The sequence below is a fragment of the Quercus suber genome, unplaced genomic scaffold (genome assembly GCF_002906115.3).
Source record: "Quercus suber isolate HL8 unplaced genomic scaffold, Cork oak 2.0 scaffold_294, whole genome shotgun sequence".
NCBI lineage: Eukaryota > Viridiplantae > Streptophyta > Magnoliopsida > Fagales > Fagaceae > Quercus > Quercus suber.
The window spans coordinates 817,639-887,832 of record NW_027069750.1 but is presented as its reverse complement, the minus strand read 5'-3'; the positions used below and the strand labels follow the sequence as shown (position 1 = coordinate 887,832).

The 70,194-nt window shown below is 34.5% G+C and overlaps 2 protein-coding genes and 2 pseudogenes across 2 annotated transcripts; all 4 read left to right on the top strand.

Moving 5' to 3' along the window:
* The first annotated feature begins 19,563 nt into the window (after window positions 1-19,563).
* LOC112025523 (uncharacterized acetyltransferase At3g50280) lies at window positions 19,564-21,705 on the top strand. Its single transcript, XM_024058200.2, has one exon. The coding sequence runs from the start codon at window positions 20,028-20,030 to the stop codon at window positions 21,366-21,368; it is 1,341 nt and encodes a 446-aa protein (XP_023913968.1). The 5' UTR covers window positions 19,564-20,027; the 3' UTR covers window positions 21,369-21,705.
* A 1,153-nt stretch (window positions 21,706-22,858) lies between these two features.
* On the top strand, window positions 22,859-23,817 carry LOC112025572 (protein ENHANCED PSEUDOMONAS SUSCEPTIBILITY 1-like). The gene has a single exon (XM_065782219.1). It carries the CDS (start codon window positions 22,859-22,861, stop codon window positions 23,516-23,518), a length of 660 nt encoding a protein of 219 aa, XP_065638291.1. The 3' UTR covers window positions 23,519-23,817.
* Window positions 23,818-56,411: 32,594 nt separating this feature from the next.
* On the top strand, window positions 56,412-57,748 carry LOC112010602 (protein ENHANCED PSEUDOMONAS SUSCEPTIBILITY 1-like; annotated as a pseudogene).
* A 7,701-nt stretch (window positions 57,749-65,449) lies between these two features.
* LOC112010603 (uncharacterized acetyltransferase At3g50280-like) lies at window positions 65,450-66,891 on the top strand (annotated as a pseudogene).
* Window positions 66,892-70,194: the final 3,303 nt, after the last annotated feature.

The window sequence follows — 70,194 nt, the reverse complement described above, 5'->3', positions numbered from 1 at the left end:
TTTTTCTCAGAACCCAAAACGACCGAGGACCAATCCGTACCTGATGAAAATCCGACCACCCGAACCAACTCCGTTCACCGGTTGGCGGTGCGACTATGCATGGAAAACCCGAAGTTATTGGGTCGGTTTCGGGTTGGGCACAAACCCGACTCGGATCGACCGTGGACAGCCCTATTCCTAATTATACTAGGAGTGTCAGGCGGTGGTAGGTACATTATATATAAAGCAACATATTGTCTATATGTGGTTTTTGTTGGTGCTGCACGTGAAAAAAAAAAGGGGTGCCGCATAGTGAAAACAAGAAAGAGAAAGGTGCTGCACAGTGAAAAGAAAAAGGATTGTTGACTTTTGAGAAAGATAATTTGTGTGTGTGAGAGGAAAAAAAATAAGGAAGATTTGTTTTCTTTAGTCGTGAGGCATACATAAAAATTATTGTAATTGATTTGACAATAGGAAAATTATTTGAAGCTTGTTCTGTGATTTTTCCCTTCAAAGAGAATGAGTTTTTCACGTAAATACTTATATTCTTGTATGTGATGCTATTTTGGATTACTAATATTTGTGATAATATTATTTGAGACCCAAAGTCTCTACATAACCATTCACATATGTATTTATTTATCATTCAGCAAAAAAAAAAAAAAAGTATTTCTTTCTCTTTTTTTTTTGGGTGCAAATGTATTTATTTATCTACATAATCCTTAGCACTGACTAGTATTAGATGACGGCCTTTTTTTGCTACTTATTTGATTTTCAAAAATAATTTCGTTAAGTAGCAATGAGAAAAATTAAGAGTCTAATAAGAAAAATTTATGAACACATTTTTTTTTTTTTTGGAGAAACAATTGATTAACACATTGATTGCTCAGTTGCGAAATGAATCAATCATTCAATGAGAAAATTTGATTAACATACATTGATTTTGTCAGTCATAGAGAAGAAAACATAACCATGTAGCAAGAATAAAGAGTTTAATAAGAGGGAAAAAAAAATTTACAAGAACACAAATAATGCAGGGGGACAAATGAAGAGTTTTTTTTTTTTTTTTTTGGAGAGTTTGGACAAATGAAAATGAATGGACAAAATAGGCCAAAATGGGGTTTTACCCCTTTATCACAAACTTTCCAGCAAAATGCCCCATATTTGACACTATTTAGAGATATGCCCCTATTTTGAAACTCGATTTTTAGAAAATTGAGTTTTAAATGTAAAACTCGATTTTTGGGAAATTGAGTTATAGGGAAATTGTATTTAGAAAAAAAAAAAAAAAAAATTCTGGAACTCGAGTTCCATTCAAAGAAATCGAGTTCCACTTGAATATTTCAAGGAACTCGAGTTCTTTGAATGGAACTCAAGTTCTAGATTTTTTTTTTTTTTTTTTAATAATTTTCTGTTCGCTATAACTTGATTGTCCAAAAATTAAGTTTTAAATTGAAACTTGATTTTTAGAAAATCGAGTTTCAAAACAAGGGCATATTTCTAAATAGTTTCAGATAGGGAGCATTTTACTGGAAAGTTTTGGCAAAATGGGCAAATACCCATTTTGGCCGAACAAAATATATATGACCAACTTGAGCATTTCCTTATTTTCTAAAAACTGCACACGTGGTGTACCCATAATTCCAGCTACTTCTACTATTTCTAGGTCTTCCTCAATATCAATTTCAACAAAATGTCCATTCTAATCGAATTCATATATCTCCTGCCACAAGAAGTTAACCAAAAGTTTGGCACATTCCTAGGGCCAAATTGAGTAAAAGCCATTAATTTTAAAACTACGTAAAAAATGACATTCTTTTGAAACAATTTAAGAAAATGTCTCTCTTATCAAACAAAAAAAAAAAAAAAAAAAAAAAAAAAGGAAGAAGAAGAAAAAGAAAGAAAAAAAAAAAAGGAAGAAGAAGAAGAAGAAAAAGAAAATTTCTCTCTTTTAAAACTCGATTTTAGAGAAATGCCAGGTCAGTGACCTCCACCATGGTTGAAAACACTTGGAACTCAAGTATAAGAAAATCGAGTTCCATGCCAAACTTGATTTCCCTAAAATGAGTTTTAAAATAGAGGAATTTCGCGAAATAGTTTCAAAAGAATGACATTTTTCAACATAGTTTTAAAATTAAAAGTATTTATCCATTTTGTCCATTCTTAGTTAGTCATTACAATATATAAAGCATGAATCCCGGTAATACTCTTTACCTGGTCTCGAGTTGACTTGGCTATACCATATTCTATGCAATTTTATCGGAGTATGTGAACCACTTAGAAGATGCAACTCCACTCACAATCCATACTTAACCAATTGCAATAGTGGTAATGTTCCCAGTGATATGTTGCCCATTAGAGATTTTGGTATTGCAAGTCTGCAATTTGCCACATTCTGATTTAAGATTTTTTTTTTCTTTTTTGATAGGTGATTTAAGAAATAAGATCGCATTGTATGCATGAAGGGTTGTAAAGTGAATCAAAATCATCTATCACACTCTCCCTATCTCACTCCATGCTCCACAAATCAAAATATGCCACATGTCCACTAATACCTAATTTTTGTTATTTTATTTAACTTACTTAAAATAAATTAAAAAAATTCCACTGCATATTCAATCCCCCATCCCTAACGACCAACCTCAGCCCAACGTCACTGTCATGAGTTCGTTGTCGCCATCAACTCTAGTCACGACTACCAAGTTAAGGTAGATTTGAAGTTGATTTGAAAGCCCACTACCACCATCGTCATCCGGCGACACCACACCAAAATGGACCGAGATCGAAGTGGACTGAATAAAACTGAAGTGGACCAAAAGAGACCAAATGGACTGAATGGATTAAACTAGGCAGTAGTGGACCAAATGTGACCAAATTAGACTGAATGGACCAAAATACTATGCTGATGATGTGGCTTACAAGGAGTGTAACAAAAATTAATGTCGTGCTTCAACTTTAAGATATTACTAGTCGAAGACTCACATGATATGTGGGAATATATAAATATTATGTAATAAGGTGTAATATATAAAAAGCAATAATTACTTCAAGTATTGTCTTTCTTCTTTTTTTTTTCAAAAGATTTCTACAAGTATTTTTTTTTTAATCTTCACAGTTATATCATTCTATTATTTTTTGTTTGTTTTTAGACCCCTTAAAATACAATTGGATTAACCTAGTCAATAAGCCAAGTTATTACTTAGTCCAAATTTCAGATCTAGGTTATTACAATCAAACAATTATATCATGTATAGCAGTGGAAAAATAAATAACACAATGATATGATGACTCAGGAAAACCAAACCGGTAAAAAACCTGAGGAGGATTTAACCTAGCTATTCTTAAGGTAAACTTGAATCCACTATAGAAAGAATCGAAGTTTTACAATAGAACTTAGACCACTAACATTCTATTGCTACCCACCAATAGAAACTTACTGAGACGATCACGTGCAAGCTCTGAGACCACGGACTCTTTCTTTCTTGGATTTTCCAGCAAATACAAGCACACCCGCTTGTGTATCTTTAAGCTCTTATGACAGCAACTAAATGATCATCAAGCGCTTGAAGAAATCTCCTTCTTGATAATCCTAAGCTTGTGTAAAGGAAAGCTCCTCACAGATCTCACAAGAGATTTACACAAACCACAATATGAGCAACATCTAAAACGTGGCTAGAGTTTTCCCTTTTATACCTAGGGCAAGACATAAAACCCTAAACGTTTTAATGAGCTAGGGTTGAGTTGGAAATTTTGTAGAAAAAACATTTTGGCCGACTTTCGATCGATCGAGTCTAAACTTCGATTGATCGAGCCAGGCCGAAAGTAACTAATACTTTTGCAGCCACTCGATTCCAACTTTACATACAATGCACATACTTTGAGCAAGTCTAAACAAGACTAACAACTGTTTTGATCATGGTTTGCCAACATTACACATTAGAGTTCTAAATACATTAGTTCCTAAGTCTTTAGAACATAACAAACTCCCCCTTTGGCAATCCGTGACAAAACACAAACACAATGCTCAAAGTTACAAGTAAAAGCCCTTTACAAAAATAATGCACATTACAAAAATTCAACCTAACTACTATCCATTAGTTGCAAGTGTAGACATCAGCTCAATTGAATCAACCTGTATATTTCTTGAAATACTAAACAAAACTCATAAACGCATGTGTGGAAAATACAAGTAAAACAAAAAAAAAATCTTGACTTCACAAACACAAAACAAAGACATATATCATGAAAAACTCATAAATATAAATCAATGAGCAGTGAAACAAGAAACATATATAACAAGGTATCTAACAAAGTATCTCCCCTTAACATGAATAGCCCAAAAACAATACATCAAGAGCCAAAAATGATACATACACAGTGAAGCACCTAGATACAATCTAATATCTCCACTAGCTCCTCAAAACAAAAATCTCCCCCTAACTACAAAAACTCCTCTACAAGTGTCCAAAAATCCAAAATATGCTCCCCATTTTTGTGACAGAATGCCAAAGGGCAATCAAAATTCATCATCAAAAGGAGGTGGTGAAGGCGAGCGTCGAAAATGCGCCAAATTTGCTCTCAAAGCACGTAGCTCATCAAGCATGTCCACCAAAATCTGACCATGAGCCGCTTGAATGGTCATGACAGTCTCCAAGGTACGACGAATGTCGAAGTCATCCGAAGGAGGTGGAGGAACATTAGCAGTAGTAGCATCACCAACAGGATCAACAAAAGCCTCACCAGAAGGACCTGTAGAAGAAGAAGGAGGGGGTGTGGTACCAGAAGGCTCAGCCCTAGGATGTTTAGAGCCAACTTGCATATGAGCAGCCCTTTGCCTAAGAAAATAGGCAACTATGGGAGCAATAGCATGTACGGGCTCAGAAGAGGGAAAGTCATCTAGACCAAGATATAACAAAATCCTATGAATGAAAATAGGATGAACAAGAGCATGAGCTGTAGATGAACTCTTATAAACTTTGTTCAAGGAACGAAGAAACAGATGAGGAAAACTGATAGGAGCATCAGTAACAAGAGCGTACAAAAATACACACTGCTTAAGAGGAATGGTGTGAAGATGAGAGATAGGCCACACAGAATGACATGCTATCCTAAAGAACAGATAATGTAACTCAGGTAGCTCAGTAGAGGTGATCCGAGGATCAGAACCTCACTAGATAGAAGATCCAGTGATGTATGACATAACGTCATCAAGGGGTAGAGACTCATCATAGGGATAGATAAGGTGCTGGACCAACGGTACCCTAAGAGCATCAACCACTACCGTAGGAGTAATGGTAAACTCTACACCTCGTATCTAACTCTTTACTAAAGTGTTAGAATCATAGATGCGGATAGAGATGTTCGAGAAGAACTCTCTAATCAGGGTAGCTGGAGGGGGAGGATTAGATATATCCAACAATGGCAACCAGCCCTGACGCTTAAAATTAGCCCTAATGGCTGAATCGACCTTATCTAATAACACCTTACGCTCAGCCCATATCTTCCTCTTAAGGTTTAGTGTCACAAAGGTCTCTTGGTTTTTCTCACTCGGAAACCTCGCACGGTTAAAAGAAGGAGGAGAAGGAGGGGGGGCAGACGTATTAGCTCTAGTCTTCCTAGGCATGATGCTAGGGTAAGGACAAGACACAAGAATAGAACCAAAAAGAACAAAACAAAGAAAATCAAGGGCAGACTACAAGTTAGCACATAAAAAATAGAAATAACAACTCTATACGATGCATGAACAGATAAATGGCATGATTCATGCTCTAATGCAATGATAACAAGTTCAATTTAAGTTTAGAATCACAAAATTTGCTTGAGCATAGAGTTTATAACAAAAACTCCAAAATTTTGAAAAACTACTTGTTTAATTTTTAGAAAATTGACCAATTGATCATCACACAAGTTAGAATATAGATTATAATGATCAATTACATCAATCCAACAATCCAATTTCATCAATTAAACTCAATTTGAACAAAATCCCCAATTCGGGAACATTCAAGCCCTAGAATTTTCAATTTTTCACAATTCACCAAATTGATCAAATCAAACCATCAGGAACATGTTTAAAACATCCCCTAAGAAAAACCCATTGATCAATTTCAACAAATTTGGCTTGAATCAACAAAAACCCCAAATATGGATAGGTTCGAAATCTCCCAATTAAAATGCATGCAAAATGTAGGAAACTTGAAAATAAACTCAAAAGGAAGGGTATAAGTGTCTTACCGGCCTTTGGAGAGAGAAACCTTGCAAAAAGAATGATCGAAAACGACAAAAAATGGGATTGGAGCCTTGACCGAGTTGTATGGAGAGAGAGAGATTTGAAAACTTTTTGAAAAAATGTTTGACTCAACTGAAAATCAGTTTTTAAAAAACTTCTCATACGATTTTCGATTGATCAAAAATTAGTTTCGATCAATTGAAACAACCCAAGGCTCACATAAATTTTTAATTGCAATTTCGATTGATCGAAAAACAGCCTCGATTGATCGAAATTCTGGAAAAACAAAATTTTGAAAAAAAAAAAGCAATTTTGCAAGAAACTCCTCAAAGCATTGAATTTAACAAACAAAATGTATGAGTATGAGATGAAATACTTTTTCAAAAGCACAAGTTTTAAATCCAGTTTTCCCAAAAATAAGATTTTCAATCCATTCTCTTAAATTCTCAAGCATCAAATATGTTTTGCATAAACACTCAAGGTATTTTCAATTTTGGTTGGTCAAACCAAATACACACACAATAACATGTACAAAATTTAGCAAAGAGTAACTTGTGTAGTGTGTGCAACTAGCAAAAACTTGAGATATATGTGAGGTGATATGTGAATAGAAATTAAACACAAAGTTTACAAAATTCATCACATAGAATTTAAAAGAGACTATCACCTAAAGAGTTATATCATATAACTCCCACATCTCCTAGAACAAAAGCTTGCAATCATGTAAGTTTCTTAATTTGCCTCATAATCTACACACCAATTTTAATTGTTTGATTTAACATTAAGTTCAATAATGTACACACAAATTTTAAGCATTTAAACTAAGGCTACACCTTATATTCTTTCTGTGCATGTGCTACACTTTTTTGAGTACAAAATCTTATGATATGCACTAAGGTATTCATGATTGACTAGTGAATAGTGGTGAGATGGTTATTTATGCCTTTCTCAAAAGGTTCAAGTCCATCAGTCAAAGACATGTGACTTTAAGATTAAGACAAAGTGATCAAAAACCATAAACATCTTTTTTACACAATATGCACTACAAAGTTTCAACTAGTAAAGTACAATAAATAAGCTCATTAAAGCTAAACAAGGTACATAAAACATGTTGTGTGAAATAAATTGACCAACCCTGTTTTCAAAACCAAGAAAATAAATTACAAAACATAATTTGCTTCCTTTTTTTTTTTTAATTTTTATTTAAAAAAAAAACAAAGAACAATGGCCACAAAGAGTAGAGCAATGAAGCACAAGCACCATGTCAGAAAAACTCAATTAGATCGAGGCTTTTGCATCCAAAACTTTTTAAATGCACCTCGAGCATTGGAGTTCTTATTCATATTAGAGTGATTTCCAACTCCAGGATTGGAATAAAGGTTAAGAGCCTTTACCAATTCACCAATAAGTATCATAGGATCTTGTGCTTGAGGCACAGACACTTTTGGTTTATTTGCTCGCTTAGCAGCTTGCAGTTTGAAATAGTTTGGACGAATGTGTCTAGACTTTCCACAAAAATGACAAATCCAAGTAGGTTTACCATGCAACTTGTCCTTAGAAAGGGTAGACTCCTTAGGTTTTGACTCTTTCAGATCAACCCTAATCTTCCTAGGTGGTGAAACTTTTATGGGTTTGACAACCTCACTCACAGGGGGTTTGACAGTTTCACTCATAACCTCACTCACAGAAGGTTCAGAAGATGATGAAGGAACAAAGATAGTGGAATTGGGTGCAGACACAGAGATGCTTTCTACAAAACCTAATCCAGATTTGTCAAAAGGAGACTTTTGAACACTCAGCATATGATCAAGTTTAGAACTATCAGATCTAGCAACAGATAACTCAAGTTCCAATTTCTTAATTTTATCAAGCAAAAGCATATTCTCAGTTTTCATATTATTCAAAAGTTCATTATCATCAAATAGTTTCACAAGCAAATTCTTCTTATCAAGCTCAAAAGATTCAATTTTCTTCAAGCCAAGTTCAACATTTATCACATCATTTGCAGCAATTTTGCAAAGTTTATTGTAGGCTTCTTAAAGATCTGCATCCTTAGAGAGTTTCTCATCAGAAGAGGTCTTTTCAACAAACACACTTTTATTGACTACAGCAGTAGCAGTGAAAGCAATGAAGTTTCCGTCTTTATCACACCCAGACTCATCATCAGAAACTTCATTATTACTAAGGCTTACAGCCATAGCCTTACCTTTAGACCTCAAGTATGTAGGACATTCAAATTTCATATGACCATACCCTTGACATCCAAAACATTGAAGATCCATAAAATTATTCGGAGATTGACCTACTTTTTCTCTAGGTTTTTCAATGTCGTTAACCTTAGTGGGATCATTCTTCCTAAAGTTTCTAGGTTTAGCAGTGTTTGTACTTCTTGCCCTTCTGTTACTATTCCTAAGAAAGTTTCGAAAGTTCTTGGCAAGGTAAGCAATCTCTATAGCAGAGAGCTCATCATCAAATCCACCAACCTCAACATCATCAACTGACTTAAGAGCTATTGATTTGGATTTGCTAGTTTTGGATAGGTCCAACTCATAGGACTGAAGAGATCCTACAAGTTCATCAACAAGGATGGAGTCGACATCCTTGCTTTCAGTGATGACAGTCACTTTGGGTCTAAAATCTTCAGTTAAAGATCTAAGAATCTTCCTAACAATTTTAGGTTGATCATAGATTTCACCCAGATTATATGCATAATTAACAATGTCATTAAGTTTAGCATAGAATTCATCAAAAGATTCATCATCAGACATCCTAATGCTTTCAAATCTAGATGTTAATTGCTGCAACTTATTTATTTTGACAGCCTTTGTGCCTTCGTGCACAGTCTGAAGGATATTCCAAGCAGTGTGAGCAACCTTAACATTAGACATTCTCTTAAATTCCTCAATAGAAACAGTATTTAAAATAGCATTTAGTGTTTTGCTATTAAATGCGGCTACTTCTTTTTGAGAAGTTTGCCACTCACTCATAGGAGTAGTGGGCTTTTCCCATCCGTATTCAATGGAATTCTAATCTCTCTCATTAATTGATTTCAGGAATGATTTCATCCTTACTTTCTAATAAGTATAATTATTCCCATCAAAGTGAGAATGAATAACTAGTGAGTGTCCGTGTTCCATGATAACAGGGGTTAATGATCAGTTTAGAGATCAAAAGATCTACAACAAGAGAGTAACCTACTCTGATACCACTTGTTTATTTTTAGACCTCTTAAAACAAAATTGGATTAACCTAGTCAATAAGCCAAGTTATTACTTAGTCCAAATTCCAGATCTAGGTTATCACAATCAAACAATCATATCATGCATAGCAGCGGAAAAATAAATAACACAATGATATGATGACCCAGGAAAACTAAATCGGTAAAAAACCTAGGGAGGATTTAACCTAGCTATCCTCAAGGTAAATTTGAATCCATTATAGAAAGAATCGAAGTTTTACAATAGAACTTAGACCACTAACATTCTATTGCTACCCGCCAGTAGAAACTTACTGACATGACCACGTGCAAGCTCTGAGACCACAGACTTCTTCTTTCTTGGATTTTTCAGCAAATACAAGCACACCCGCTTGTGTATCTTTAAGCTCTTATGGAAGCAACTAAATGATCATCAGGCTTTTGAAGAAATCTCCTTCTTGATAATCTTAAGTTTGTGTAAAGGAAAACTCCTCATAGATCTCACAAGAGATTTACATAAACCGCAATATGAGTAACATCTAAAATGTGGCTAGGGTTTCCCTTTTATACCTAGGGCAAAACATAAAACCCTAAATGTTTTAATGAGTTAGGGCTGAGTTGAAAATTCTGCAGAAAAAACATTCTGGCCAACTTTCGATCGATTGAGTCTAAGCTTTGATTTGATCGAGCCGGCCGAAAGTAACTAATACTTCTGCGGTAACTCGATTTCAACTTTACATATAACGCACATACTTTGAGTAAGTCTAAACAAGACTGACAACTGCTTTGATCATGGTTTGCCAACATTACATATTAGAGTTTTAAATACATTAGTTCCTAAGTCTTTAAAACTTTACATTTTTGGTGTGTTTGATTAATATTGTTAGGACATATGTGTTTCACTTGTTAGGAACATATGTCATTCTTTGATGTAATTGGCTAATTCTTTGACAAAATGCATTTTACTTGTAATTGAATAGTTCTAGGTATTTTTAATACTTCAAGAAACTGTGTTTCAAGATCAAGTGTTGAAGTCATCAAGTCCGTCCAAGAAACAAGCTGAAGAAGTGCAAGTTCATTAAAACTCGACATCTAGCATGTATTGAGATTTAGAAAGTTGCTCAAGCCTATGTGCTTGACACCTGCTCGACACCTCCTATCTGTCGAGATTTAAGAATTTCAGAATTCTGATATGATTTTCTTGGGATCTGTGTTTATGTGTTTGGGCTTTCATTTCTCTTAACCCTAATCATATAAAAGGATTGTTTTGAAGGCCGTCAAAGAGAACCCAAGTTGCACAAGTACTGAGCAAAGTTTGTTCAAGCAATTTGTGACCGAAAACAAAGTTTCGTCTGAGTTCATCTCTTCTGAAAGAAGCTACTGCGTCTTTGCACCTTAGGGTTTTGTAGCCGAGTGTTTCTTGATCTTCATTATTGATGAAGTGAAAAACTTTGTAGTCGGCAATCTTCTTTTAGTTGGTGATTGAAGTCGCGTACTAGGATCCGCGCAATTGGTTAGTCACATACTGGGATTCGTGCATCATTAAAGGGTGGCGTTCATATATTGAAGAGTTCAGAGGTTTTGAAGCAGTAGAAGGTTTTTGCTGTGAGTTTATCTATGGGGATTGTAGAGCCTAGGGATAAAGGTTGTGTACTAGATCTGAAACTTCTCTTTACTATAGTGGATTACTTTTTGGGAAGGTTTCCCCTAAGTTTTTTACTGTGAAACTAGTTTGTTTCATTGGTTTTCATGGGTCATCATATTCTGTCTTATTTACTTTTCCGGTGCATTCATTATTGACATGATATTGATGTTTGTTTATTTTAACAAGTTTTATTTATAATAAATCTAATTAATAACTTGGGTTTAGAACTTGTTAATTTTATCAACCGGGGTCTAAATTTCCCATCAAATATTTTTTTAAGGTGAAGCATATTCTTTTAACTACTTTTTTAGTTTGTTATATTTGCCTAATATACAACTAAACTTTATAAGTTTCAAACTTATTATTCAAATTTCTCATCTCTTAACCCATAAGGAAAAATAAGATTATCATGATAATCAAAACTCATCACAAAACTGTAATGTTTTCTTAACCAAAGTTAAAATGAAACCATAGGAATAAAATATAGACTTTATAATAATTTATTACTCAAAAAATTGGTAGGCACATTCGAATTCATACCCATGTACATTTTGTTTTGATATAAACTCAAATTCCTATTTCCAGAAAATACTAAGTATTAACCTAGACCAAAATTAAACCAAAGGTATAAGAGGGATTTGTGATGGAAAAAAAAAACACAACATCAAAACACATATTATAATTAAATTAAAAAAAAAAACCATCGAACTAACTTAGAACAAAAATCGAGAGAGAGAGAGTACTCACAATTTTTGTATGGAAAAAATGATATCAAATTTATATAAAATAAAATGTATAAAAGAAGAGTCAAAATATAAGAAATAAAAAATGATAAAGGAATTTTAATGGTCAAGTAAAGAGTAGTAGAGAGGAAAAGAGGGAATGAAAAGTTGGAGAGAGTGTAATAGTAGATGTGGACTAATAGAGAGAAGAAGAGGTTTTTTTTTTTTTTTTTTAATTTTTTTTAATTTTATAATTTTTTTTTATATATAAAGAATAGGGAGAAAAAAAGTTTAAAAAGAGAAAAAGGGATATTGAAAATAAGTGGATAATGTGGTACAATGACAAAGTAGCGAAATTTACAGTATTCATTAATATTTATGTGTATACTTTTTAAAAATGATGGAAAGAAAATGATAACATGACCGCTGATGTGACTCAACAAAAGTGTAGTAACAATAAATACGATGTTTCAACTTTTAGATATTGTGCATACCCAAAATATGGTTATTAGGCTCGACCTTTACTTGGGCTCACAATTTATTTGTATTGTGGGCTTTGGATTTCCTACTATGGGTGATTCCATGCTCAACAACTCAAATACACCTCTATTTTCTCAAGCCATTCCCTTTTCCACATGGAATCACTCCTTTTCTCTCTCAGAGTGACTAATCTCTTTTCACAATGTTTTCTCCCTCGAATTGCCAACCTCCTTTCCTCATTCTCATCTCTTATTTATAGCTCAAGACCAGTGGAGGAGTTATGATTACTTTTGTGGTGAGTGGGAAAGGAGGTCCAGTGTTATTATCCTTAAGTGGGTGTTTAGTTGGGAGTGAGAGGTGGTAAGAATGGCATTGGAATTAGTTCCCACATTAGAAGATATTTTCGGCAACAATAATTCCCAGGCAATACTAAGCATCTTGGAACTCACCTTCCTGGGAATTGCATTCCGTAACCAGGTAGGGTCTCACCTTCGCCGTTCATGTCATAATGGCTTCATTACTGTTTTTGGGCTTTGGATGGGCATCAAGGCTTACCTGGGCCAAGTTCGTAGGCCCAATAGTACACACAATCACGCACGATGTCCTAAGGCTCGAGGCCTAACAAGTCCAAGGCCTTGTACACGTGCCATTATTGTGATGGGTTTTATGAATAATGGGCTTGAGAGGAAATAGCACCCCATACACAGAGAGAGAGAGAGAGAGAGAGAGAGAGAGAGAGAGAGAGAGAGAGAGAGAGAGAGAGAGAGAGAGGAGAGAGAGAGAGAGAGAGAGAGAGAGAGAGAGAGAGAGAGAATTTTAGATATAGATTGGTATGTTAAAAAACTTATTATTTTATTATTATTATTTTTTTTAAAGGTATAGTTTTTATTTTATTTTATTTAAAACCGATGTAATACATTTTGGAGCCTAAGGCGATAAATTTTAGTAAATTTTTTAATATTTAAATAGTCATTAAAAACTAAGTATTCAACTCTTTATATATTTATTGTTTAAAAATTGTTCTTCTTACATTTTGAGATACAAAATTGCTATTATAGTTTTTGTATTTTGGTTTTATTAATATCTCTTTTACATTTTGTTAAGAAATCAATGATTTCAATGATTATTTAGCACATTCATAACAACTCATAACATTTTTTTTTTATGTGAAACAATTTAGGATTTCAATTATGTTCATTTTTTATTTTATTTAGAACTGACTTTATACAATTTGGAGTATAAGACGATAAATTTTAGTAAATTTTTTAATATTTAAATATTCATTAAATATTAAGTATTCAAATTTTTATATATTTTTTGTTTAAAAATTGTTTTTACTTTTTGAGATACAAAATTGCTATTATAGCTTTTGTATTTTGGTTTTATTAATATCTCTCTTACAATTTGTTAAGAAATCATTGATTTCAATGATTATTTAGTACATTCATAATAATTCATAACAATTTTTTAATGTGAAATAATTTAGGATTTTAATTATGTTTGATTTCTATTGGTTCAATATTTTGAGACCTTCTTGAAGATGGGAAAGAATTTGAAACACACGCACATTGTTTTCTTTCAAAAAATTAGTTATCATTCTACATTTATTTTTTCCAATTTTGAGGCATTTTCTATTAACTATATAAAAAGTGATAATGCTGCTACAGTACTTTTGCACTGTACATTTCGTTTATTCAACTTTTTTTTTTTTTGTTTATTCAACTTGCACTGTAGCTATGGTGCATAATTTTTTTTTTCCAGTAATCAGTTTGTGTCTTTTTTTTTTCTTTTAAATATTTATGTAAGCTGACATTTATATTGTTATACTGACACAATAAATTTCATAATATTTTCACAATTATTAACGTGTCAATTTCTTACAAGTCGAAATAAAATAATAAAATTTGAGACTGTAGCCAACCACAACTGAAAATAAATGTTTTGAGAAAATGTTACAACACTTATTGTTATCACAATATTTTCACAATTGTTGAGATATCTGTTTCTTATAGATGAAAAAAAAAAAAAATGCTAAATTCACAACATTTTAACATTAATTTCTATAGTGCCTAAATTTTTTTTTTTTTTTTTTTCTAGTAATTGGTTAGCTTTTTTTTTTAAAATATTTATATAAGCTGGCATATATATTGTTATACTGGCACAACAAATTTTACAATATTTTCACAATTATTGAGGTATCAATTTCTTGCAAGTCGAAATAAAAAAATAAAATATGAGACTGTGACCAACTACAATTGAAAATAAATGTTTTGAGAAAATGTTACAACACTTATTGTTTTCACAATTATTGAGGTATCAATTTCTTACAAGTCGAAATAAAAAAATAAAATATGAGACTGTTACCAATCACAATTGAAAATAAATATTTTGAGAAAATGTTACAACACTTATTGTTATCACAATATTTTCACAATTGTTGAGACTTCAGTTTCTTATATATCAAATAAAAAAAGCTAAGTCCACAACATTTTAACATTAATTTCATAACAAATCATTGGTAAGTTATTATTGATGGATAGCACTGTAGCTACAGTGCTTTTGGCTTATTCAACTGGCATTGTAGCTACAGTGCCTATAGTTTTTTATTTTTCCAATAATAGGTTTGTGTTTTTTTTTTTTTTTTTTATTTTAATATTTAGTTAAGTTGGCATATATATAGTTATACTGACACAACAAATTTCATAATATTTTCACAATTATTGTCGTGTCAATTTCTTACAAGTTGAAATAAAATAATAAAAATGAGACTGTGACCAACCACAACTGAAAATGAATGTTTTGAGAAAATATTATAACACTTATTATTATTAGAATATTTTCACAATTGTTGAGATCTCAATTTCTTATAGATCAAATAAAAAAATGCTAAGTCCACAACATTTTAGCATTAATTTCTACAGTGCCTAATTATTATTTTTTCCCTAGTAATCGGTTTGTGTTTTTTTTTTTTTTTTTTTTTTTTCTTTTAAATATTTATGTAAGCTGGCATATATATTGTTATACCGACACAACAAATTTCACAATATTTTTACAAATATTGAGGTGTAGGGTCTGTTTTTGTTGCCTAAGCCCAAAAGAGATGGGTTAAAGGCCCAACGAACCCAGAACAATGAATTTGTAGAGAGTGGATTGAAAGAGCTGGGCTGGATATGAAGCACAGAACAGTTGGCTAGGTTACGTGCAGTGATGATAACATGAACTGAAGCTTAGATAACTTTATGAATAAATGTCCGAAGAGGCGTTTTATTAAATGAACCGTGATTACAATATTCAGAGCTATGGTGAAACTTTTCTCTCTCTTTCTCTTTCTTTCTTCCGATCCCCTATTATCAGGGACCCTTTTTCTTTATATAGCATCCCTTCCTATCATCTTCATCGTCCACTTGTTCTTCATCCATGCATCCACTCGAGTGCATGTCATGTTGTGTGTCTACTTTAGTTCTTTGTGAGTGGCGGTAGCTGAGGTTGCACTGTTCAAGGGGTCTTCTCCATATAAATGCGGCCAGAAAAGCTGTTGCAGCGCATTAAATGCGGTGGTACCAGCCTTTCCTTCAGATATTTTTTAGTTCTGATCATTTCCGGATCCACCCAGGACCTATCATCACCGTTGGGATCGTTGGGAAGATTAGTCGGACCTTCCACACGTTCGTTTGATCAAGGCTCGTCATAGCCGAGGAGAAAGACATCCTCGGACAAATGGTGGCCTTTTCGGATGACACTCCCCTTCTGCTTCTGGGCTTCCTGCTTTAGATGGGCCGCCCCCACCACCTATTAATTCTCGGAAACACCATGGCCCTTAACAGGGGGTTCCGGGCCCATTAAGCAGCTTTGGGCTTTTCCCCCCACATGAGGTATCAATTTCTTACAAGTTGAAATAAAATAATAAAATATGAGACTGTGACCAACCACAACTAAAAAATAAATATTTTGAGAATAACAATAACAATGTTATCAGTTTAAAACCAATAACAATTTATCATTTAGAATTTGTTCTAAAAATGTTATGAATGCAACATTTCTCTCAAATAAAATAAAAAAAATATCTATTCGGATCCTAAAAATGAGGGTATTGTGAAAATATTATGATATTTTGTTGTATTCTTAGACTTCTTTTTTAATATACTCAAATTGGGTGAGCCAAAATTCATGGTTTCACACACAATTTTCTTGTGTTGTCTTTTTTTTTTTATTATTTATTTATTTTTTATTTTTAATGCATAATTTTAAAACCAGTAATAATTTTTCACCTAAAATTTGTTGTGAAAATGCTGTGGACGTAAAAAATAAAATAATAATATCAAATTGAGACCTACCACAGCTGGGAATAAAAAAATTTTGTGAAAATGTTGTGACATTTTGTTGTGTTCCTATGATTCTTTTTTTGTTTAGTCAAATTTGGTAAGCCAAAATTTATTATTTTAGGCACAATTTTCTTCAATTGGCTTTTTGTTTTTTGTTTTTTTTTTTAATACACTGTCAAAAGTGGTTAGCCCAATTTAAAATCAATAAAAATTTACCACCTACGACTATTATGAAAATATTGTGAATGCAGCATTACTCTAAAATAAAATAATAAAATATTAGACCAAAACCCACCATAGCTAGAAATAAAGGTATTGTAAAACTATCGTGACATTTTGTTGTGTTCCAAGACTTCGTTTTTGATTTAGTCAATTTTTTGAACCAAAATTCATTGTTTTATGCATAATTTTTTTAGATTGATTTTTTTAACACACACACATACAAATTGACGAAGTAGCACTTTTCTTCTTTTTGTTTGGGGTAGTTTCATTCCCCCCTAAATTAAAGTTGAATAATTTCCTTTTTTATATTTTGTAAATGAGCATATACTTTTACTGTTACTCTCTTAGTTAAACCCTAATGAAATCTTATAATTCCTTAAATATTCCATTATGTAATGTCTAAAATACTCCTACTAAATTTTAATGTCCAAAAGAAATTTCTTCTTGTATTTTGAATATTATGTGGTACATTGGTAGTCATGCTTGAAAAGTTAGAATGATGATATATGGTGTTTTATTTGTTACCTCAAGAACGCTAATTTATTAAGTTTAAATCTTCTAGACTTATAACTTTATCTAATAGAAACTTTGATGACAGATGTCTGTTGTTATTTTGTTCATTTTTTTAAAAAAAAATTTCTTTTCCTACTTAAAAGGGTGTTTATTAAAAATAAGTAAGCTAAACATTGAAATTAGACTCATAAAATAAGATGATAAAGAATGAAGTATGAATAATAAAATTTTCATTGTAGATAGTTGCAAGTATTTAATTTGATGAAAATCCTCAAAAAATTTGTAGCATATATCATCATTTATTGCGAAAATTTAAATATTGTGGAAAGATAATGATATTTATTATCATTCATTGTAGCATTTTTTGGTGAGTAGATATTACATTTAGAAAATAGGTTCTAAAATATTGTCATAGTAAATACTAAATAGATATTCAAATAACTATTTTTAATTTAAGTACATAATTTTATACTTCTAAAAAAATATATTTATACTGAGATAGTATGCACGTGCAGCCCACGCTAGTGTTACTTTAACGAGGTTGAGGGCCTTAATAAAACCTTTTAAAAATTTTTGGAGCAAATAGGGGGCGTAAGGCCTAGGCCTTGAGTTGATGCTGATTTTACACTATCATCCCCTGGCAAATAAAGTTCCTGCAGTGCATGCTAATGCTGGCCCATTTGGTTATATATAGCATATGCACATGGGTTTTACTTCCCAGTCTGTCCAGTAGTTCCTTGCAATTCCACATTTGAGATAACAAGCAAATAGAAAATGTTAACATATGTCAACTTGAAAACCCGGTTCCCAAGCCAATTGATGGCGAAACCGCTTGTAATTTGGAAGTCAGTCCCAATCCCAATAAGTTAATCCACCTTCCATAGTCACCCCCACCCCATAGTACTACTGACTCAGTCTCTTTCGTCCATATTGAACTTGATGAAAAAAGTCCATACTAAAATTATTTAGCAAAATATTTCTGTTTTTTTTATCTTGATTTTAACTAAATTAAGTTATAAGTAAAATTTGAAATTAACAATATTAAGTTCTATGTATGTTTTGACACTTAAATTTTTAAAAAAATTTAAGTAATACTTGACACTTCTATGTTTAATTTTACATAAATTTTGATTTTGTTAAAATTAAATTTTAAAAATAAAAATATTTTATTAAATAATTTTAAAACAGAAATATTTTATTATATAATTTGTAAATTAGGGGTAAATTCCATTTCCCCGTGGAATGTAGTGGGAGACAATCAGACAATAACAAAAGTCTAGTGTATCATAAAGGATTCGGTGGATTAATTGTGAAGATTCAAAAGTAGGATTAAAAAAGAGAAAAGGACAGACAGCTATTCTGTCATCGCTAGACAAGATTTCAGTTTTCACATGGGAACGGGTCACAGAAGCCAATGGCTATGTCCAGGATGGGCTCCACAACTTTGATGGGGGTGTTAACATTGTTGCAGTCCATTTTGACATTTCTTTGCGGTGAGAATCAAACACGCATGGGTGAGAATTGAACTTCTCGAGAATAGTGGGATTTTTAAAAAGTGGATTATAAAATTGAGGTTTAAAAAAAAAAATTGAATATTTAGTAAAAACAGTTAAAAAATATTTTTAAAAAGTTAAGCGTTTGTTTTAATATATATATATATATATATAAAAGAGAATTTTAAATTACTAAAAAGGATAAGATATATATATATATATAAAAGATAATTTTTTGTTTTAATTCTTTCTTTTAATGTAAGTTATGTACACAATATTTTATATATATAAAAGATAATTTTTTGTTTTAATTCTTTCTTTTAATGTAAGTTATGTACACAATATTTTTATAAAAATTTCACAATAAAAATTATATAACAAATTGTTAATGGTAGATAAAAAATATTATAATATCACTAATAGGTCCAAATGTGAACTAATAACAACTTAATGTGTAAAATTTATTATGAAATTGTTATGAAAATATTATGTCAATAATACTATTTTTTTTTTCAAAAATAGTCTTAATTTAAAAAGTTCAAAAATATAATAAAATGTGATAAGATTTGATATCTCAACTGTTTTGAAACTTTTATGATAATTTGTTGTGTCATAATATGGTTCTAATTTTCATTTTGTAAATTTTCTTGTATGGACAAGTATCCCACTCTATCTTATACTTTTTTTTTTTTACTTTTTTACTTTTTTTTTTCTCAACCACACGTTTCCTTTTACCCTGATCTTCTTCCACCTTTATATTCTCCCATCCTTATCTTCTTTCTCTGCTACTCATCTTCTTTCTGCTTCTCATTTTCCCTAATTTCATTAAAAATCAATTAAGGTGAGTTCTGTAGCAGAGCAGCACGGAGAAGACCTTTGTAGCAGCACAGTGGGCAATTTGGTAATTTAACACTGCCTCTAGCAGCAATATAGATGAAACGCGTATTAATATTAAAAGTGGGTTTCATAATATTATTCACACATTTAAAAATTATTTTGCTACTTTATTTTCAGCAATAATAAATTTTTATCAACTTTCAATAATAATAAGTGCTATCAAAATGGACCCAAAAGCTCCGAAGAGCTGCCCACAAACGGGCACGGTATGTGTGGTTCTCATAAAGCTCCTTTAAATAGCCACTCTGTTAACAATGTTTGTTAACAATGTTTGCATATGCACTCATCTAGTACTAGTAGTTTGAACTTTGAACTCTGAAGCAAAGATCATGACACACATTCGCTTCATTTCCACAAGTACCGTTCAGTCAGCAGCGAGTCCCAACGAGTTAACTCGAAGGATTGAGTTAACTCCATGGGATCTCCAGCTGCTCTTAGTTGATCATATCCAAAAGGGTATCCTTTTCTTCAAACCTACACCTTCACAAGAAAAAGAACTAAAGGGTAGTAGTGTGATTGATCACCTAAAAACCTCTCTGTCCCGTACATTAGATATATTCTACCCTCTTGCTGGTCGCCTTGTCATGGTTGAAAACGATGATGACAAAACCAGATCTTTCTTTGTTGACTGCAATAATCTTGGAGCCCAGTTTGTTCATGCAATGGTAGATGATCTCACTGTGGCAGATATCCTTGATCCCATATATGTTCCAGACATTGTCAACTCCTTCTTTCTGCTGAATAGCGTATTGAACTACGAAGGCATTTCCAAGCCATTGTTGGCTGTGCAAGTAACTGAGCTTGCTGATGGTATCTTCGTCGGTTGCACTGCAAACCACTGTGTAGTGGATGGCAGCTCATTCTGGCATTTCTTTAACACTTGGTCTGAAATATCTAGAGGTAATAATAGTCCCACATCACAATCTCCTCCAATTTTCCAACGCTGTTTCTTTGATGGTATTATCGATTTCCCCATTCATATACCTTTCCATCCAAATGAAATCTCTTGTGAGAAGTCCATTCCCCCACCTCTCAAACAAAAAGTTTTTCATTTTTCAAAGAAGAAAATTGCACAACTCAAAGCAAAAGCCAATGCTGAAATGGGCATCAGCAATATCTCGTCCCTTCAAGCAGTCCTTGGTCATCTTTGGCGATCTGTGGTTCGAAATAGGCGTTGCAGTGCTAATCAAGAGGTTCATTACCGCGTACTTGTGGGGATGAGGCAAAGAGTACAACCACCATTACCAGAAGAATACTTGGGAAATGCGGTTTTATTGGGGAAGGTAACAGCTACCGTAGACAATCTTCTTGAACACGGGCTAGGATGGGTGGCTTGGCAGATAAACAAGGAGATTGCTTCTCAAACAGCAGAAGAGGTGAAGAAGTTTATAGAGGATTGGGTAAAAGCCCCAAACATACAGACACTCAGTGGAATAGCAAGTAATGCATTGGTGACAGGAAGCTCGCCGCGGTTCAATGTGTATGGTAATGACTTTGGCTGGGGAAGACCTATTGCTGTGCGAAGTGGCGTTGGCAATAAGTTTGATGGAAAGTTAACCGTGTTTCCTGGGGTAGAAGAAGGAAGCATGGATTTTGAAGCTTGTCTTTCGCCTGAGATATTGGAGGCTATGGCAGACGATGCAGAGTTCATGGAGGCTTTAGCCTCATGATTAAATTTTGTCATGAACCTTCTTTGTCATCTTTGACATGGAAATTACAAGAGCTTCTAATAAATGTTGTTGGTGATATTCCACGTTCTAAAAAAGAGGTGATTTAATGGTAGTGTTGTCCTGTGTGAGAGTTAATGTACTGTTTGGTTAGCTGAAAAAAGTGGTGTTTTTTTTGTTTTCATTTTCAGTTTTTTTGTTTAGTTTAAGAATTTGTACTCAGTTTTCATTTTCAGTATTCTAATGGTCTATTTAGATTGAGAAAGAGTGATGAGGATTGAGAAAGAGTGATGAGGAGTAGAGTAAATTTAGTAAAAAATTAACTTATTTTTATCCAATATTACTCTACTTTCCCCCACTCCCCCCTCCATTCAAACGGTCCTTAAAAGTTGGATTTGAATATAAAAAATATAAACACATTTTTAGCATTTTTATTTTTAGAAAATGAATATAGTGGCAATTTCGTAAATATTGTGAAAACACAAAGGTCCTCATCTGATTGATGTGAGTGTGTATAAGTGAAAAACAGGCCCTTAAAGTTGGATTTGACTAAACACATTTTCAGCATTTTCATTTTCATAGAAAATGAATGTAGTGGTAATTTCATAAATATTGTGAAAATGTAAAAGGTCCCACCTGATTGATGTGAGTGTGAATAAGCGAAAAAAGTAACCTAAAAAAAAAAAGAAAACAATTCCAAACCATGTATGATGACATAGGGATTGAACCTCAGATCTTATATTCAATTATCAGAGACTTTACCAGTTGAGTTAACTGAAACTCATTGTATTCAAAATAACTTATCAAACACTTTTACATGTTAAAATGAGTTTTTTTATTTTTTATTTTTTATTTTTTTATATATTTAATTTTAGAATTTGAATATAAAAAGGAGAAAATGAAAACTGAATACATCACATTTTAGAACCAGGCAGAAAATTACTTGAATGTTATAAATAATTCAATAAGGTGATTTGAAAGTGTTGAATGTTATATGGGCCATATGGCTTAACATACGCACAATTTCACCTTAAATTTTACGTCTATTGGTATAACGTACAGCTTTTTGAAATTAAAGGAACGATTAGAATGTTTTTTTTTAAGCAAAGACGATCGGTAGAAACTTCTATTAAAATCAAACAGCAGTACACGTAAGGTTAGTTTTCAAATTAAAGAGGAGCAGCACCAACTAAGGGTTTATGCTAGATTTGTTTATTTTACTAAAACTGAAATTTTTTTGTTGAAAGTACCATAGATAGGGTAAATTTTAATTGAAATAGTACAGTATAACTCATGAATAGTACTAAAAAGTATAGTGTAATATATGAATAATAGAAAAAATAAGCTGAATAGTAGAATAAAGTGGCAAAAAATAAGCTAACCAAATAAACACTAACTGTGGTGTTGCAAACAAAACTAATCTGCCCAGAGTAGGAAAATCAGCAAAAAAAAAAAAAAAAAAAAAAAAAAAAAAAAAAAAAAAAAAAAAAAAAATGAAGTCCATTCCCCCACCTCTCAAACAAAAAGTTTTTCATTTTTCAAAGAAGAAAATTGCACAACTCAAAACAAAAGCTAATGCTGAAATGGGAACCAACAATATCTCGTCCCTTCAAGCAGTCCTTGGTCATCTTTGGCGATCTGTGGTTCGCAATAGGCGTTGTAGTGCTAATCAAGAGGTTCATTACCGCGTAGTTGTGGGAATGAGGCAAAGAATACAACCACCATTACCAGACGAATACTTAGGAAATGCGATTTTAATTGGGAAAGTAATAGCTACCGTAGACAATCTTCTTGAACACGGACTAGGATGGGTGGCTTGGCAGATAAATAAGAAGATTGCTTCTCAAAAAGCTGAAGAGGTGAAGAAGTTTATAGAGGATTGGGTAAAAGCCCCAAACATACCAACACTCACTGGAATTGCAAGTAATGCATTGATGACAGGAAGCTCGCCGCGATTTAATGTGTACGGTAATGACTTTGGCTGGGGAAGACCTATTGCTGTGCGAAGTGGCGTTGGCAATAAATTTGATGGAAAGTTAACCGTGTTTCCTGGGGTAGAAGAAGGAAGCATGGATTTTGAAGCTTGTCTTTCACCTGAGATATTGGAGGGTATGGCAGACGATGCAGAGTTCATGGAGGCTTTAGCCTCATAACTAAATTTTGTTATGGACCTTCTTTGTCATCTTTAACATGGAAATTACAAGAGCTTCTAATAAATGTTGTTGGTGATATTCTACTTTCTAAAATAGAGGTGATGGAAAACTTAATGGTAGTGTTGTCCTATGTGAAAGTTAATGACCTGTTGGGCGATATGAAAACAGGTCAACACACACTTTGACCCATCACGCTAAAGGAATTGATAATTTTGTTACTTAGATTGAGGACATCATGTATTAAATCTTTTGTATTTTAGGATGTTTTGTTTTCCTTTGCTTCTTTATAAAACTCTTGTATTTCTCATAAAAAAAAAAAAAAGATTTGAAAAAAGTAGTGTTTTTTATTTTCATTTTTAGTTTTCAATTGAACCTACCATAAAAAAAAACTTGGTTAGATTAAGAGTTTATACTCAATTTTCATTTTCAGTATCCTAAAAAGTTGAATTTGAATACAAAAAATGAAAACACATTTTTTAGCATTTTCACTTTCATAGAAAGAAAATGCAAAGGGCCCCACTTAATTGATATGACTGTGTGTAAGTGAAAAAAGTAAGTTAAAAAAAAATAAATGTCAAACCATGTATGATGAATTTTATAACCAAATTATTTGTTTAAAATAACTTACCAAACATCTTTTCATGTAAAAATGAATTTTTCTTTTTCTATATTTAATTAAAAAATTTAAATACAAAAAAAAAGAGAAAATGAAAGCTGAATACATCATTTTTTAGAACCAAGCAGGGAATTGCTTAGAATGTTATAAATAATTCAATAAGGTGATTCGAAAGTGTTGAATGTTATATGGCTTAGCATAGGCACAATTTCACCTTGAATTGTACGTCTATTGAAAGTGTTGAATGTTATATGGTTACAAAAAGTTGTATTTTGCACCTGGCCGACATCGGAATTCTAATCCCAATTAGACAGAGATTGCTATTTGAGAGTGCTAGAGAAATCAATTTTAACCTTATGCAACATGCAGGGATTCAAGCACCGCAGAGTTGGACGGTGCATGAACTTGCTTAATGGCATGTTTGGATGTTTAAAAAAAGAGGGGGAGTAGAGTAGAGGAAGGGAGAGTAATGCAATTACCTTGTTTGGAATTTTTTTAAAGAATGAGGGGGAGGGGTTTGGAGGAGTTTGGAGGGGTTTGGACTCCCTCTAGCCCCCAAATTTTAATTCCCCCAAATTGGAAAGATTTGGAGGGGGAGTAGAGTACATAAACTATTGACCAAGTAAATTATCTAATTTACCCTTATTATATTAATAACAAAATTACATAAGGGGAAGGGCTAATTACTCCCTTCTCCCTTACTAATTTTAAAAACATCCAAATAAGGTGGAGGTGAATCATTCTCCTCTACTCTCCTCTCCACTACTCCCCTCCCCTCTACTCTCCTCTACTCTCCTCCCTCTCTAAACTTCCAAACAAGCCATAAGTGTTAATTGATCGAGTTATTAGCATCTTTCCATAAGCCACCTATAAATGACGTCATTTTGGACATAGACATAGAAAAATGAAATGACGTTTTTGGTAAATTAACGGTAAATATGACTTTTTTTTTTTTGGCTGAAAGGGCAAATATGACATACTGTACCGAAAGAGGTACACTGATATTGTTATAGTATTCGAGAGGGAAAATTGTAAGTTTTGAAATACAATGGATCAATTTAGAATCGTCCCAAACTTATCAGGTATAAAGTATAAATATATCATTAACTCAAAAAATTGACATCATCACATTCCATTTTTTTTTTTTTTGTCAGTAAGATGTAACACCCCGACCCAATTTTATAATTAAATTATGTGTTTGAGTGGTTAAGTATTATTAATATGTTAAGCCACTTACTAAAATTAATATAAGAGTATTTAATAAACAATTTATTTTATAATGCCATTGAATAAGAATTGTAAAGATTATAAATAATTGAAATGCTTGTACAAAACTATATTAAGTGGTTTAAGTTATTAGATACATAGTTGGTATTTTAATTAGGCATATGATGCATGAGATTTTGTAGTGGAAATTCCACCCACATGCAACCAATTGAAATTCAACAAAGCCAAAGTTTCTTGCATGTTCACACTCTTAAACTCAAAGATCAAACACTTGGCTGGCCATGCACTCACCAAGCTCCATCTCAATTCTTCTTTGACTTTTCTCAAGCTCTAGGACATCCCATAAACTCTCTTGCTCTCATTTTCCATGGGTACACACACAAATCAGAAATTCCAGTTCACTTTTCTCTCTTTTTCTCTCAAGGAAAGAGCTAGGAAGCTCTCTTAAGTCCCTTTTGTCAAACCCATGGGTCCACACTTTGAAAGAAAGACGAGACTCCATCCTATTTCTTCTTCATACTCTCTCAAAGCAATTAGAATATATATGCACTTTTAATGTGATGGATATAACTTTATAAAAGTAAGGGTATATATATATGTGTGTGTGTGTGTGTGTGGGGATGTGTGTGGGTGTGTGTAATGTGATATTATTCTTTGTAGAAAAGTGTGAGTGTGAATGCAATAAAGTTGGAAAAGTGAGTGGTGAGATTTTTCCTAAGCTCCACACGTATTCCACCCAAAGTCCCCATCTCTTATCCCCTTTTTGCTGCCCCAAAAGTCTTCTCCTTTTCCTATTTTCTTGGCTACATCAGACCAGAAAGTCCAGCCCTCTTTCCCTACTCTTTTCCTTGTTCTTTGTTTCTTTCTTCTCCCCTTCTTACATGGCAGCCCTCCCTCTCTCACCAAAACAAAATATCCCTCTCTAAAGAAGAAATTAAAGGGTTAACACTAAAATTTCAGCCTCAAATGGTTGGGGGTTAAGTAATCAAAACTCTACTTCTTTAACCTCTATCCTCTGATTTTATAGGCTGAAATATGATTCTGTTTTAGTGATTTGAAGGTTTGATGATATTATGGTTTATTGAATGTTTAATAACATATTTTAGTATGTTTAGTATAGGTATAAAAATACCCAAATAAAATTAAAGCCTATTGCTATTTGTCGATGATTTTGTAAGAATATGTACTAAAGTTGTCTCTGTGACAGATTTGATGTTTACAACAAGAAAAATAGTTATTAAATCATATTCTGTGAATTAGGATGCTAAGAGTATTTTTTATGAATTCTAAGACACACATGGTTGTTATGGAAGTGGTCTCACAGAATTTGGATGAACATAAAAATAATGATTTAATTTTTAAGTTGCAAGAAATTCTGTCAGGACAGATTTGAGTATGCTGTCTTGTGTGATTTTTAGTAAATCAAGGGTTTATTCTTTGACTCCGAAATTTTTAAGGTTTATACTGAACATACAGGGGAGTAGTTATGTAAAATTTCATGACAATTGGATGTGTGTGGACAGCCCGTTTGTATTTTACAAATGGAGCATATTCTGCTGAAATGAGCAGTGAACAACATATGCTACACCTGACTTTGTGGATTTAATTCTCAAGTTAGGGTGAATTTTTTGAGGTATAATTTAATATGCTCATCCTTTGGTATGTTAGAATCATATATAAATTTTATGAATTGGTTTCTCTGTGATTTAGTACCTCATGTTGTCTGATGAATGTATTTTGTATTTGTGGGAACCTCTTTGAGGTGGGATAGGATTTCCTTGATTATAAGAGATAGGTTTTGAGATGAATGTGTAAGTTTATGATAAGGAGTAACGGATAGTGATAAGCTTTGATATTTGGTTTAGGTGTTACCAATCGTTAGGTCTAAGCTCCTTCGACTTTAGGCTCTTAGTTTCTCTGCCTTCATGTAAGGGATAAGTTATATGAACATTTGGTAAGTCATAATGTTATTTTAAAGTATATGATGCATTAAAAAGTTTTGATGAGAGATATGGCATATAATCATTATTCTGACAAAGATATGTTCGTGAGTTTTCGAAACCTTATGAATATGATTTAAGCATATTGATGCTATTACTAATTCCACGAACATGATGTTTAAAGAAAAGAATGGAAATGCTATTATTATGAAATATTATGCAAAATAAGAAATTTCAGTATGATGTAAAGTATGAAATGTTTTCGGGTTATATCCTTTGATGATTTGAACTCTGCTAGTAGGGGTTAATTACTAGCTTTCTATGGAAAACATTATCTGATTAGCCATTATAAGTGGGACTGGCTCTGCTGTACCTGCCCCTTGTTGGTTACGGCCAACTTGTGGGGGAAGCCAACCTACCCCCATGGTTGGAAGATATGTATTATGATGTGATCCCGAGAATACCTGGCATTGTGGGGAGTGCTGGATGCCTAACACCGTGGTGCTAGAAGCCTCCCAAATAAGTACAGACTTATCAGATATGGACTAACCAATATATTATGTATGAACAACTATATTATGTTATTAATCATGAGAGAATAATTTTGTTAAATGCAATGTGAAAAGTTAAAAGCTCTCATGAAAAGAAGAAGTTTTTGATGAAAAGAAAGTTGTTCATTAAAGATAAAAGTTTTTTAAGTTCTTTTGTGCTTTAAAGATAAAGAATCTGATGAAAAGGATTTAGTGTTTTATAAAGATAAAGTTTTTGATGAAAGCACAAGTTTACGTTAAAAAAGTTATTAGATATCTGTTCTTTATGAAACATTAAGTTTTATGACCATGAAAGTTAAAATGATTATTTTGTAATGAGAACATATATATATATATATATATATATATTGATTTTAAACAATCAATATTATATTTTGTATTTGTGGGAACCTCTTTGAGGTGGGATAGGATTTCCTTGATTATAAGAGATAGGTTTTGAGATGAATGTGTAAGTTTATGATAAGGAGTAACGGATAGTGATAAGCTTTGATATTTGGTTTAGGTGTTACCAATCGTTAGGTCTAAGCTCCTTCGACTTTAGGCTCTCAGTTTCTCTGCCTTCATGTAAGGGATAACTTATATGAACATTTGGTAAGTCATAATGTTATTTTAAAGTATATGATGCATTAAAAAGTTTTGATTAGAGATATGGCATATAATCATTATTCTGACAAAGATATGTTCGTGAGTTTTCAAAACCTTATGTATATGATTTAAGCATATTGATGCTATTACTAATTCCACGAACATGATGTTTAAAGAAAAGAATGGAAATGCTATTATTATGAAATATTATGCAAAATAAGAAATTTCAGTATGATGTAAAGTATGAAATGTTTTCGGGTTATGTCATTTGATGATTTGAACTCTATTAGTAGGGGTTAATTACTAGCTTTCTATGGAAAACATTATCTGATTAGCCATTATAAGTGGGATTGGCTCTGCTGTACCTGCCCCTTGTTGGTTACGGCCAACTTGTGGGGGAAGCCAACCTACCCCCATGGTTGGAAGATATGTATTATGATGTGATCCCGGGAATACCTAGCATTGTGGGGAATGCTGGATGCCTAACACCATGGTGCTAGAAGCCTCCCAAATAAGTACAAACTTATCAGATATGGACTAACCAATATATTATGTATGAACAACTATATTATGTTATTAATCATGAGAGAATAATTTTGTTAAATGCAATGTGAAAAGTTAAAAGCTCTCATGAAAAGAAGAAGTTTCTGATGAAAAGAAAGTTGTTCATTAAAGATAAAAGTTTTTGAAGTTCTGTTGTGCTTTAAAGATAAAGAATCTGATAAAAAGGATTTAATGTTTTATAAAGATAAAGTTTTTGATGAAAGTACAAGTTTACGTTAAAAAGGTTATTAGATATCTGTTCTTTATGAAACATTAAGTTTTATGACCATGAAAGTTAAAATGATTATTTTGAACATGAGAACATATATATATATATATATATTGATTTTAAACAATCAATATTATATTTGGTAACTTTGTAAGAAATGAAAGAAATTAAATCCGAAAGGTTTTGATAATATTATTCTGATAAGAAAGAGGGAGAACAATTATTTTCCTATGAAGAACGTATAAGTTATTATTATGAATAGTATAAATATTGTGCATAAAAAAAAAATGTTCTCTTATCTGAATATTCATTGAATGAAATGATTTGATTTACATACATCCTTATTAAATTCTCATATATCTTACCTTTACTAAGCTGTGTAGCTCACCTCTTCCACTCTTTCAGTTAGCAGGTTTTGTTTTGGAGCAAAGGGAGCCTTAGTCGAGTTTTAGAAGGAGCTGGTTTTAGTGTTATATATATATATAGATCCTAAATTAGCAATTGAATGTTTAGTTTGGTAGTATGGTGTATTTTAGGATTTAATGAAAGTTGTGTACTTTTACAGTATTAAGAGATGTATTATGTGAAAGTGTGAAAATTGAATAACTGGCGGATTATATTATTCTTTGAGTACAGTGTAGATGCTCTGAATGTCAAGTGAAAGGTTATATCATTTAAGTAAAGAAACAAGAATGAAAAAAAGAGGGAAGCTTTTGATAAAATTTTGAAAAAGTTAAGTGGGTTCTTGTTAATATCAGGTTTAGGCTTAATATTAGCATGTCAGTCATGGTCACAAATCCAGGTATCGGGTTTGGGGCATGACATAAGGGGGGTTTGAATCTTGAAAATCTTTGTTGAAAACACCAAGAGATGGTAGTTAAGTTACATGGCTTTGACAATGTTGCATTACATATAAAAAATAAAGCATAGTTTATTTGACACACTATCACACATATAATACACACACTTACCAAAAACAAAGAACAATGTAATTTGAACTCATGATTTTAAATGTGCATTATTACCTATCAGTAACTGTAAGTTCGATTATCAAGAGGCAGTATTATTGAAAGTTAGGATTTCCCAAAAAAGTAAACCAATACTAAATAGATTTGTTGAGGGTCCATTTTCTCTGTGAACACATGGCAACACAACACTCGCTCATCAATGCCACTAAAGTCTTGTTATCTAAATATATTAAGGGTCCGTTTGGTTGGAAAGATTTTATAGATGACGGAAAATTTAGGAGAGAATAGTTGGTAGAAAATATTTTTGGTAGGTGTTTAGTTGGAGGGAGGAGAGGAGAAAAAAATTAGTGGAGCCTAGGAGTTTTCTTCTTGGCCCCACCAAAATGTTTTCTCCCCAAAATGGGGAGAAAATTGAGAGGAAAACTCTCACTTGTATGAAGCAGACAAAAATACCCATGTGTAAGGGCACAAGGGTTTGTTGTTTCTTTGCCAGTTTTGGCTTTTTTTTGTGGTTATTAAAAAAAAAAAAGAATCTTGTCTATTAGTTTTACATCTTTTTCTTTCCCCTTCTTCTTTGTTTTTGTTTTTGCTATTTTTTTTTTTGTTTTTTTTTGCCTTTTCCAGTACTTCTCATTATTTTATTATTATTATTTTTTGGGGTGCTCATCTTCTTTTGGCTTTTGCTCCTTTAAAAAAAAAAATTGAAGTGTCCATACACAATTTTCTTATTAAAAAATGTTACTTTTTGTTTTATTTAATGAGGATATAATTGTAAATTTATACCAATTTCATTTTCTATCTTTTCATTTTTTTTCTCTCAACCAAAAAAAAGTTTTCCATCATTCTAACCAAACACACATAAGAAAAAATTAAATTTTTTCTATCTTCCTACAATTTTTTATTATTTTATTTTTTCACCCCTCTAACCAAGCATACTTATGTTTAGTTGAAACATACCAACTGCCAATATTTTGAAGTCAGAAATCCATCTAAGTGGCCTTCAAAGTTCAAAAGTCCAAGTATTTTCCACCTCTCCGATTGGGCCTTGTGCTTGTAAACTTTTACTTCACGAAAATGGGCTCTCAAGTTTTTGATTTCTACTTCCCGAATTAGGCTTCATACCCATGTTGACAACAAAAATTGGGCTTTGAAGCCCATGTTATCTTAGTGCAAGATTGGGCTTTTCTGCATCAGCCCTTATTTATAGGAAATGGGTCAATAAAATGGATTTATTCCAAACCCAGTACAAGTCTAATACAAGGAAAATCACATAAACTCGCAAGTTTTGCAACTCTACATGCCTCACTCCTCACTCCAAAAATGAAAATAAGAAAGAAAGACTTAGTCCATTTTCTAACTTAGTTCCATTTTTGTTCTAGCTCAAGAAAATTGTTTTCGCTCCTCACTCTTCTCTCTCTTCTCCAAATTTTCTCAATTTTTTTGGCCCTATCAAACTGTAAAGGAAAAAGAACGTGTTTGTTACATGTTAGTAGTGAGAAGAAATATCTACATACTCTATACTAAAAAATTTAGAATCATGACTTTACCACATTTTTGATATGATAAATATAAGTGTTAGAAAAAAAAAATAGTGTACCCACACGAAAGTGAAAAATTCACAATTTGCAAACATCAAAATTCCAAAAAAAGAAAAAAATTTGTGATCTTAGAAAAATTCTAATATTTGCAAATTACCTCTTTTTTGTAGCAATGTGCTCTCTGTTGTGGGTCCAGCCCACGTAACAACTGACAAGCCCAAATGATGACCTTCCCATCCAAGATTAAGGGTTCCTATTTGCAATAGGAATACAAGAAGTCAAAGTATATATAAAAAGCAGAGTGAAGGGTTTTTCTTATTAATTAGAGAGAAAGAAACATGTTTAGAATCTTTAGATAGGCAGCCGCGAAATGACAAAAGAGTGCAAGCCGCCAGTGTGAGAGAGAGAGAGAAAGAAAAAGACCACTCATGTAACCGCGTGAGAAAAATATTGTGCATGTGAGAGAAAAAGATCAGGGTACTTTTTTTTTTTTTTTTTTAATTTTTTAATTATCTATGAGACATATACTAAAGGATGATTAATTAATTTGAGTAAAAAAAAAAAAAAAAAAAGGGAAAAAGAATGTGTTTGTTACATGATAGTAATGAGGAAAAGAAATATCCATATACTTTATACCAGAAAATTTAAGATCACAACTTTACCATATTTCTGATGTGAATGTGAGTATTGGAGAAAAAAGTGTATCGAAAGTAAAAAAATCACAATTTGCAACATCAAAATTGTGGAAAAAAAATTGTGATCTTAGAAAAATTCTAGTATTCATAAATTACCTCTTTTTGTAACAATGTCCTCTCTGTTGTGGGTCTAGCCCACGTAACAACTGACAAGCCCTAATGATGACCTTGCCATCCAAGATTAAGGATTCCTCTTTAGTCAGTTTACAATAGGAACAGGAATAGAAGTAGTCAAAGCATATATAAAAAGTAGAGTGAAGGGTTTTTATTTTTATTTTTATTAATTAGAGCCTTAGAGAGAAAGAAACATGTTTAGAGAGGCAGCTGCGAAATGAGAAAAGAGTGCAAGCCGCTAGTGAGACAGAGAAAAAGAAAAAGAAAAAGATAAGTGCATGAGAAAAATATAGTGCATGTGAGAGAAAAAAGATAAGGATTTTTTTTTACATAGCTATGAGACATATACTAAGGGATGATTAATTAGTTTGAGTTTTTCTTTATGATAAGGTTTTGGCTACTACAAGTCTACAACTATAGGTAGTTATTGTATTTTAGAGTGTGAATGAAGATTTCAAGTGAGTTTATATTATCCCTAGAGAGATTGTGCTATAATTGTAGCCCTTATATTTTCTTTGACATGGTGAAATCATTGCAACTTTGTGAACGTAAGCACATTACCGAATCACGTAAATTTTGTAAAAACTAATATACAAAATGTTATGGAGCATAAATGTATAGGTGGAAATTTGTGTTAATGGGTTGTATTTGTGTTATGTCAAAGTAAGTTATTCAAAAAAAATGGCTCAACCCTAACTCAATCCATTTAATAATTGTGTCACACTTTTTGATAATTTCTTTATCTTTTTAATTATATTTAGTATTCGAATTTATTTTAGAAAAAAGTGACACTTATTTATATAAAAATGTAGTTTAAATTCTTTGCTGCTATCGCCTCAAAAATGGCTCGGACGGAGTTGAAATATATGTCATGTAGAGTATCTCCCGTTGTAATATAGTAAATAATAATCAAGATTTCCAATTTCTAAAAGAGATAGGTTTTACTTTTTATTTTACTTAACAGTATCACAACTATTTTACAATATTTTTACAAATTATTGATATGAAATTTTTTTATTAGTTCTAATATAGACCCACCATTAACATGACATTTTTATTTATTAATAATTATTTGAAAAATGATAAAGCTACATTAGCAATTTGTAAAAACAATGTAAAATAGTTTGTATTTGTAACATTTATTATGTAAATCTGTCAGGCTCGATAGATTGAAAATTAGACTCGATCAATCGAAGCTTATGCAGATTATTTATCTGCAGAATTTTCCAACTCAGCCCAAGCCCGTATGACATGTAAGGTTTTATGTTTTGCCTTAAGTATAAAAGGAAAAACCCTAGCCACGTTTTAGAGTTGTTGTTTATGCTGTATGTGTGAATCTCTTTTGAGATCTAGAAGTGTTTGCCTTCATACATACTTAGGGTTTCCAATCTCAAGATTGATGTTAAGAGCTTGGTGATCGTTTCAATTGCTGCATAAAGAGCTTAAAGAAAACACAAGTGGGAGTACTTGTGGATACTGTGAATCCATGAAAGAAGTAGTCTGTGGACTCGAAACTATCACGTGGTCGTGGTAGTAAGTTTCCTACTTGAGATAGGAATATGATGTTAGTGGTCTAAGTCACTATTGTGTAAAGTTCAATTCTTTCATAGTGGATCTATTTTACCTTAAGGATAGCTAAGTTAAATCCTCCTCAAGTTTTTTACCGGTTTGGTTTTCCTGGGTTATTATATCATTGTGTTATTTATTTTCCGCACTGTTTCAAGGATATGATTTATCTGTGTTAACCTAGATCTGAGTAATTTACCTAAGTTAATCACTTGGCTAAATAACTAGGTTAATCTGTTTATGTTTAAAGGGTTCAAAAACATACAAGTGGTATCAGAGCAGGTTAGCTCTAGTATTCTCTTGTGATCCCACCTCACTTTGATGGAAACAACTATGCCTACTGGAAAGTAAGGATGAAAGCATTCCTGAAATCTATTGATGAAAGAGTCTGGAACTCCGTTGAATACGGATGGGAGAAGCCCACTACTCCAGTTAGTGAGTGGCAAACTTCTTAGAAAGAAGCAGCTGCTTTTAATAGCAAAGCCATGAATGTTATTTTTAATACTGTTTCTATGGAGGAATTCAAGAGAATTTCTAATGTTGAGGTTGTTTATACTGCATGGAATATTCTCCAAACTGTGCATGAAGGCATAAAAGCAGTTAAGATTAACAAATGGCAGTAGTTAACTATTAGATTTGAAAGCATTAGAATGTCTGATGATGAATGTTTTGATGAATTCTATGCTAAATTGAATGATATTGTTGACTCTGCTTATAATTTGGTTGAAATCTATGATCAGCCTAAAATTGTTAGAAAGATACTTAGATCTTTGATTGAGGATTTTAGACCTAAAGTGACTACCATAACCAAAAGCAAGGATGTGGACTTCATTCCTATTGATGAACTTGTAGGATCTCTCCAGTCCTATGAGTTAGACCTACCCAAGACAAAAAATTCAAATCAATGGCTCTTAAGTCTGTTGATGATGTTGATGTGAATGGATTTGATGATGAATTATCTATTACAAAGATTGCTTACCTTGCTAAGAACTTTAGAAATTTTCTTAGGAACAATAACAGAAGGGCAAGAGGTAAAAACAATGTTGAACCTAGAAATTTTAGGAGGAATGAACCCACTAAGGTGAACAATAATGAAAAACCTAAAGAAAAAGTAGGTCAAACCTCTAATAATTCTATGGGTCGACAATGTTTTGGTTGTCAAATGTATGGTCATGTGAAATCAGAATGTCCTACATTCTTGTGATCAAAGGGTAAAGCTATGGTTGTAACCCTTAGTGATGATGAAGTTTCTGATAATAAGTTTGGTAGTGATAAGGATGGAAACTTCATTACTTTCACAGCTACTGCTATAGTTAATGAAAGTGTTGTTGTTGGTGAGAACCCTTTCGATGGGGAACTCTCTGAGAATGCTGATTTGCAAGAAGCTTACAATAAGCTTTGTAAGGTTGCTGCAAAGGATACCATAAATGTTGACTTAGACTTACAAAAAATTGCTTCTCTTGAACTTGATAAAGAATAATTTGCTCTTGAAATTGTTTGATGCTAATGAATTGCTTGATAAGGTGAAGACTGAGAACATGTCATTGCTTGATAAAGTTAAAAATTTGAAACTTGAATTATTTGTTGCTAAAGAACAAACAAATAGGTCTGCTAGTTCCAAACTTGAACACATGTTCAGTATTCAGAAGTCTCTCTTAGACAAAACTGGTCTAGGTTTAAAAGATAACATCTCTGTGACTAAAAATCATTCCACAAACTTTATTTCTTCTTCTGAGCCTCCTGTGAGTGAGATTGTCGAACCAACAGAAGTTACACCTCCTAGGAAGATTAAAGTTGATCTTCAAAAGTCTAAACCTAAGACTCCTAACCCTCCTGAGGACAAGTTGCATGATAGACTTGTGTGGGTTTGTCATTTTTGTGGAAAGTTTGGACTCATTCGTCCAAACTATTTCAAGTTGCAAGCTGTCAAGCGAGCAAATAAACCAAAAGTACCTGTACCTCACGAGCAAATAAACCAAAAGTACATGTACCTCAAGCACAAGATCCTATGGTACTTATTGGTGAGTTGGTAAAGGCTTTAAACCTTTATTACAATCCTGGAGTTGCTCAGCATTCTAATATGAATAATAACTCCAATGCAAGAGTTGCATCTAAAAAGTTTTGGATGCAAAAGGCTCAATCTAATTGAGTTTTTCTGACATGGTCCTTGTGCTTTAACTTTTTATTCTTTGTGACCATTCCTCTTTGTTGTTTTTGTTTTCTTTGTTTTTCTAGGATTTGCATTGCATAACATTCATGCATTTCATACTAAGTTGTTATTGTTTTTCTTTTCAAAAAAAAAATAATAATAATAATAAAAAAGGAGGAAAAGTGAAGAAAAATGTGTTTTGCATTAATTTTTCTTGGATTTGAAATCAAGGTTGGCCATATTATCTTTACATAACATGTTTATGTACCTTGTTTAGCTTAGATGAGCTTATATTATTGCACTTTACTAGTTTGAGCTTTGTAGTGCATGTTGTGTGGGAGTTGTTTATAGTTTTTGATCACATGATCTTGATTTTGAAGTCACCTGCCTTTGATTGTTGGACTTGAACTTAATGAGAAAGGCATAAATAACCATCTTACCACTGTTTACTAGCCAATTATGAATAACTTAGTGCATATCATAAGATTTTGTGCTCGAGAAAGTGTAGCACATGCACGAAAAGAACATAAGGTGTAGCCTCGGATTAAATGCTAAAATTGGTGTGTACATTTTTTTTTTTTTTTTTTATGTGAACTACGACAATTGTATTAAGAAGAAGAAAATAGTACATCAGAGGACACTAAATGCTCCACAAAAGGAGGACAAGTGCCTAACCACATGACAGACTCAGGTAAGGACTTAGCATGCTGGGCTAACCCATGTGCTACTTTATTACCACACCTAGGCACAACAGAAAAAGAGCAATTTCTAAACCGAGTAGCTAACATTAAGGACCCAGAAATCAGATTGCAGATGCTAGCAGGAGAAAGGATTGATCCAGTGAGAGAGTTATGAACCACCATTGAGTCGCCTTCAAAAATGGCTGAACGGAAACCTTGATCCCAAGCAAACCGCATTCCTTCCTCCATTGCCTTGGCTTCAATCTCCAGAGAACCCAAGGGAGCACGGATCTTCATACTCAGTGCAGCACGCACCAACCCGAGATGGTCCCTGATAACGACACCAACACCCGCAGCTTGTTGTCGCTCAAAGACTGCACCATCAACATTGACTTTGAGCCACGGAAGCTGAGGAAGAACCCAACCACCATCTACCTCTGGAGTCTTGATCTTGATACGATGGTTTGCCACTTGAAATTCCTCCAAATAGTCCAACGTCCAGCCAACAATACCAGAAGCTGATTTGCGAGGCCCCCTTATCCGAATCTCATTTCTATTGGACCAAATGCCCCAAGCCACAGAGAAGAAGCGAGCCAACTCCTGAATAGACCACTGTTTCACGTTCCGAGCATACCAAACCAGATCGATGAACTCCCTCACTTCTCCCACGTCTGGACCGAGATCAATATTCGCAGTTGTCCACACCTCCTTTGCTTTAGCACAAAACCAAAGCACATGAGCCGTGGATTCTACAGCAATCCCACACTCCTCACAAACATCATTCTGGATTACTTTCCGAGAAAACAAATTGGATTTTATAGGCAGGATATTCCTACAAGCACGCCATGCAAAACTCTTGATCTTGTTGGGTAGTGGCAACTTCCAGATACAACGCCAGAAGGACACCACAGGCTGTGAGGTCGAGCTCTCTCCCTGATGAGTATCACTCCACGCTTGGCGAGCTACACGGTAAGCACTACTCACAGTAAACCGACCTGATGGAGTGTAAGCCCAAATCAACCTATCAGCGGGCAGCGATGGACTAAGAGGAATAGAGAGAATAGCTTCGGCATCAAAAGGAAGAAAGACCTCATGGATTATGTCTGATTTCCAAGTTGCTATCTCTGAATAAATGAGAGCAGAAACTAAGGCATCCTCAGGAAAGAAATGAGGGACAGTAGCAGGCTTATGCGATGGTGAGGAGGCTAGCCACTTATCTCTCCACAAACTTACCGAACCTCCATTACCAATCTGCCAGCGACATCCTAATTTAACAACCTTTTGAGCTTCCATAATACTACGCCAAGAATAAGATGGATGCCTCCCCAACGCCGCATTCAAGAAATCACCATTCGGAAAGTATTTAGCTTTGAACACGCGATGAAATAATGAGTTTGGACAATTCTGAAGCCTCCACCCCTGTTTAGCCAGCAAAGCAATGTTAAAAGACTTCAAATCTCGAAAGCCTATACCTCCTTCCTCTTTTGGTGCACACATCTTATCCCAGCTTAGCCATGCCAATTTATTATGGTTTTCCTGCTGCCCCCACCAAAATCGCCTCACCATAGCAAGTTCATCACACAGGCCATCAGGAAGCTTAAAACAACTCATGGTATAGGCCGGAATAGCTTGGGCAACTGACTTAATCAAGATTTCTTTGCCTGCATTGGACAAAAGTTTCTCCTTCCAGCCAGATAATTTATTCCCCAACTTCTCCTTAAGATCATTGAAAGTATTCCTCTTGGATCGCCCCACCAAGGAAGGTAACCCCAAGTATTTTTCATGCTACCGGATCACTGGAACCCCGAACCTCCTTTGTATCTCCTCCTGAATCGGTCTTGAAGTATTTCTGCTAAAAAACAAGGAAGTTTTACTCCTATTCAGTTGTTGCCTAGATACTGATTCATAGACTGAAAAAACCTCTTGCAGCACATCACACTCCTCCAAGGTAGCACGGCAAAAAATCAGGCTATCATCTGCAAAAAATAAGTGAGAAATACGAGGAGCACCATGGCAAACAGCTACTCCTTTGATTCTGCCTCTCTCCACCTGTTGTCTAAGTAAACCAGATAAGCCCTCAGCACAAAGTAAAAATAAATAAGGAAAAAGAGGGTCCCCTTGACGTAGACCCCTGGAAGGGATAATACGCCCTTTAGGCTGCCCATTAATCCGAATAGAATAAGTAACTGAGCTGACACATCTCATTATAATCTCCACCATTCTTCTATGAATGCCAAGCTTCTCCATAATACCCTTCAAACAAGCCCACTCCACCCTATCATACGCCTTGCTCATATCAAGTTTCAGTGCCATCTCCCCAACTTTCCCAGATCTTTTCTGGCTGATATGGTGCATAGTCTCATATGCCACAAGAATGTTATCAGTTATGAATCGACCCTTAGTGAAAGCACTTTGGTTTTCACTAACAATGCTAGACAAAACAGTTTTAAGCCTATTAGCTACAGTCTTTGAAGCAAGTTTATAAATAACATTACAAAGACTTATAGGCCTATATTCAGAAATTTTACGAGGATTCTTAACCTTAGGGATAAGAACAATATGGGTGTCATTAAAATTCGGTGGAGTTACCCCATGATTCAAAAAATCCAAAACTGCCTGTGTGACACAATCACCAGAAAGAGACCAGAATTTTTGATAAAAGAGAGGGGGCATACCATCAGGGCCAGGGGCCGTTGTAGGACGCATCTGATTAAGAGCTTGTTGCACCTCCCTTGCCTGAAAGTCCCGACCAAGTAAATTGTTCATAGGATCAGAAACCACTGCTTGCACTGTATCAACTACTTTCCCAATATCAGAAGGATTGGAAGTAGTGAATAGCGCCGAAAAATAATCTATGACAATACCCTCAATTGCTTCAGGAGTGTCCTGCCAAGTACCCACACTATCCTCCATGCCCTCAATCAAATTTTTCTGATTTCTATTAGAAGCTTTAACATGAAAAAAAAGAGTGTTCCGGTCACCGACCACCAAGTACATATTCCTAGAACGTTGCTGCCACATAACCTCTTCAGTGTCTAGCCATGAACCTAACTCTTTCCTTATACTTCGAATTTCCTCACCATAAAGCTCGGGTTGCTGCTCCAACCGTTGTAGATTGGTTTGCAAAGCCGTAATACGACGCCCCACATGGCCAAACTCCACCTTATTCCACCGTTCCAAAGCCTCCCTACAAGAGTGCAAGCAATTATGGATTGGAGAACCCGAAGAAAATGAAAGACCACGTTCCCAGGCCTCACTCACCACCTCTGGACAACGAGGATCGCGCAGCCACATGGCTTCAAATCTAAATAACTTCCCTGTTCTCTTTCTGTTCCTGGTATCTCGGCCCCAATGGAGACAAAGCATACAATGATCAGACTCTACTGTAGATATATGGGCCACTCTAGCATTAACAAACTGCCTCATCCACTCCTCATTAGCCATTGCACGATCCAAACGAGCCCAAACACTATCTCCATTCTGAAAATGTCTCGACCAAGTATACCTTGCACCTGTAAACCCCAAATCCCTAAAACGGCATCTATCCACAACTTCCCGAAATCTGTCCATCTGTCTCTCCGGTCTAACCTGTCCACCCAATTTTTCAGAATTACTGAGGATCTCATTAAAGTCCCCAATACACAACCAAGGTAATGTATTGCTACAACCAAATGCTTCTAGGATATTCCAAGTCTCCTCCCTCTTACCAGTATCTGGCTGGCCATAAAAACCTGTGAAACGCCAGCTCCTTTGCCCATTGCTACAAATGATCTCAGCATCAATAAACCACTTCGAATAACCCTTGACATTAACTACAGTTTCAGGTTTCCAAAGGAGAGCTAAACCCCCACTCCGACCCTCACTAGGAACAATTAAACCTTGAGTGAAACCAATAGAATTCTGAATTTCCTTCATCTTATATTGTTGCTTTCTAGGAATCTTAGTCTCCATAAGGAAAACTAAGCTGGGAACTTCTCTCTCTACGGTGCTCCGTAAAGCCTGAACTGTGCGGTGGTTCCCAAGCCCCCGACAGTTCCAACTTAAGGTACTTATTGTTTCCGGCGGTGCTGCCTTGCAGCCACCGCCGATCCAAATTCATTCTTCAACAAGTCACTCATCACAAGAATTTCATCATCGTTCTTCCTTTTCTTCAACTCAGGAATTTCAGAACACTCAGGCATACTAAGGTTTGCCTTGTGTTTACGTTTAGTGCCCAACTCCACATCATTTGAGCTTACTGTATTCCCAACTTTGGCCTGGACCTGCAGCCTCTTCCAAGTTCTGGTATTCGATCCAGGTCCAACATTGGAGTGGTTTAAATCCCTTGATACTGTCCCTGTCTCATTTTGGTCATGTACCACCAAATCTGATTGAATTGCCTGACAACCATCTACCTGCTTCAACTGAGAGCCAGCCTTGGTACCATCCATGCTAGGATGAACAGAAGATGCCAACACACCTGAACTAAAGTCAGCCACATGTGACTCCTTCAACATAAGACTTACCTCAGCAGCATCGGCCCTATTCTCATACACTCCCTTATCCTTGTGCACGTGCCCCTCCAATTCCATATCAATTTCCGTCAAGTGATTTTGGAAAGCCTCCTCATTATTCAAAATATCTGATAAAGCACCTTTAGATGGGCCCACCACCTCTGAACCAATCTCACCACCCACATTTGGCGCAGACACCCTTTGTTCTTGTGCTGTACCTCAACCGAATCAGACCCTTCAGTGCTCGTGTTCATGGCTGGCCTCTTCATTGCTGGCTGCCCTTGGCTTGAAGTTGCGTTAGGATCCCCCATACCACAAACCCGGACCACCTTTTTCCTAAGCAAACTAGAAGTATCAGCTCTTAACCATGATCCATACTCTTGTGATTCAGTTCTCAACTCACCCTTACTTTGAAGCCACAAGTCACAATCCTTAGAGTCATGATTCAAAACACCACACCAATGGCAAAATATAGGTAGCCGTTCATATCGAAACGACACCTAACCTTCCTTCTCTGGACAGAAGCGAACTCTCTTCCCTCTGCACAATGGCTTATGCACATCAACCTCTACCCTTATTCGCATAAAATCACCACATTCTGTCTCTGCTCTATCAGTTGAATGGATTACCCGTCCCACTGGTTTACAAAGGTTCTCTGCTGTCTCCAAAACCATACGACGAGCCGGCAAACCATGTACCTGAACCCAAAACTTCGCAGTATCAAAGCGGAGCCTCCGGAGAGAACTGTCTTCCTCATACTGACGTAGTACAACTAAATACTTATCAAAACTCCAAGGTTCCCCCAGCAAAACCCGGTTCGCATCCAGTTCGTTCTCAAAAAACAAAAAGCAATATATGATTGCCCATATCTTGGATCTCAAAATCTTGTTTCGTCCTCCACAGAGGTTTAAGGGTGCGTGCTACAGCTTCAATATTCAGAGCACGCTTCGTAAAAAACTTCGCCGTAAGCGTATACTCCTTCCTGCACACTTGGTCTTCAAAGTTGAATACTTCACCCTCATGTTCAGATAATGATAAGCGAGTCCAAGCCTCTTCGAGATTCTCCATGGCAGCGTTCACCTTCCTTACTACAGCAGCAACACCCCAAGCCCTAACGCAGTAATCTACGCAAGGGAATGTAATTCCTACAAAGTAGGAAACAATATTCTACAAACCAAAGTCTAGCGCCGCCAGACCTAGGTCAGAGAAACTTTTTGCGTTTTCGGTGGAAATCGGTGTGTACATTATTGGACTATAATAACTTCATAATCAAATAAAATTAGTGTGTACATTATCTTGACTATTCTAATAAGTTTCAAATCAAATAAAATTGGTGTGTACATTATGAGACAAATCAAGAAACTTACATGATTGCAAACTTTTAATCTAGGAGATGTGAGAGTTATATGATGTAACTCTTTAGGTGATAGTCTCTTTCAAAACTATGTGATAAATTTTGTAGAAATTATGATTGATCCCTATTTATTTATCACCTCACATGTATCTCTAGTTTTTGTTAGTTGCACACACTACACAAGTTACTCTTTGCTAAACTTGGTACATTATATTGTGGCCATCCAAGATTGAAAGTTCCTTAATTTTAATGCAAAATATGTTTAAACTTTGAGATTTGAGGACAATTTGATTGAAAATTTTGTTTTTGGGAGATTTGGGTTAAATACAAGTGTTTTTGAAAAACTTTTAATCTTATATTCATGCATTTTATTCATGAAATACTATGCTTTGAGGAGTTTTTACACAAAATTGCTCTGTTTTTCAAAAATTTATTTTTTCCAGATTTTCGATTGATTGAACCTGTTGCTCGATCGATCGAAATTGCGATTAAAAATTTGGTTTGAATCTGCCTGGCTCGATCGCTGCTGGATCAATCGAATTTAATTTCGATCAATCAAAAATCGTTCAGAGAGTTTTTTAAAACTTGAGATTTTCATTGTTCTTCACTTTTTCAAAAAGTTTCAAAAAGCTATTCTTTCTCTCTTTGACCGGTCCAGATTCAAAGCCAATTTTTTTTGTCATTTTCCCTCAATTTTTCTTCAGGGTTTTTGTCGTCTAGCACTGGTAAGACCCTTTTACCCTTTCTTTTTTGGTTTTATTTCATTTTTCATGCATTTTAGGGAATATTTCGAACCTATAGAGATTTTGGGGGGTTTTTGGTGTTTTCAATGATTTCTTTCAAAATTGATCAATGAGTTTTTATTGTTGGATGATATTAACATGATCTTCATGGTTTAATTTGATCAATTTGTTGAATTGGGAATAACTGGAATTTCTAGGGCTTGAAACTAACCGATTTGGGGATTTTGTTCAATTAAGCTAAATTTGATAAAATTGGCTTGTGCTATTGATTAATCTCATCATTATATACTATTATCTAACTTGTGTAATGATAAATTGATCAATTTGATTGGATTTTTGAAAGTGGGTTTTCAAAATTTGGGGTTTTTGATATAAACTCTATGTTCAAGCTAATTTCTATGTTTTTAAAGTGTAATTGATCTATTCTCACTGCATTAGAGCATGCATCATGTGTTAATACTGTTCATGCATCGTATAGATTGTTATTTTCTATATTGTTTTTGCTCTAACTGTGTCTGATGCAGTTTGCCCTTGGGTTTTTCCTTTTTCTGTTTTGTCTCCTTTCTGTCTACCCTTTCTGATCTTTAGCATCATGGTTAGGAAGATTAGAGCCCATAGGACATCCACCTCTTCTTCTGCTTTTTCTTTTGATAGTGAGAGGTTTTTGAGTGAGAAAAACTAAGAGACGCATGAGAATTGAAAATTCTTTGGAATGTGTGGGCTGAGCGAAAGGTAGTTTTAGGTGAGCTTGATCCATATATTACGAGAAACTTTGAGCGTAGGGGTTGGTTGCCTTTTTTGGATGTTGACCATCCTCCTCCAGCTACCTTGATTAGAGAGTTTTATTCAAACCTCTCTGTCCACTCCAATGATTCCAACACTCAGTTTGTGAGAAGTTGGATATGAGGTGAAGAGTATACCATTACTCCTATGGTAGTGGCCTCTGCTCTTGGGGTGCCTAAGGTCTAACATCCCGTATATCCTTATGTTGAGTCTCCTCCCCTAGATGACATTATATCATATCTTACTGGTACTTCTATCCAGTGGGGTACTGATCCTCAGATCACTTCTCACAAGTTGACCGAAATTCATTATCTCTTTTTTCAGATTTCTTGCCGTTCTATCTAGCCCATCTCTCATTTGCATACTATTCCTATCGAGAGATGTGAATTTTTGTATACTCTTGTCACAGATGCTCTTATGAGTTTTCCTCATCTTTTCATTCGTTCTTTGGTTGAGGTTCATAGGAGTAGTTCTTCTGCTCATACTCTTTTCTTCCCGGTTTTTATTTATTGAATTTTGTTTCATTTAGGATTAGATGAGTTTCCGGCTTCTGAGTCCGTACATATCATAGCTTCCATAGGTGCCACCTTCCTTCGGCAGAGGGCTACTTATGCGAGCTAACTTTAAATGCCCTAGAGTAGATTCTTCATCTTCGGGTGTTGCACCTCCTCCTCCTCCTCCTTCTTCTACAAGTGATCTAGCTGCTGATGCATTTGTTGATTCGACAGATGCTGCTGCTCCTCCACCTTCTACTTTGGATGATTCCAGCATTCGTCGTAGGTTGAACACTGTCATAACCGTTTAGGCGGTTCATGGTCAGCTTTTGGTGGACGTTCTCACTTAGCTTCAAGCTTTGCGTGCAGAGTTGGCGAGTTTTAGATGGTCACCTCCACCACCTCCTTTTGAAGATGAGTCTTGATTGCCGTTTGGCAATTCATCACAAAAAGGGGGGAGTACATATGGATGGAGATAGGGGAGATTTTTGTTATTTTGGAGCTTTGGAGCTTTAGATTGTATCTAGGTGCTTCACTTTGTACCTTTTTTTTTTTGGGCTCATGATGTAGTTATTTTTTATGTCTTTATTCTTTTATGAGTTGTATATGATAGGGGGAGACATCTTGTTTTTTTTGGATGGAGATAGGGAGAGATTTTTGTTGTTTTGGAGCTTTAGATTGTATCTAGGTGCTTCACATTGTATTTATTTTTTGGCTCATGATGTATTTATTTTTTATGTCTCTATTTTTTTGTGTTGTATATGATAGGGGGAGACATTATTGCTTTATTTCTATTTCTTGTTTCACATTGTGCTACATTGATTATTGACTTATATTTATGAGGTTATTCATGATATATGTCTTTTATTTTGTGTTATGTGAAATCAAGAATTTATTTTGTTTTACTCTTATGTTCCACACATGCGTTTATGTGTTTGTTAAGTGTAACAGGAATATACAGGTTGATTCAGTCATGCTACTGTCTACACTTGCAACTGATAGATAGTAGTTAGGGTGAATTATTTGTGTTGGGAAATTTTTATTGTAATGGGCTATTTTTGTAACTTTGAGCATTTTGTTTATTATGTGTTTTGTCACAGTTGCCAAAAGGGGAGTTTGTTAGGTTCTAAGGATTTAATATGTAAATGTATTAGAACTTTAATGTGTAATGTTGGCAAACTATGATCAAAACTTAGAGTCTAGAATTAGGCTGCTCAAAGTGTGTTTATGTGTAAAGTTGGAATCGAGTGTACTGTAGTATTTATTATGTAAATTTGCAAGGCTTAATCGATCGAAAATTAGACTCGATCAATCAAAGCCTGTGCAGGTTGTTTTTCTGCAGAATTTTCCAATCAGCCCAAGCTCGTATGACATGTAGGGTTTTATGTTTTGCCTTAAGTATAAAACCCTAGCCACGCTTTGTTGTTGTTGTTTATATTGTGTGTATGAATCTCTTGTGAGATCTAGAGTTGTTTGCCTTCGTACATACTTAGGGTTTCCAATCTCAAGATTGATGTCGAGAGCTTGGTGATCACTTCAGTTGCTGCATGAAGATCTTAATGAAAAACACAAATAGGAGTACTTGTGGTTGCTGTGAATCCAAGAAAGAAGTAGTCTGTGGACTCGGAGCTGTCACGTGGTCGTGGTAGTAAGTTTCCTACTCAAGGTAGCAATAGGATGTTAGTGGTCTAAGTCGCTATTGTGTAAACTTCAATTCTTTCATAGTGGATTTGTTTTACCTTGAGAATAGCTAGGTTAAATCCTCCCCAGGTTTTTTACCAGTTTGGTTTTCCTGGGTTATCATATCGCTGTGTTATTTATTTTCCGCACTGTTTCAATGATATGATTTATCTGTGTTAACCTAGATCTGAATAATTTACCTAAGTTAATCATTTGGCTAAATAACTAAGTTAATCTGTTTGTGTTTAAGGGGTTTAAAAATGTACCAGAACACTCCTTATTGGCCGTGCAGGACCACTGCTGAGGACACGTGCATCACTCATAGCATCCCAAATGTCCCTTTCCTTGTTTATGGCTTGCTCCCTATGTTGTAGCAGAGCCGCCTTCCATCCCACTACCCTGACATTTGCATGTCTTCTCTCTCCTCCAACCGTAGTATAGTACAATAACTGTATCAGGGTTTGAAATGGGGTAATCATGGCTTGACACCTATCCATATGTACCTAGAAACATTTCTCGTACAATAAGAGAAACATGTTGTTGAGCAATTAGGGTAAGAGACAAGAAAGATAAAGAGAAAATGCATAAAAGGCAGAAGTCCAGGTAGGGAAATGAGGGAAAAAGAGGCTTTCTTTGGGAAGAGCATCATCATTATGTAAAAACCTTAACTTTCACTCAATAGAGAGCTCTACATAGTGAGGAACATTACTCCTTTCACTCGCCCGTGGTTTTTCATCCATTCCAAAATGTTTTCTACATACATTATTCTGCTTTTATGTTTCTTTGGATATTGAAGTGTTAAAGTTCTCCTTTTTATTGTTCTTGAGCATTTTCACTTAAATGTACCATTAGATCTATAGCTTATTTTTCTTTACAAGCTTGTTAGTCTAACTTGCACGTACATTTTTGGTGACTACACTTGGGAATCTCTGGTTATTCTCCCTTTGTTAAATTTTGGTTATTCTCTCTTTGTTATATATCTAGTTATCTTTCTCTTTGGCTATTCAATGCCTTCAAGAAAGAAGAACATAATGGTTCAAACAAGTTCAGGTGAGGAGCAACAAGTCAAAGCAAGTGTGGACCATGTTTCCATGCACATTAAGGGTACAGAGTCCTCTGACGAGGTCAAAAAACCCAGCAACTGAGATCTTGTGGCATCCATTGAGAACTTTTGGGTTAAAATAGATTGACTCTGATCAATTAATTCAATTACCCAAGTTGATTAATTAGGTCAAATAACATGCAAATCGTTGAGGTAAAAAAAATTACCAAATAAACTAAATGCAATAGAAATTAAATTGACAAAGTGATTTGTTGTTGAATGGAGAAAACCTCTCGCAAGGCCAAAACCCCACCGGGGGAATTTTAGGTCACCACTCCCAAGAATCCACTAATCAACAATCAAGTATGAGGAATCTTACCACTACTCTAGCCTATCCCAAAATACTAACCTACAGTTGAACATTCACTTCAATACCCAATTGCACTTGACTTTGCACAAATCTCCAATCTGTGACTAACTCCTTTGCACAGATCCCAGTATGTGACTAACTCTAGCAACTTGATTAATTGTTGTTAGCTGCTAAGTCCTTCATTTCATAGATGATGAATATTATGAAGCAGTTGGTTACAAAACCCTAAGGCATACAAACTCAATAGCTTTTCACAGAGTATATGAGTTCAAGGTCTTTTTTTACACATTTGATGACTTTTAAAATAAGCCTTATATATGACTAGGGTTGTAGAAAGAGAAACCCTAATCATTCAAGTCATCATGGGCCGAATTTCAAATCTAAGAAATTTGTAATTTAATTCTTGATAAATCGAGCTTATGTCAAGCTTTTTCATTAATCCTTGATAGCAGCTAATGTCCAACTTGTGTCAAGCTTTAATGAAATAGCTTTTCTTCACTTGTTTCTTAGATCAAACTTCATGTCTATAATGATACCACTTCATATGTTTGAACAACATACTTCTTGATACATTAAACCCAACTTAGATCTACCAAATTACATGTAAAGTGGGTTTTGTCAAAGGATTAGCCAATTACATAGAAAATATGACCCTAATAATCTCTCACTTTGGCAATCCATGAAAAAACCACAATCATAATTATGAGAGAAGTATAAAACAACAATCTCCCTAATTATTACACAGGACATAACATAAGTCTAACTTATACAATGAACTCTTGAAAAACTTTGCAAGAAAAGAGATCACAATATGAAAGACTTGCAACCTAACTAGCTGAAACATTAAACAAGATCCATCAAGGCATCTAGTATGAAATATAGCCAAGTTATATAAAGTAAGAAACATGTGTATAAAGAGAGAAAAGAAACAACACGTGAGATAAAGGTGAAAAACATACATCATCATCATATATATATATCAAGGAAGTACAATGTATGTAAGAGGTTACAAGACCAAGGTACATGTAATGAGAACTATACAATAAAACCTCATTACATATCTTAAAAACACTCTGCTCCTATCACTAGTCTAGCTCTCCCTTTATCAACAAGACTAGTCTCTCATAACCAAAACTACTCCTCATTTTTGTTACGAGTGACAGTGGGTAAATCATTAAGAGACAACCATCTCATCATTAAACCCAATGCCAGAAGCATCACCACCATCATTATCTCCGCTATTAGATGCCTCCACAGAATGATCACGCTTAGGAGAAGGAACGAAGCTACCAAGGAGAGATTGTCGGCAAGCTATACAACTAATCTTAGTGTTCATCTGACACATCTCATCAGTAAGATGGTCCAAACGACTACCAAAAACAGCACGCATAACCTGAAGCTAATCCAAGATGGCAACAAGAGATGCCTCTACTTCAGAAGAATAAGGTGGAGCAGACGAGGAAGAAGGACGAGAGGCATAGGCAACATCCTTTGCAGCTCAGAAAGTAGCCTCCACTTGCTGAGTGAGAGTAGACTCCTAACGAGGTCACTTAGCCTTAGCCACCAGTTGTGCAGCACTTCTCTGTATAGATTCCTTGCTAATAGCACCCATGATCTTAAAGAGAGGAGAAGAAGGAATAGGAACATGCGCATGTGTCAGAATGTGTGTGATAGCTAAATGAAAGATTAGCTTATCATGTGTAGCAGTGCCTCGGTAGATATCTATCATAGATACTATCATATGTGAAGGAAAGTCTATAAAGAGACCCTCCAAGAAAGAGAAAAGAAAACAAGCACGAGGCCCAATGATAGTGTTATAGTGTGACCATGGTGTGATAACAAAGATCATTACCATATTAAGGATCCTTGGACCCTTAGCAAAGTCATGACTGGTGAAATTAAGAGAATAACCCATAACATAGGGTGCTCATAAAAATGTGACTCGAGAGATAGAATAAAGATGAGGTGCACTAGGATAGTATGGACGAGCTACCTTAGGGACATGTAGTATATCAAAAATGAGCTATGGAGTAACTGCGATACATGTTCCTTAGAATACTATAGTAAACTGGGGAATAGAGGTATCAATAGCGTGCATGTTGGAGTAGAACTCCTATATAAACATGCTGGAACATCTAGAGGGTTTCTCACAAAGTGATTCCCAACACCGCGAGCTAAATGCACCAGGTAGAAGAGTGTCTGGAAAATCAGACAGAACAATAAGGCATTCCCAATGAATTGCCCTATCACAAAAGTTCTCCTCAATATCCTTTTGGGATTTTGAATCAAAGAACCTATCTCTAGAAGGAAAAGAAGAAGAAAAGGAGGAACGATGATGAGATATTGAGTTCTTTGAAGGAATAGACTTCTTGGGTGCCATAGCAGGAAACTAAAGAAAAGAAAGAAACAAAACACAACCAGAAGATATGCTCAGGAATAGAAAAAGGAAAGGAGCAATACATAAGCAGGTTATATGCAAAACTAGATTGCATCTTGGGCAAAAAAACTCAATTCAAACTACGTCACTCACAGTTCATAATCAAGCACACAACTTAGAATGCATGAAACATGATTATAATGCTAGAAAATGCAATGCATGAGTATGTGATAACAAAACAACAAAGCCAAACCTAAAATTTTTAGCAAAATCATAAACCCCCTAAAATTTCCCAAAACTATCGGAAACCTAGGTCTAAATGCACGAAAATGTTTGAAGAATAAACAAAAAGTGGGATTAAAACCACATACCAATGAATTGATTGGAAGAAGGATTTTTGTGAAATAGAAGCGTTTGGATCGAGAGAAAATGAAGAGGTGTTGAAGTGTTTAAGTGAGAATGAAGCCAGGTTGACCCCTCGAGTATATATAGAATCATGCTTCTTGATAGATCAAGCAAGTACTGAGGAGGTATCGAGAATAAAATCTCAATAGATTGAGAAGTATGGAGGAGGTATTAATGGCTAAAAACTTCAATGTATCAAGGTAGGTATCAAGGAGGTGTCAAGTAGATAGAGAGTTCAAAAATTTAGCTCGATAGATTGGGCTATGTGTCGAGAGCTATCAAGAAAAACCTAGAAAGAAGAAGCTTGTGTCAAGCTAGTATCGAGCAGCATAGACACATGAATTTTCAAGGGAGAAAAGACATGATATGAATGCAAACACAATAAACACCATACTAAACATCAAAGAAGCATATTAAGTATTCAAACACACCAAAAACTCTAGATGCTAAGCAATCCTAGATCCAAAACACAAAACAAGTCTAACTAATTTTTTTTTAAAAAAAACAAGTTAAACAATTTAGTGAGCTTATACTACCACATGTATTCCTTATAATAACCAAATCACATTGTTCCAGTGTAATAGTATCAAGAGTAACATAGAATTGCCTATTGTGTCTAAAACCTTTGCAAGAAAGCACAAGTGTCTCATCATATGAAAATAATGAGATAAGAAAATCAAGAACATTCACACATAATCACAACCATTTGATGGAGATTGTTGATACCATATTTTGTCTGCCTTCGATTTGTGTGCCGAACCCTGAAAATCCCAAAATTTTATTTTCCTTTTACGGGGCCATGAGAACATCTAGAACGATGTGGTGCAACCCGTTCAAGCACCGGAGCACCTGAAGTGCGTTTTTTCGCTAGAATGAAAAAAAAATGCCCCTAGTCAGCCCTAGGATTGACCAAACGTCGAACGTGGTCCGAACTCTCATAAAATAACATTTTTCACAATTTTACATCAAACCCGAGCTCCTCGAAGATTTTTAGCAACTTTGACCAAGTTTGACTCGAAGTAGACCCAAGGTGGGCCCAAAAACCCTAATTTTGATCTAGTTATCAGAATGGGTTGAAACCAATTCCATTACAAATATTATCAAATTCTCATTCCAATTACTATTCATGGGTCAAAATTGGAGTTAGAAAGGCCAAGATTATTGGTTAAATCTAGTTTTGTATCTCATACAAAACACATAGCGGAAGCAATAAACAAAGATCTATTTCATTCATGATTGATAACTTGCATTATGTAAATTTCAGAATTAGTGTACCTTGATGCGGTGAAATTCAAAACAAAAGATTATAAGTCCTTGGGAACACTTTCAATCTTCACTCCAATTCCACTTTACGCCCAAGAAGTGTGGTCTCTCAATCAATTTATTTTGTTTTATTATGTGTTTTGTCATGGATTGCCAAAAGGGGAGTTTGTTAGGTTCTAAGGATTTAGGATCTAAATGTATTAGAACTTTAATGTCTAATATTGGAGAACCATGATAAAAACTTAGAGTCTAGAATTAGGCTGCTCAAAGTGTGTTTATATGTAAAGTTGGAATCAAGTGTACTGCAGGATTTATTGTGTAAATCTGTCAGGCTCGATTGATTGAAAATTAGACTTGATCGATTGAAGCTCGTGCAGATTTTTTTTCTGCAGAATTTTCCAACTCAGCTCAAGCTCATATGACGTGTAGGGTTTTATGTTTTGCCTTAAGTATAAAAGGAAAAACCCTAGCCATGTTTTAGAGTTGTTGTTTATGTTGTATGTGTGAATCTCTTATGAGATCTATGGGTGTTTTCCTTCATACGTACTTAGGGTTTCCAATCTCAAAATTGATGTTGAGAGCTTGGTGATCGTTTCAGTTGCTGCATAAAGAGCTTAAAGAAAACACAAGTAGGAGTACTTGTGGATGCTGTGAATCCAAGAAAGAAGTTGTCCGTGGACTCGGAGTTGTCACGTGGTAGTGGTAGTAAATTTCCTACTCGAGGTAGTAATAGGATGTTAGTGGTCTAAGTTGCTATTGTGTAAATTTCAATTTTTTCATAGTGAACCTGTTTTACCTTGAGGATAACTAGGTTAAATCTTCACCAGGTTTTTTACTGATTTAGTTTTCCTGGGTTATCATATCGTTGTGTTATTTATTTTCCGCACTGTTTCAATGATATGATTTATCTGTGTTAACCTAGATCTGAATAATTTATCTAAGTTAATCACTTAACTAAATAACTAGGTTAATCTGTTTGTGTTTAAGGGGTCTAAAACATACAGATGCTACTGTGGCAGATATCCTTGATCCCATATATGTTCCAGACATTGTCAACTCCTTCTTTCTGATGAATAGCATATTGAATTACGAAGGCACTTCCAAGCCATTGTTAGTTGTGTAAGCAACTGAGCTTGTTGATGGTATTTTCATCGGCTGCACTTTAAACCATTGTGCAGTCGATGGTAGTTCATTTTGGCATTTCTTTAACACTTGGTCTAAAATATCTAGAGGTAATAATATTGATCCCACATCACAATCTACTCTAATTTTCCAACGTTGTTATTTTGATGGTATTACTGATTTCCCACTGTTAAACTTGAAGAAGTAGATAATAGTAGCAAGTGTAAGGTGAAGAAAAAGTAACAGATAGAGGCAAAGGCATTACACATGTCAAGGAAAGAAGAGAGAAGAAATCAATGACAGCTGTCAAGCACTGAAGAAAACAAATGTCAAATTCTGATTTGGTTGTATTGTTGAAAGTTTGTCAGTTAGTTATTTAGGCAGGAAACTAAGTCTCTGTTTTAGTGTGTATATATAGTGTAGGTACTAATTATTTTGTAACCACTTTTACATACCAGAAGCTAGTGATAATCAATAAGATTTTCCTATTCTCTTCAAGAATCTCTCTGTTTTAAGAATTTTCTTTCGTTTTCTTAGTTTCCAAACAAAGCTTGTTTTTTGTTTTCTTTCTCACTCATGGCTTCCAATTCCACAAATAATACTCAATCTCAAACTGCACATTCAGTGCCTTCTTCAAGTGCAGCAATAGCAGATGAATCTGCGAATAATCCTTTCTTTCATCCAGCAAATGAAAGTCCTAGTCTCATTCTTACTTCACAACCTCTGACTAGTCCTGAGAATTATATGAGTTGGGAAAGATCTATGTTCTTGGCTTTGAGTGCTAGAAACAAGTTCAGATTTGTGAATGGATCAATTCCTGAGCCTAATCCATCTTCTCCATTGTTTAATTCTTAGAGTAGGTGCAATACTACAGTGCTTTCATGGTTGACAAATTCACTTAGCATGGATTTGAAGGCAAGTGTTATGTACATCGACATTGCGAGGGATTTGTGGATTGATCTCAAGGACAGGCTATCTCAGGGCAACACTTCAAGGCTTTTTGAGCTTCAGAAGGAGACATCTCATCTTTCACAAGGATCACTCTCGGTGAGTTCTTATTTCACAAAATTTAAGACCTTGTGGGATGAATTTGCAAATTATCAAGCTTTCACAGTTTGTACTTGTTCCTGTACTTGTGGATCTAAGTCTTCTCAACAAGATGCTCAGCATAAGGAGCATGTATTTCGTTTTTTGATAGGATTGAATGATAGTTATGGGAATATTATTGGTTAGATTTTGTTACTTGAGCCTTTTCCTTCTCTTAGCAAAGTGTGTTCCTTGATTTTGCAAGAAGAGAAAAGAAGGAGTATTTGTCATGGTTTCAACATGATTCAATCTGGAGATGCTGTTGCTATGTATGTGAATAGTAGCAAGGGTTTTCATGGCAATCAAGGTAATAATCATGGTGGAAAAGGGGTAATCCTAAGAAAGATAGGCCTGTTTGTACTTACTGTGGTCTTACTGGTCATATAGTAAATAAATGCTATAAACTTCATGGTTATCCTCCAGGTTATAAACCAAAAGGAGGTAACAAGGCTATGGCAGATCAAGTTGCTGCAGTGCAGTCCTCAAGAAATTCTGGAAATTTTGGATTAGGTAATGGTTGTCAGATTGCCCATCAAGCTACTTTTGTTATGGCACCAAATCCTTCCATTCCATAACTCTCAACTTCTACCTCCACTTCACCTTCTTGCTCATCCAATTTTTCAAGTAATCCATATTGGATTCCACCAAATCTTTCTCATTTTATATTTGCTGCTCATGTTGTTGATAGGCATGCATGTAATTCTAATACTTGGATCATTAATACTGGAGTAACAGATCATATGGTTCATTCATTCCACTTCACATTCTGATCCTATTCTTTCTACTTCTTCCTTACCTATTACACCTTTACCCATCTTAAGAAGGTCTACTAGACCCCATAATCCTCCACCTTATCTTTTTGAATATTCTTGCAAGTCTATTAGCACCAAGCCCAATTCTGGTTTGCCATATGATATTTCAGATTTCTTGGATTACTCTCACCTTGGTCCTACCTTCCATTCCTTTGTCATGACAGTCAATACTACTCCATCAAAACTTGTCTCTTTTAATTAGGTAGTTCAATATCCTGAATGGAGGGCTACCATGGACAAGGAAATTGAGGCCTTGGAAGTTAATAACACTTGGACTTTGGTTCCATTACCCCCTGGTAAGTGCCCAATTGGCTGTAAATGGGTTTATAGGGTCAAATACCTTCCTGATGGCACCATTGAAAGGTATAAGCTCGTTTAGTTGCTAAGAGATTTACTCAAAAGCATGGTTTGTATTATTCTGAGACATTTTCTCCTGTAGCTAAATCTGTGTCTATTAGAATTGTGCTTTCTTCGACTGTTGTGAAAGGGTGGTTTCTTCACGAAATGGATGTCAATAATGCATTTTTGCATGGTGATTTGGTTGAAGATGTCTACATGTGCTTACCACCTTGCTTTCATAGCAAGGGGAGAACATGGTTTACAAATTGAATAGGAGTCTTTATGGTCTTAAGCAGGCATCAAGGAAATTGTTTGCGAAATTCTCAAACACTATTTTATAGATGGGATTTGTTCAATCTAAATTTGATTACTCTTTGTTTACTCATACTCAAGGGTCTTCTTTTACAGTGCTACTAGTGTATGTCGATGACATATTGCTCATTGGAAATAACCCTGCATGTGTTGACAGTTTAAAGAAGTTACTTGATGACAGGTTTGGGTTGAAAGATCTTGGTTCATTAAGGTACTTCTTAGGCCTTGAGGTAGCAAGAACTGATGAAGGAATAAGCCTTAATCAAAGAAAATATGCCCTTGAAATTTTGAAAGACATGGTTTCATTAGTTCTAAACCAATAAAATTTCCTATGGAGCAGAATTTAAGGCTTTCAAAGTATGAAGGGAAGCCACTTGCAGATCCTGGATAGTTCAGAAGGTTAATTGGAAGGCTATTGTACCTAACTTTAACAAGACCTAACATTACCTATGTTGTGCATAGGTTAAGCCAGTTTGTTTCACAGCCAAGGGAAACTCATTTGCTTGTAGCTCACAGAATTCTTTAGTACATAAAAAGGTCACTAGGAAAAGGAATTTTCTTCTCAAGTCACTCTGATTTGCATATCAAATCATTTTGTGATGCAGACTGGGTTGGATGCCCTGACACAAGAAGATCATTAACAGGTTATGTAGTCTATTTGGGAGAATCTTTAATATCATGGAGATCAAAGAAGCAAGGGGTGGTCTCAAGATCCTCAGCAGAAGCTGAGTATAGAGCAATGGCTAGTGTAGCATGTGAAATTACTTGGGTGCTTTAATTACTCAAGGACTTTAAGATTGAACATCCTAAACCAGCTATGTTATTCTGTGACAATCAAGCAGCATTGTATATAGCTGCCAATCCAGTCTTCCATGAGAGGACTAAACATATTGAAGTGGATTGCCATCTAGTTCGAGATAAGATTTTGGAAGGGATGATTAAGAATTTTAATGTGGCCACAAATGCTCAAGTAGCTGATATTTTTACTAAAGCTTTAGGTTTTAGTTCTTTCACAAGATTGTCAGGAAAGTTGGGACTGAAGGATATATTTGTGCCAAGACAATTGAAGAGTAATGCTTTACTTCAAGTCACTGATCTTACAGCTCGAGACTTGAGGGGGAGTGTTAAACTTGAAGAAGTGGATAATAGTAGCAAGTGTAAGGTGAAGAAGAAAGTAACTGATAGAGGCAAAGGCATTACACGTGTCAAGTAAAGAAGAGAGAAGAAATCAGTGACAGCTGTCAAGCACTAAAGAAAACAAATGTCAAACTTTGATTTGGTTGTATTGTTGAAAGTTTGTTAGTTAGTTATTTAGGCGGGAAACTAAGTCTCTGTTTTAGTGTGTGTATATATAGTGTAGGTACTAATTATTTTGTAACTACTTTTGCATACCAGAAGCTAGTGATAATCAATAAGATTTTCCTATTTTCTTCAAGAATCTCTCTGTTTTACACCCACTACATATTCCTTTCCATCACAATGAAATCTATAATAAGAGATCCATTCCTCCTCCCCTGAAACAAAAGGTCTTTCATTTTTCGAAGAAAAAAAATTTCACAACTCAAAGCAAATGGCAATGCTGAAATGGGTACAGACAACATCTTGTCCCTTCGAGCAGTATTGGGTCATCTTTGGCGATCTGTGGTTTGCAATTGGCGCTGCAGCGGTAATCAAGAGGTTCATTACCACGTACTTGTGGGAATGAGGCGAAGAATATAGCCACCATTGCCAGAAGTATACTTGGGAAACGCGGTTTTATTGGGGACCGTAACAAGTACAGTAGAAAATCTTCTTGACCACGGATTAGGCTGGGTGGCTTGGCAGATAAACAAGGTGATTGCTTCTCAAACAGTTAAAGAAGGGAGGAAGTGTATAGAGGATTGGGTAAAAGCCCCAAAGATATCAGCACTAGGAGTAGTAACAAGTAATGCATTGATCACAGGAAGTTCGCTGCGATTCAATGTGTATGGTAATGACTTTGGTTGGGGAAGACCTATTGCTGTGCGAAGTGGTGCTGGCAACAAGTTTTATGGAAAGTTGACAGTGTTTCCTGGGGTAGAAGAAGGTAGCATGGATTTTGAAGCTTGTCTTTCGCCAGAGACGTTACAGGCTATGATAGATGATTCAGAGTCCATGGAGACTTTTGCCTCATAATTAAAATTTTTTGTGATCCTTCTTTGACCAAGAAATGTTGGAATGCAATTTGAAATTGCAAGCTTCTAGATGTTGTGTGTGATCTTCCACGTTCTTAAAAAGAAAAAAGAAAAAAAAAGGGTGACATCGGTGGAAAACTTAATGGTAGTGTTGTCTATGAGAGAGAGTAACTTATTGCTTGAATGTTCACAGTGATTTGGAAGTGTTGACTGTTATGACTCAGCGGCTCAGCGCATGCTCAATAACACCTTGAATTATACGTTTATTGAATCAAGTTGAAGCTCTTTCCTTCTCGATGGCTGTGCCAGGCGCGGGTTCGAGTCCTCATACCCCAAGGGTGTGGGGTTTGGACTTTGGTTTCTAAAAAAAAAAACGATGTGCATGGGTGGAGTCCAAGTCGCCGGCACCATTATGTGCTGGTGGTACTCATAGCGATGTATCTGTGGGGTGTGGTCGACTGTGATAACACACGTGAGCCACCCTTTTTTATTCTCAAAAAAAGTTGAAGCTCTTTCCGCGAATAAATAAATAAATATATTGACCTTCCTACACCCATGATTGAATCACTTCTAATAATAATAAAAAATATGGAGTCATGTAACAGAGTCTCTTAGCGCAATTGTTAACAAGCTATTTTAGAAAAAAATTGACACTACTTTTATGAGAAATAGAAAATGCTATCAAAATATTAGTTTTTTTTTTTTTTTTCCTTTTTCTATAATTTTTTTTTTCTTTTCTCTTAAAAGTTTTCCTAAATGATTCACTAACAAATGTTCTTATTTGGGCAAATTGGGCCAAAGTGGGAGACAATAATAAAAGTCTAGTGTATGATGAAGGATTTGGTATAAATGCACTTTTGGTTCCTATATTTTGGCCATATTTTCATTTTGGTCCCCACTTTTTTATTTTACTGTCTTTAGTCCCCAAAATTAAAAACGCGTTCCATTTTTGTCCCTACCATTATCTCACTAATGAAAAATAGCCTATGTGGCGGACGAAATGCACAGTTGGCACTCACAACACTTACATGGCTATTAAAATAATAATAATAATTTTTATTTACTATTTAAATAATTCTACGTCAACATTTTAAATACAAAAAAAGCTACATCAGAAAAAAAATTAAAACAAAATTCTAAATTTATCATTTTAAAAAAATAAAATAAAATAATTTAAAAAAAAATATTCTTTTTTTTTTTCATTAATTTTTCAAAAGAACATGTTCATGTTCTTTGTGTTCTTCCCTAGAACATGACTATCCGTGTTCATGTTTTTAGCAAATTAATCATTGTTTTATTTTCTTTTCTTTGTCTTTCTTGTATTTTCTTTACAACCAAACACATTAAAATCCAAAACCGAACCTAGAATTTTGAACCCAACATACACCAATCAAAATCAATAAATCTGCATCCTCTTTGTTCACTGATAGGTCACAAACTAGATGCCCCTTGTGATTAAACTAATTAATTAATTAGCCAAGTTATTAATTAATCAATTTATCATGCAAACACGTGGAAGCACAAACAAATCACCAATAAACTAAATATGCAGCGGAAATTAAATGACACGGTGATTTGTTTACGAATGGGGAAAACCTTTACGGCAAAAATCCCACTGAGTGATTTTCAGGTCACCACTCCTGAAACTCCACTGTTATCAAATCAAGCGGTTACAAGTAAAGGAATCTCAAGTACCTTACCAACCTACAGTTGAACCCTTATCCCAATATGCAATTGGACTTGATCTGTAGTGACAGTTCCCCCTTTTGATGCATGGCTCCCAAGTACGTGAATAACCAATGCGCAGATCCTAGTACGTGACTTCAACACCAACTTAGAAGGAGAGGTTGGCTGCAAAGTTCTTCAGTTCATCCTACACGATGAAGATCAAGAAGATGCTTGGTCACAAAACCCTTTGGTGCAAATACACAGCAACTTCTTTAGAGAAGATGAACTAGGTCAAGAATTTCGTCTTTGATCACAAATTGCTTGAACAGAGTTTGCTCAATGCTTTTGCAACTTGTGTTCTCTTTGACGGCTCTTAAAATAATCCTTTTATATGTCTAGGGTTAGGAGAAAAGAATTCCCAAAGACACATTCATGGATCCCAAGAAATCATATCAGAAAATCTGATTTTATAAATCTCGACAGATAGCAAGGTGTCGAGGAGCTATCGAGCAGGTGTCGAGCTTTAATGAATTTGCACTTCAGCTTGTTTTTTTTGGACAGGCTTGATGACTTCAATACTTGATCTTGAAACCTTGTTTCTTGAAGTATTAAAAACACCTAGAACTACCCAATTACAAGTAGAGTGCGTTTTGTCAAAGGATTAGCCAATTTACATAAAAAAATGACATATGTTCTTAACAAGTGAAAACACATATGTCCAACAGTTCACAAAATCAACACCAATCTCCAAGTTGGAAACCCACCGATCCAAATTAGAAACACAAAATCAAATCCAACTTGGAGACACGAAATCCGGCAATCATCAAAACACCAAAACCTAGCAAATCAAACACTCAAAAAGACAGAAATAACCTGCAAACAACTATCCACATTCCAAACCAACAACAAACCTAGAAACTTTAAAGAAACCTGCTAACCAAAACTATCCGTGCCAACATCAAACCCAGAAATTTCATAGAAATTAGCCGACCACAGCTATCCACACCAATAACAAACCTAAACGAATTCATAACCACGAACACCCACAATCTCTTCCTCTCTTTGGCAACCACTAACCACCACCACTACTAACAACCTTTGATTTGCAACCACCATATCCACCACCACAAATCTGTGTTTCACAACACCGACGACAACCGGTCTATAACTTGCAAATCCAAATGGACGTACCACCCAAACCAATCTACAATATGTGAATCTAGTCACCAATCTTGCATTTTCACTAATCCACAAAGCTCCATTTTTGAAGCAAACTCGACCTTGAGACTCGATCTAGACCAAGCCCCATACTAGAGCACTCAATTGGCTAGGGAGAGAGAAAGATCAAAGAGAGTGAGAGTAAGAATTGGCACATACCTAGGACTTAAAGAGGTTGTTCATGGAGGGAGGGAGAGAGAGAGAGAGAGAGAGAGAGAGAGAGAGAGAGAGAATGTGTGTGTATGTGTGTTTGGAATTTTTAACACTAGTCTGAGATATTACATAAAAATATTTCATTTTTGTAATGTTGTGTTTGGTTGCTAAGAAAGTTTAAGAAAAATTGAGAAAGTTACTACATATTTTTTTTCTCAATCTTTATAGTTTTTTTTTTTTTTTCAATTTAAATTAAAATTGAGAAATTAAAAATTCTTTATTTTTGATTTTTTTAATTAAAATGATGATATGACATATTTTAAATGCCAAATAATTTCTTTTAATATTATTATAATGGCCATCTCAGCATTTAGAGTGCCAGCAATGTAGTCTGTTTGCCACATAGACAATTTCTGTTAGTGAGATGATGGTAAGGATCAAAATAGAACGTGTTTTCATTTTAGGGACAAAAGGTAGTAAAACAAAAAAGTAGAGACCAAAATGGAAATAGGGCCAAAATATAGTGACCAAAAGTGCATTACACCTAAAACAATTTTAAATTGCACATTGTGGTAGACCCATGTATGAAGTGGCAGACTAATTTAGAGATATTTTCAAATTGTGATACAAGACAGAATTTGCTATTTAATTTTTATAATTTATTAATTTTTGTATTTTTATGTAATTTTTGTTATTTTAGGTTTTGGGTATTTATTTTATTGTTTTTAGTTACCTTTAATGTTGTTTAGTCAAATTAGGGGTCTTTTTACTGTTTAAATATATTTTAGCTTTCAAAGAAAATTTAGTCCTCAAATTAATAAAATACAAAATTTTTCTATTGTTTTTTCTTGTGGATTCCAAACCTATCACATTGTGAATTTATGGTTTACTACTAGAACCTAACAATTTAATTTTTGTTTCATCAAAGAGAGTATCGTGTGTGCTTTTTTCAGGCTTTCACAACATTAGTTGGTATCAGAGGTTTGACTCATCCTAGTCTGATGGCTAACCTATGTGACGATAACTACCACCACCACAACAACAACGAAGTTGAAGATGTAGTTCTTAAAAGTTCAATTAGTGTGTAAAACACTAATAAATGTTTAGACCCCCAATTTTAACAATACCGACACAAGCTTATACACAAACAATATATGTGGAGAATGATGTATATAAGCTATAGCCAAATAGGTAAAACACTCTAAACCATAATTAATCACAAACACAACAGCAATTAAAAGGAAAAGAGTAAGGGAAGAGAGTTGCAAACACAAAGATAACACCGACACGTGTTATTGAAGAGGAAACTGAAGAACTTGGCAAAAAACCTCTCTGCCACCCTCCAAGTGGTCAAATGATCCACTAAAGAATATAGTTGAGATACATGAATAGCAGAAGACCCTCCAAGCCTAATCTACTCAATGCACCTAAGCTTTCCAAGCTTCTTGCTCCAATAGGGTTACGCCTAACCTTGTCTTCTTTAACTTCCTGGATCCCCTAATAAGCCCATTACATCAACCAAGTAAATTGGTCATCTCTGAATTGCTTCCCAATCACCAAAATACCTCCTCACAGATATGGGTATGGTGAGATAAGGATTTGGCAAAATGTACCTCTCAAGGATATGTCAATGGAGAAGATGAGAGTAAAGGAATTTGGAGAATCAAATGATGAAGATTGTGGATGAGTCAATCTTGTTTTTCTCTAAGGTTTCTCTCTCAGCTCTCTACATTTTGTGGGTATAAGGGCATTTATAGTAGTGTATGTGAGGAATGTGAAAAGTCAGGTTTCATCCATACAGGGCATTCTGGCGAGACTGGAACGAGTCGCAAGTTTGAGTCATGAGCTAACTGCCTGGCCAGACTGTATATTTTTGTCCTGTAGTGCTCTAGTTGGCATGACCCTTCAGTTCCCTGCATGCTTCAAACGTGTGCCACTTTGGCAACTTGCCAGTTGCGAGCCAGTCTCGAGATCCAGTTGCGAGACTCCTTTAATTTGCACACATCTTTAGTTTTCTTTACACTCTCTCACACACAACCCTTACATGATTCTCACATAAATATTGGGTGTCTAATTGCTAAAATACAAGCAAATTTGGCACGGAATAAAGCCAACACATGATTGAATAAATTCAACCTTACAGTTCTCACTGAGGCTGAGTTCCACCAATTTTGTGAAGAGAGACAGCAAACTATGCTTGAAATCTGGCAAGAGATTGGTACTCTTCTTGCTAGGAAATCATATCATAACAACAATGATTAAAATATTCAAAGACACACTCCTAACTACAAGAAAAATTCATTTTTTGATGGAGATATGTGTAAGTTGTATTTTATTGACTAGCTTCTTGATTTGGAAGAGTGTTTTAATTTTTGAAAGATTTGTAATAAAGAAAAAAATACCGCTTACATCTATTAAATTGGATGATAACGTAGAGGAATGGTGGGAAGACATTCAAATTGGTAGAAAGTGTCGAGGTAAGCATCCAATTCACTCTTGAGGGTTAACAAGATGCAACAAGTTTCTAAAGTTAAATATGAAGTGGTTGAAAGATCAAGACTTGCAACAAGTTGTTGAATTGAAGCTTGAAGATAACACTTGTTAAATGAAGACGTCAAATAAAAGAAGGTTAAGTTGGTTGTGGATTATGACAAAAATCAAGAGATGGTAATTACTGAGAAAATTGTAGAAGATTCAATTGAAATCAAATATGAGGATGAGTCCACAACTCACAATCCTTAGGTTTCTATTGATTTGTTTAAGATGACTACGCGATATGTTGATTTTCTTGGAGTGGAAAATTTTAATTTTATTATCAATATTTTGTTGATTGATTTTGCAAATAAATTGAAAGTGGATGAGAAGAAATTTTATGCTACATTTTATGAAGGATTTAAATTTCAAAATTGGATGAAGTTATCAAAGCATTAAAAGTATTTATTTATTTGGAATGGAAGATTTCATATTTCGACTATTAACTTGAGGACGAGTTTTCTTTCAAGTGGAGAGGTCTGATGTAGGATAGAATTTACTATTTAATTTTTATAATTGATTAATTTCGGTATTTTTATGTGATTTTTGTTATAGTAGTTTTATAGTAGTTATTTCCTTGTTTTTAGGTGTCTTTAATGTTGTTTAGTCAAATTTGGGCTCTTTTTTTTTTCTAGTCATCCTAAGTTTTTCTAGTTGCCTTAAGTTTTCTAGCAACCCTAGGTATTCATTTTACTAATTAAATGCATTGTAGCCTCCAAAGGAAATTCAGTTCTCAAATAATAAAACACAACATTTGTCTATTGTTTTCTCTTGTGAATTCCAGATCTATCAACTCGTGAATTCAAGAAATCTCTTGTAGATTTGAGATTTATTACTAACAACTAACAATTTAGTTTTTGTTTTATCAAATAGAATAATATGTGTACTTTTTTCAAGTCTTTGTGTGCCTAGCATGTGAGATAGAGATTATTTAATGAAAAGTGCGAAAAGGTGAAAGTAAAAACAATATTACAGGGAGATTGTGGAGGTTAGTGATGTTGTGGCTCAAGTTGTTTGTATGGCACCAAACATGACTTGGGGAGGAGAAAAAGGTGTGAGATAAGTAATCTAAGATGGGGCACTACACTTGTTGGGCCTAGTGTGCGTTTGAATTGCATGTTTTGGCTGAAAGTTTGTGTTTGGCGTTTGAGTATGAGGGATCCATGGCTACAGTTAGTTGAAATTATTTTGTTGAAACTATTTGCTAAAGTGGTATCCAGACATAATTTGCTACAGTGTTTTCACTCTAAGCGATCCCGCTGTACTAACCTGGGTCAAAGATAAGAGTGAAAATTATTTTAAAATTATATGCTACAGTATTTTCAGTTTTCAGCAAAATAAGCGGTATCTAAACATGCCCCTAATAAAAATCCTTTGACATGTGAGTAGGCATTTCTCAAACATTACGGGTCCGTTTAGTATGTGTGTTTAAATAATAGTTTTTAATTTTTTTAAAAATACGTGTAGATAAAAAAATATGTGAAAATACATATAATATTATTTAAAAATTAAAACATATGTTTGAAATTATGTATCATCTACGTCTAGGGTAGCATTGTAATCGGTCAACAAGTGTGAAAATTTGGGATTATGGGTTGCAATTCTGTCATTGGCACCTTACCGGAGGAAAATGTTGATTTTAATGGGAATTGCCAAAAGAGAGATTTTTTATTTTAGTTAAATCCAAGTAATGAAGATTCAAAAGTAGGGTTAAAAATAAATAAAAAATACTGATGTTTTGTTTTTAGTTAATTCGGACTCGGCATGTATGTAAATAGAACTATTAACGCTGGTCTCACCTCTAGTGTGGGAGTGCTTTTGTTTATTTATTTTCTGTTAACCAAAAAAAATAGAAATAAAAATAAAAATAAATAAAAAATAAGGGAAGACAGCTAATTCTGCGGAACATAATGACAAAAAGATACGAGGGATTTGTTTTGATATCAACCATTGGATAGAGAAAATTAAAAAAGAAAACAAAGTTTTTTTTTTTGGGCTAAAAAAAGAAAAAAAAAAAGGTTAAAGAATTAAAAATTAGTTAAAAAGTTAGAAAATTTTAGAGGGGGGTGTGGCGGATTGGAATATTGCCAGACAAGATTTCGGTTTTCACATGGACGGATCACAGAAGCCAATGGCTAAGTTCATTTTGACATTTCATTGCAGTGAGAATCAAACTCAAACAGACTAAACGGTTCTCATAAAACTCCTTCTATATAGCCACTCTCTTATCATTGGTTGCATATGCATTCATCTAGTACTGGTAGGGTATGGTAGTTTGAATTTTGAAGCAAAGATGACACACATTCGCTTCATATCCAAAAGGGTATCCTTTTCTTCAAACCTACACCTTCACAAGAAAAAGAACTAAATGGTATTAGTGTAATTGATCACTTAAAATCCTCTCTATCCCACACATTAGATATATTCTACCCTCTTGCTGGTCGCCTTGTCATGGTAGAAAACGATGATGACAAAACCAGCTCTTTCTTTGTTGACTGCAATAATCTTGGGGCCCAGTTTGTTCATGCAATGGTAGATGATCTCACTGTGGCAGATATCCTTGATCCCATATATGTTCCAGACATTGTCAACTCCTTATTCCTATTGAATAGCGTATTGAACTACGAAGGCATTTCCAAGCCATTGTTGGCTGTGCAAGTTACTGAGCTTGCTGATGGTATCTTCATCGGTTGCACTGCAAATCACAGTGTAGTGGATGGCATTTCATTTTGGCATTTCTTTAACACTTGGTCCGCAATATCTAGAGGTAATAGAAGTCCCACATCACAATCTCCTCCAATTTTCCAACGCTGTTTCTTTGATGGTATTATCGATTTCCCCATTCATGTACCTTTCCATCCCAATGAAATCTCTAATGAGAAGTCCATTCCCCCACCTTTTCAAAAAGTTTTTCATTTTTCAAAGAAGAAAATTGCACAACTCAAAACAAAAGCTAATGCTGAAATGGGCACCAGTATTATCTCGTCTCTTCAAGCTGTCCTTGTTCATCTTTGGCGACCTGTGGTTCGCAATAGGCGTTGCAGTGCTAATCGAGAGGTTCATTACCGCGTACTTGTGGGAATGAGGCAAAGAGTACAACCACCATTGCCAGAAGAATACTTGGGAAATGCGGTTTTATTGGGGAAGGTAACAACTACCGTAGACAATCTTCTTGAACACAGGCTAGGATGGGTGGCTTGGCAGATAAACAAGAAGATTGCTTCTCAAACAGCAGAAGAGGTGAAGAAGTTTATAGAGGATTGGGTAAAAGCTCCAAACATACGGGCACTCAGCGGAATAGCAAAGTACTGCATTGATGACAGGAAGCTTGCCGCGATTCAATGTGTATGGTAATGACTTTGGCTGGGGAAGACCTATTGCTGTGCGAAGTGGCGTTAGCAATAAGTTTGATGGAAAGTTAACCGTGTTTCCTGGGGTTGAAGAAGGAAGCATGGATTTTGAAGCTTGTCTTTCCCCTGAGATATTGGAGGCTATGGCAGACGATGCAGAGTTCATGGAGGCTTTAGCCTCATAATTAAATTTTGTTACGAACCTTCTTTGTCATCTTTGACATGGAAAACAAAAGCTTCTAATAAATGTTGTTATGAATTTTGATTCTGAATATCCTAAAAGTTGGATTTGAATAAAAAAATAAATACAAATTTTTGAAAAATTATTAAGTACTCCCGGAGTACTATAAATGCGTCCTACCCTCCCTCACATAAATGGTGGGTTTCATTATGAATTTAATTAGTGGGACCACCATTCATGTGAGAGAAGGGAGTACGTATTTATAGTATTCCGGGAGTACACAATAATTTTCTCACATTTTCAACACTTTAATTTTCATAAAAAATAAATACAATGGCAATTTTGTAGATATTGTGAAAACACAAAAGGCTCGTGATTAATGTGAGTGTCTATAAGTGAAAAAAGTAACTTTTAAAAAAGAAAAAGAAAAATAGAAAACAATTCCAAACCATGTATGATGAATTTTATATCCCAATTATGTATTCAAAATAACTTACCAAACACCTTTACATATAAAAATGATTTTTTTTTAATCTTTAATTTTAGAATTTGAATACAGAAAAGAGAAAATGAAAACTGAATACATACTTTTTAGAACCAAGTAGAGAATTGCTTGAATGTTATAAATAATTCAATAAGATGATTAAAAGTGTTGAATGTTATACGGCTTAACATAGGCACAATTTCACCTTGAATTGTACGTCTATTGGTGTAAAATAAAACTTTTATTTGTACTTAAAGGAATGATTTAGACGCGACATAGCACTTAGACAGTGCATAAGTATAAATATATCATTAACTCAAAAAATTTAGAATCGTCCCAAACTTATCAGGTATAAAGTTCATATAAAGTATAAATATATCATTAACTCAAAAAATTGACATCACATTGCATATATTTTTTTAAATTTTGTCAGGCATAATGGGAGGAAGGGGTTTGAATCTTGAAACTCTTTGTTGAAAATAACAAGAGATGCTAGTTGAGTTACTTGACTTTGACAATGTTGTATTGCATATAAAAAATAGAGCATAGTTTATTTGACACACCATCACACATCTAATACGCACACTTACCAAAAACATAGAACAATGTAATTTGAAATCACGATTTTGAATGTGTATTATTACCTATCAATAAGTACAATTATCAAGAGGTAGGATTATTGAAAGTTAGGATTTCTCAAAAAGGTAAACCAATGTTAAATAGATTTGTCAAGGGTCCATTTTCTTTGTGAACACGTGGCAACACAACACTTGCTCATCAACGCCCACTAAAGTCTTGTTAGCTAAATATACTAAGGGTCTGTTTGGTTGGAAAGATTTTAGGGAGGATGGAAAATATAAAAGAGAAAAGTGGGTAGAAAATATTTTTCCTAGTTGTTTGGTTGGAGGGCAGAAAGGATAAAAAATTGGTGGGGCCTAGGATTTTTCTCCCTGGCCCCACCAAAATGTTTTTTTTTCCCCAAAATGGGGAGACAATTGAGAGGAAAACTCTCACTGTATGGAGCAGACAAAAATACCCAAGTGTAAGGGCACATGGGTTTGTTGTTTCTTTGCCAATTTTGGCTTTTCTTTTTTCGTGCTTATTAGAAAAAAGAATGCTGTCCTTTTGTTTTGCATTTTTTTCCTTTCTTCTTTGTTTGTTTTGTTTTGTTTTTCTTTTCCAGTACTTCTCATTATTTTATTTTATTATTATTTTTGGCGCTCATCTTCCTTTGACTTGTGCTCCTTTAAAAAAAAATTGAAGTGTCCATACACAATTTTCTTACTAAAAAAATGTGCTACTTTTTGTTTTATTTAATGAGGATATAATTGTAAATTTATACCAATTTCATTTTCTATCATTTCATTTTTCCTCTTAAAAAAAAAAAAAAAAAAAAAAAGAATTTTCCATCCCTCCAACAGAACATCTCTAAATTAGTCTACCACAATTTGCAATTTAAAAATTGTTTGAGGTGTAAATGCACTTTTGGTCACTATAATTTTGGCCATTTCCATTTTGGTCTCTACTTTTTTTCTTTTACTGCCTTTAGTCCTAAATGAAAAACACTTTCTATTTTGGTCCTTATCATCATCTTACTACGGAAATTCCTATGTTCATGTGGCAAACAGACTACATTGCTGGCCTCTAAATGCTGAGGTGGCCATTATAATAATATTAAAAGAAATTATTTGGCATTTAAAATATGTCATATCATCATTTTAATTAAAATAAAAATAAGAACTTTTAATTTCTCATTTTAATTTAAATTGAAAAAAAAAAAACTATAAAAGAGTTGAGAAAAAAANCCACATTAGTGGGTGTAAAATTATGCATAAATGCACAATTGCTACAGTAACCGTGTATATATGCATGGTTACGTAGCATGTGCATTTATATTTTAATAATTTCAGATTCGCTCCTTTTTTCTCTCTTCTTCTCCATCTGCAAAAACTAACCCTCCCTCATCATGTTCTTTGTTCCTTTGATACACACACTCCCACAGACACAAAATCAAAAATCAACTACAAAAATCAAAATCAACCACAAAATCAACAAAAAAAAAAAAAAAAATCAACCCACTAGAACAAAATCGTTGGATCGGTGATCATGGATCATGGATGGAGAGGCGATTTGGATCGGTGATATGGATTTGGTGTTGATGGAATCGGTGTTGATGGAGTGCTTGTGATGAGTTGACGGAGAAGAGGAAAGAAAAAGATCTCAAAAAAAAAAAAAAAAAAAAAAAAAAGGCGGAGATAGAGATAAGGATGGTGTGAAGAAGAAGGGGGTGTATTCAAAGAAAAAAGAAGTGTTAGGTGGGGGTAGGTGGGAAATAAATAAAAAAAAGTGAGGAAAAATACCATTTTAATAAAATAAAATAAAAAAGTGTGTATAATAGATAAAACTAATGTAGGATCGATGATGTGGATCGATGTTGATGGAGATCGGTTTTGATGGGTTGACGGAGATTAGTGTTGATGGAGATCGGTGTTGATGGAGTGCTTGTGATGAGTTGACGAAGGAGAGGAAAGAAAAAGATTCTCAAAAAACAAAAAAAAACAAAAAAAAAACAAACAAACAAAAAAAAAAAAAAAAAAGGAGAAGAAAGGGAGGTGGAGACAGAGATAAGGATGGTGTGAAGAAGAAGGGTGTTATTCAGAGAAAAAAGAAGTGTTAGTGGGGATAGGGGGAAATAATAAAAAAGTGAGAATAATACTATTTTAATTAAAAAAGTGTGTATAATAGATAAACTGACGTGGGATTAGTGATGTGGATTAGTGTTGATGGAGTGCTTGTGATGAGTTGACGAAGAAAGGAAAGAAAAGGTTCTCAAAAAAAAAAAAAAGGAGGAGAAGAAAGAG

Coding starts and splice junctions, on each gene's coding strand:
- LOC112025523 (XM_024058200.2), top strand. CDS start 20,028: ATGACACACATTCGCTTCATTTCCACAAGTACCGTTCAGTCAGCAGCG.
- LOC112025572 (XM_065782219.1), top strand. CDS start 22,859: ATGAAGTCCATTCCCCCACCTCTCAAACAAAAAGTTTTTCATTTTTCA.